Genomic DNA, 72,089 nt, shown 5'->3' with positions numbered 1-72,089 from the left:
TATTGCTGATTGGAAATGATATCGGATTTCTGGATAGCATAAAGGGATACTTGAATAAGAGATTTTCAATGAAAGACCTCGGTGAAGCTGCTTATATATTGGGCATCAAGATCTATAGAGATAGATCAAGACGCTTAATTGGACTTTCACAAAGCACATACCTTGACAAAGTTTTGAAGAAGTTCAAAATGGATCAAGCAGAGAAAGGGTTCTTGCCTGTGTTACAAGGTGTGAAGTTGAGTAAGACACAATGTCCGACCACTGCAGAAGATAGAGAGAAAATGAAAGATGTTCCCTATGCTTCAGCCATAGGCTCTATCATGTATGCAATGTTGTGTACCAGACATAATGTGTGCCTTGCTATAAGTCTAGCACGGAAGTACCAAAGTAATCCAGGAGTGGATCACTGGACAGCGGTCAAAAACATCCTGAAATACCTGAAAAGGACTAAGGATATGTTTCTCGTTTATGGAGGTGACAAAGAGCTCATCGTAAATGGTTACGTTGATGCAAGCTTTGACACTGATCCGGACGATTCTAAATCGCAAACCGGATACGTGTTTACATTGAACGGTGGAGCTGTCAGTTGGTGCAGTTCTAAACAAAGCGTCGTGGCGGGATTTACGTGTGAAGCGGAGTACATAGCTGCTTCGGAAGCAGCAAATGAAGGAGTCTGGATGAAGGAGTTCATATCCGATCTAGGTGTCATACCTAGTGCATCGGGTCCAATGAAAATCTTTTGTGACAATACTGGTGCAATTGCCTTGGCGAAGGAATCCAGATTTCACAAGAGAACCAAACACATCAAGAGATGCTTCAATTCCATCCGGGATCTAGTCCAGGTGGGAGACATAGAAATTTGCAAGATACATACGGATCTGAATGTTGCAGACCCGTTGACTAAGCCTCTTCCAGAAGCAAAACATGATCAGCACCAAGGCTCCATGGGTGTTAGAATCATTACTGTTTAATCTAGATTATTGACTCTAGTGCAAGTGGGAGACTGAAGGAAATATGCCCTAGAGGTAATAATAAAGTTATTATTTATTTCCTTATATCATGATAAATGTTTATTATTCATGCTAGAATTGTATTAACCCGAAACATAATACTTGTGTGAATACATAGACAAACAGAGTGTCACTAGTATGCCTCTACTTGACTAGCTCGTTGATCAAAGATGGTTATGTTTCCTAGCCATTGACATGAGTTGTCATTTGATTAACGGGATCACATCATTAGAAGAATGATGTGATTGACTTGACCCATTCCGTTAGCTTAGCACTCGATCGTTTAGTATGTTGCTATTGCTTTCTTCATGACTTATACATGTTCCTATGACTATGAGATTATGCAACTCCCGTTTACCGGAGGAACACTTTGTGTGCTACCAAACGTCACAACGTAACTGGGTGATTATAAAGGTGCTCTACAGGTGTCTCCGAAGGTACTTGTTGGGTTGGCGTATTTCGAGATTAGGATTTGTCACTCCGATTGTCGGAGAGGTATCTCTGGGCCCACTCGGTAATGCACATCACTTAAGCCTTGCAAGCATTGCAACTAATGAGTTAGTTGCGGAATGATGTATTACGGAACGAGTAAAGAGACTTACTGGTAACAAGATTGAACTAGGTATTGAGATACCGACGATCGAATCTCGGGCAAGTAACATACCGATGACAAAGGGAACAACGTATGTTGTTATGCGGTCTGACCGATAAAGATCTTCGTAGAATATGTGGGAGCCAATATGAGCATCCAGGTTCCGCTATTGGTTATTGACCGGAGACGTGTCTCGGTCATGTCTACATAGTTCTCGAACCCGTAGGGTCCGCACGCTTAAAGTTTCGATGACAGTTATATTATGAGTTTATATGTTTTGATGTACCGAAGGTTGTTCGGAGTCCCGGATGTGATCACGGACATGATGAGGAGTCTCAAAATGGTCGAGACATGAAGATTGATATATTGGAAGCCTATATTTGGATATCGGAAGTGTTCCGGGTGAAATCGGGATTTTACCGGAGTACCGGAGGGGTTACCGGAACCCCCCGGGGGTTAATGGGCCATAGTGGGCCTTAGTGGAGAAGAGGAGAGGCGGCCAGGGCGCGGCCCCTCCCCCCTAGTCCGAATAGGACAAGGAGAGTGGGGCGGCGCCCCCCCTTTCCTTCTTCTCCTCCACCTCTTTCCCCCTCTTCTCCTAATCCAACAAGGAAAAGGGAGGGAGTCCTACTCCCGGTGGGAGTAGGACTACTCCTGGCGCGCCCCCTCCTGGCCGGCCGCACCTCCCCCTTGCTCCTTTATATACGGAGGCAGGGGGCACCCTAGAGACACAACAATTGATCGTTTGATCTTTTAGCCGTGTGCGGTGCCCTCCTCCACCATAGTCCACCTCGATAATACTGTAGCGGTGCTTAGGCGAAGCCCTGCGTCGGTAGAACATCATCATTGTCACCACGCCGTCGTGCTGACGAAACTCTCCCTCAACACTCGGCTGGATCGGAGTTCGAGGGACGTCATCGGGCTGAACGTGTGCTGAACTCGGAGGTGCCGTACGTTCGGTACTTGATCGGTCGGATCGTGAAGACCTACGACTACATCAACCGCATTGTGCTAACGCTTCCGCTTTCGGTCTATGAGGGTACGTGGACAACACTCTCCCCTATCGTTGCTATGCATCACCATGATCTTTGCATGTGCGTAGGAATTTTTTTGAAATTACTACGTTCCCCAACAATATGTCCCCTGGCTGAAATGCAGGCGCGTTAAGTTGAGTACGTGCAACGGAACGAAACCACACGAGATAATTTTTGAATGCTTCCGTATAAAAAGGCTGTGGGGGAGGCTTAGAAGTGGGTCGACGCAATGAAAGCTCAATCTTATTGAGCTTGTGCTTGAACTCCTAGATATACATGTCATGCTCTCGATCCCATTTTTTATACTCTTCTGCTTCATCTTGTCGAGACTGCATAGCATTTGGCAAATGCATTTTCGTTACTATCTTGAAAACAATGGAGAAAGCATTTGAAGTGCTAAGCACTTACCTATGCAAATGTAGCGAAGTGTCCTTGTACTTCGGCGGGGTTTCTTGAAATAAGCTAAACTGTGTCATAACTCGTTGTGGCTGACAAAACTCAACAACATAATAACAAATCAACGGGCAACGTATCCGCCATAGGTGTGCTTCCTGTAGACACTTTGGGACACTTTGGGTTAAGTCTGGAAGTAATAAAACCAGCTCCCCTACCAATGTTGCCCTCCGTTCCGTACGGTTCCCAGGTAACCTATAAACAAAGATTAAAAAAAACTACATCGTTAGTATGATTTTTGGAAAACCGAAAAGACAAAGCAAGAAGCTACTAAGATAACCTGCTCCGGGGACATGATGTCAAGCTCGTTGCTGTAGTGCAAATACATGATCTTTGAATTGCCAACAAAAACTTCAACCTTGTCCCTCTTATACGCCCATGTAGGCATACGGTCCGGGTCATCATGATCATCCCACGGGTCGTAACCCTTTGGTGTCTGCCGCCCCACTGGCAAGTGCTCCCAACTCCAGATCGATAATAGAAGTATCGGACCACCGATGTTGGATTCCTTTGACTCTACGACGTTTCTTGGATTCGCACCCCTACGGCACGCCTCGTCCAGCTACACACAAACAAGAAATATGTCATTACAAACTAGAGAAAATATCTACATGTGAACAGTACACTATTACAAGCAAAACTACTTACCTGACGATACAAATAAGCCAACGTCGCCGTACCCCAACCGAGTCCATGCTCCCACCCAGCAAACATCTTAAGCCACATAAAGGAAGCGTTCACGCCAGTGCCGTCAGAGAAAAGATTCCGCCTGACTACATACCACAAGTATGCCCTGGTATACTGTTGCACTGTTTCATCGTCCGCATCAGCTGGCGCTAGTAGAAAAAGAGGCTTCCATACGCCCCCATTAGTCCCCAAAATAATCGAACCGCGACAAAAGGGGTCTTTAGTCGCGGTTCGGGAGGAGACCCGCGACCAACTATCTGGGCCCAGCGCGCTCGGTCGACAGCTGGCGGACGGGAGGGGCTTTAGTCCCGGTTGGCCTGGCCAACCGCGACTAAAGGTCCCCGAAGGCCTTTAGTCGCGGTTGGCCAGGCCAACCGGGACTAAAGGCCCATCCAGCTGGCGGACGGGAGGGGCTTTAGTCGCGGTTGGCCAGGCCAACCGGGACTAAAGGCCCATCCCTATATATAGGACTCAGCTCACTTCACTTCACTCAGCTCACTTCACAATTTTCAGAAGGGGGTGGTGGGTTTGCTTTTGGTTCCTCCTATGCACACAAGGTGTTCGATGAAATGCCCGAGAGCCTGAAACAAACATGATATGAAGTGTCCGAGCCACACTTGAGCTTTCTCATTTATTTTTCCTCCGCAATCGCGGTTAGCAACTTGAACCTTTCATGTGTCATTGATAAAATATGCATGTGTGTAGTTCATTGTTTAATTTGTATTATTTCTAGCTAGTTAGTTTAACAAATGCATGATGGTTAATTATATACTTTATATAATAATAATGCAGATGAATCGGCAATGGATGTACGGTCCCCGACTCTCCGGCGAGTTCACTACGGGTTTGAAAGATTTCCTCGTAGTGGCAAATGCGAACAAGCAGCAAGGTTTTATTATCTGTCCATGTGTTGTCTGTAAGAATCAGAAGGGTTACTCCTCCTCAAGAGACGTTCACTTGCACCTGCTTCGGCACGGTTTCATGCGAAGCTATAATTTTTGGACCAAGCATGGAGAAAGAGGGGTTAGAATGGAAGAAGATGAAGAAGGGGATGATATCGATGACAACTATCATGATCATTTCGGTGATACTTTCATGGAGGATGATGCTGAAGGTGGGGAAGGGTTAGGTGAAGGTGAAGAAGAGGCACATGATGAGCCCGCTGATGATCTTGGTCGGACCATTGCTGATGCACGGAGACGCTGCGAAACTGACAAGGATAGGGAGAATTTGGATCGCATGTTAGAGGATCACAAAAAGTCGTTGTATCCAGGATGCGATAATAGTCTGAAAAAGCTGGGCTGCACACTGGATTTGCTAAAATGGAAGGCACAGGAAGGTGTAGGTGACTCATCATTTGAAAATTTGCTGAAAATGTTGAAGAATATGTTTCCGAAGAATAACGAGTTGCCCGCCAGTACGTACGAAGCAAAGAAGGTTGTCTGCCCTCTAGGTTTAGAGGTTCTGAAGATACATGCATGCATTAACGACTGCATCCTCTACCGCGGTGAATACGAGAATTTGAATGAATGCCCTGTATGCACTGCATTGCGTTATAAGATCAGAGGCGATGACCCTGGTGACGATGTTGAGGGCGAGAAACCCAGGAAGAGGGTTCCCGCCAAGGTGATGTGGTATGCTCCTATAATACCACGGTTGAAACGTCTGTTCAGGAACAAAAAGCATGCCAAGTCGTTGCTATGGCACAAAGAGGACCGTAAGTCCGACGGGGAGTTGAGACACACCGCTGATGGAACGCAATGGTGAAAGATCGACAAAGTGTTCAAAGATTTTGCAGCTGACGCAAGGAACATAAGATTTGGTCTAAGTACTGATGGCATGAATCCTTTTGGCGAGCAGAGCTCCAGCCATAGCACCTGGCCCGTGACTCTATGCATCTACAACCTTCCTCCTTGGTTGTGCATGAAGCGGAAGTTCATTATGATGCCAGTGCTCATCCAAGGTCCAAAGCAACCCGGGAACGACATCGATGTGTACCTAAGGCCATTAGTTGATGAACTTTTAGAGTTGTGGGCCAGACCTGGTGTACGTGTCTGGGATGAGCACAAAGGAGAGGAATTTGACTTACGAGCGTTGCTTTTTGTAACCATTAACGATTGGCCTGCTCTCAGTAACCTTTCGGGACAGACAAATAAGGGATACAATGCATGCACGCACTGCTTACATGAGACTGAAAGTGTACGTTTGGTTAATTGTAAGAAGAACGTGTACCTGGGTCATCGTCGATTTCTTCCCCGAAATCATAACGTAAGAAAGAAAGGCAAGCATTTCAACGGCAAGGCAGATCACCGGCCGAAGCCTGCGGAACGTACTGGTGCTGAGATATTTGATATGGTCAAGGATTTGAAAGTCATCTTTGGAAAGGGTCCTGGCGGACAATCAGTTCCGCGGGGAGTTGACGGGCACGCACCCATGTGGAAGAAGAAATCTATATTTTGGGAGCTAGAATATTGGAAAGTCCTAGATGTCCGCTCTGCAATCGACGTGATGCATGTTACGAAGAATATTTGCGTGAACCTGCTAAGCTTCTTGGGCGTGTATGGGAAGACAAATGATACAAAGGAAGCACGGCAGGACCAGCAACTTTTGAAAGACCCAGATGACCGGCATCCGGAATGGTTTCAAGGTCGTGCCAGCTACGCTCTTACCAAAGAAGAGAAGGTCATTTTTTTTGAATGCCTGAGCAGTATGAAGGTCCCGTCTGGCTTCTCGTCGAATATAAAGGGAATAATAAACATGGCGGAGAAAAAGTTCCAAAACCTGAAGTCTCACGACTGCCACGTGATTATGACGCAATTGCTTCCGATTGCTTTGAGGGGGCTCCTACCGGAAAATGTTCGAGTAGCCATTGTGAAGCTATGTGCATTCCTCAATGCAATCTCTCAGAAGGTAATCAATCCAGAAGATCTACCACGGTTACAGAACGATGTGGTCCAATGCCTTGTCAGTTTCGAGTTGGTGTTCCCACCATCCTTCTTCGATATTATGACGCACCTCCTGCTCCACCTAGTCGAAGAGATTTCCATTCTCGGTCCTGTATTTCTACACAATATGTTCCCCTTTGAGAGGTTCATGGGAGTATTAAAGAAATATGTTCGTAACCGTGCTAGGCCAGAAGGAAGCATCGTCAAGGGCTATGGAAATGAGGAGGTAATTGAGTTCTGTATTGACTATGTTCCTGACCTTAAGCCGATTGGTATTCCTCAATCGCGGCACGAGGGGAGACTAAGTGGAAAAGGCAAGATCGGAAGGAAATCCACGATATGTATGGACGGTCATTCTATGACTGAAGCACACCACACAGTTCTGCAAAATTCCAGCTTGGTGGCTCCGTACTTCGAGCAACACAAGAATATTTTACGCTCGGACAACCCGGGGAAGCCTGAATCCTGGATTAGAAAGGCCCACATGGAGACTTTCGGCAGTTGGTTGCGAAAACATTTAATGAATGACAATGATGATGTTGGAGATCAGCTGTACATGTTGGCCAAGAAACCATCTTCGACTATAACGATTTTCCAAGGGTACGAGATAAATGGGAATACATTTTACACCATCGCCCAAGATAAAAAGAGCACCAACCAAAACAGTGGTGTCCGCTTTGATGCAGCAACCGAGAATGGGCGAAAGGTCACATATTATGGTTACATAGAGGAGATATGGGAACTTGACTATGGACCCTCCTTTAAGGTCCCTTTGTTCCGGTGCAAATGGTTCAAGCTAACAGGAGGTGGGGTAAAGGTGGACGAGCAATACGGAATGACAATGGTGGATTTCAACAATCTTGGTTACCTTGACGAACCATTCGTCCTTGCCAAAGATGTCGCTCAGGTTTTTTATTTGAAGGACATGAGTAGCAAACCGAGGAAACGGAAAGATAAGAAAACGATCAGTACATCATGCGATGATCCAAAGCGCCACATTGTTCTTTCAGGGAAAAGAAACATCGTGGGAGTGGAGGACAAGACAGACATGTCAGAAGATTATAATATGTTTGGTGAAATTCCGCCCTTCAAAGTGAACACTGACCCAAGCATTAAGTTAAATGATGAGGATGCTCCATGGATACGGCACAATCGTAAGCAAGCAGGGACACAAGGGAAGAATTGATGTGTAATAATTTATTGTACCAAACTTTGTTGAATGGATCATGTGAATTAAAACGTACGATGGCGAATCTGGATGATTTGTATTTGGTCGATGAACTGAATGATGTATCAAACCTTTTGTCAAACCTTCAAGGGATCGATGAACTGAATTTTTTCATATATTATTTGTATTTTTAAGATTTTAAAATGAATTAGTTTTATTTTTCTGATTTTTTTTGATATATTATTTGTATTTTTAAGATTTTAAAATGAATTAGTTTTATTTTTCTGATTTTTTTGATATATAATTGTATTTTTAAGATTTTAAAATGAATTAGTTTTATTTTTCTGATTTTTTTGATATATAATTGTATTTTTAAGATTTTAAAATGAATTAGTTTTATTTTTCTGATTTTTTTGATATATTATTTGTATTTTCAAGATTTTAAAATGAATTAGTTTTATTTTTCTGATTTTTTTGATATATTATTTGTATTTTTAAGATTTCAAAATGAATTAGTTTTATTTTTCTGATTTTTTTTGATATATTATTTGTATTTTCAAGATTTTAAAATGAATTAGTTTTATTTTTCTGATTTTTTTGATATATTATTTGTATTTTTAAGATTTCAAAATGAATTAGTTTTATTTTTCTGATTTTTTTGATATATTATTTGTATTTTCAAGATTTTAAAATGAATTAGTTTTATTTTTCTGATTTTTTGATATATAATTGTATTTTTAAGATTTTAAAATGAATTAGTTTTATTTTATATGAAAAAGGACCTTTAGTCGCGGTTCGTGACAGGAACCGCGACTAAAGGCTCTTTCTGCGCGGGAACGAAAGCGGCGCCAAAACCCTTTAGTCCCGGTTGGGGAGGCGGACCGCGACTACTAAAGGGTACCTTTACCTTTAGTAGTCGCGGTCCGCCTCCCCAACCGGGACTAAAGGGTTTCCTATATAAGTGTGGCACTTAGGATTTTTCCACATTCTTCCCCGACGCTTCGACGCCGCCAGGCTGCTCCTCGTCGCTGTCGCCGTTGCCGCGCCCTGCCCCGTCGCCGCCCGCTCCTCCTCGCCGTCGCCAACGCCTCCCCGACCTCGCCGTCGTCAACGCCTCCCCGACCTCGCCCTGCCCCAGTGAGCGGCGACGCCCTGCCCCAGTGAGCTCCGACGCCCATGCCCCGTCGCCAACGCCCGCCGCTGCCCCTGCCCTGCCGCCGCCGCCGCCCGCCCGCCCCTGCCCCTGCTCGCCGCCCGCTGCCCCTGCCCCTGCCCTGCCCGCCCCTGCCCCTGCCCGCCGCCCGCTGCCCCTGCCCCTGCCCTGCCCGCCGCTCGCCGCCGCCTGCCTGCCGTCCTCCGCCTCCCGCCGCCGCCGCCACAAACGAAAGGAAAAAACAAAAGAAAAGAAAAAACAAAGAAAAACAAAGAAAAACAAAAGAAAAACAGAAGAAAACAAAGCAAAAACAAAGAAAACAGAAGAAACAAAGAAAAACAAAACAAAAGAAAAAAAAGAACAGAAGAAAAACAGAAGAAAACAAAACAAAGAAAAACAAAGAAAACAAAACAAAAACAAAAGAAAACAGAAAAAAACAAAGAAACAAAAGAAAAAGCAGAAGAAAACAAAGAAAACAAACAAAGAAAAGAAAGAAAACAAAACAAAGAAAAACAAAGAAAAACAAAGAAAACAAAACAAAGAAAAAAAAAGAAAAGAAGAAAGAAAAAAGAAAAAAAAAAAGAAAAAGAAAGAAAAAAAAAAGAAAAAAAAGAAAAAAAAAGAAAAAAAAAAAAAAAAAGAAAAAAAAAGAAAAAAAGAAAAAAAAAAGAAAAAAAAAAAAAAAAAAGAAAAAAGAAAAAAAAAGAAAAAAGAAAGAAAAAAAGAAAAAAAAAAAAAAAAAAAGAAAAAAAAAAAAAGAAAAAAAAGAAAAAAAAGAAAAAAAAAAGAAAAAAAGAAAAAAAAAAAAAAAAAAAAAAAAAAAAAGAAAAACAAAGAAAACAAAACAAAAACAAAAGAAAAACAAAACAAAACAAAACAAAACAAAAAGAAAAACAAAGAAAACAAAAGAAAACAAACCAATGCAAAGGAATGAAATCAAGAAAATCGAGAAAGAAACAAAGAAAACCAATGAAAACCAAGAAAAACAAAAGAAGAAAAGGAAGAAGAAAAGGAAGAAGAAAAGGAAAAACAAAATAAGAAAAGGAAAAAGAAAAGAAAAAAGAAAAGGAAAAACAAAATACTTGGCAGTGCTAAACAAAAACTTCTATGCAAATTAGTGCTCAATAATCTTATTTTTTAATTCCTCCTCCTCTATGTCCCCTTAATCTTATTTTTTAATTCCTTTATACTTAAAGAATTTTTACTACATGCAGGAGTGACATATGGCGGACGATAGAGCCGAGCCGCTTAGGGATCCGGAGGCTGAACGCTATTTAATGGGCATCATCAACAACGAGATTCCTTATGTGCCGGGCTCAGAATATGAGCAAGAAGAGGGTGTAGTCTCTTCTTTTCTGAACCTTGACGGTGATCAAGAAGGCGATAATCAAGAAGGTAAAGGAACGGACATTGTCGACGGAGGTCAACCGTCAACAAACGACGATCTCGAATTGCAAGTAGCAACCACCTCCGGCGAGGTATATATATACATTGAACCTCTCGTGATACAAACTTACTGAAATGTGAATACATATGTATTAACGCGCGCGACTCTCTTTCTTTTTTTAGCCCTCGGCCGGATCGAGTACGACAAAGCGTGGCAAATCCAAGGCGATGAAAACAGGAGAAACATATGCCATTGAGTTTGTCAGTGAAACCGACAAGCCCCTACAGCACACCTCAAAGTTTATCAACTAATGCGGAGTCGTTGTTAGAGACAACGTCCCGATCACCGTCCAGGAATAGAAGGAGCCAAAGAAGGCACGTCTTGGTTTCAGTTTTGTCGACAAGAGAACGAAAAAGGATTGCTGGAGAAAGCTTATGGAACATTTCATTCTACCTCCGGAATACAACAAAGTCGATGAATTCGGTAACGAGGTTCCGGGTGGACGTGAGAGGAGGAGGCTAGTTAAAGAGTTCGCTCTTCAGAAGATGGGCGAAGCATTCCGGAACTTCAAGAAAAATTTAACCCGTGACTATGTCAACAAGGGCAAGACTCCGGATTTCAATGGACAACATGAGAAACTGAAAGATGATTGGCCAGAATTTGTGAGGCAAAAGCAATCGGAGCATTTCAAGGAAATATCGAAAAAAATAAGGATAATGCGAGTAAGAAAAAGTTCCATCATATTATGGGGCCAGGAGGATACCGCCTTTCGGAGCCTAGGTGGCAGAAGATGGAGGAGGACCTGAGGGTGCGAGGAATCCCTCTAGGTACAGAGGGATGGGACCCAAGGGCCAAAAGCTGGTGGTACGGGCATAGGGGATCGCTAGACCCGGAGACAGGGGTGTGTGTTCACCGGAAGAAAAAGTTTGCTCCCACCCAAGCCCTTATTGACGCAATGACCCAAGCTCAAGAGGGCTTGATCAAGTTCAACAGAGAGAAAGACGCACTGACAACAGCCCTCGGGAATGATGAACACGGAGGACGTGTACGAGGCAAAGGCAAAGTTCCGTGGAAAGTAGGGTTTTCCCAGGACAATGACCCGTACTGTTACAGAAGCCGTAAGAGAAAGACGGACCGGGATGCAGATCTTATGGCGAAGTTTGCATCGGAACTCCATGAGTTGAAGCAGACCGTGCATGAACTAGTAAAAGAAAAATCGGCTGCAGGGCCGCATGAAGATCATGAAGCGGATCGCGGAAGCCAGCAGCGGAGAAGCAACGTGGCTTCCACGGATGCCCCGCCTGGTGCTAGTGCACCGATGATCGAGATTCGTGCACCGGAGCCTCACTACCCCGTGGATGATGTAAAGGAGATGAAAGAATGTGATCTGCATTATCCCGTGGGGAACGTTTCCACGAAGGTAGCTAGCGGCAGTGCTTTACCCTGTACACCTGGAGCACTCCACCACAACAACCCCATTGCATATGGCTATGCTCGTGTCACGGTGGAAGACATAGTCCAAGGGTTTGAGGACCTGGAGATTGACAAACCTACACCCGAAGGGGAGAGAAGACTTGGAGATGTCAAGCGCCAGATCATTCTATGGAAAAAGAAGTACATAGTGTTTCCAGGCGAGGCGCCAAGGCTAGCAAGTCCACCCCCCTCCGATGGTGGTGGTGGTGGTGGCGGCGGTGGTGGCGGTGGTGGTGGTCGTGGTGGTTCACCTACACCTCCTTCACGCCATTCGACGCCGTCCCCCGATCCACAACCTCCGGCGGGTACGACGCCCCCCAATCCTCCTCCGGTGGGTACGACGCCCCCCAATCCACCTCCGGCGAAGAAGCAGAAGCAGGCGGACAGCAAGGAAACCCGCTCCTGGACTATTAACCCGGACCCTTATGTACCTAAGACCACAAGGGTACCGGAGCCATCACTGAAGCCTCTCCTCCCAAGGCCTTGGGAACTTAGTGAAGCTGAAACCAAATTGGCCGTGTCTGCTGATTATGAGAAATGGAAGGCGGATATGAAGGCGATAAAAGAGCCTGAGCCCAAGCAAGTATTCACTGAGAAGCAAAAGAAGTGGGCTAAGGATTTTTTGACGACACCGTCCCAAGCCGAGCTGAATATGCCTGACGACTATGGACATGAACTTCGTAGGCAAGCAAAAATATTGAAGGAGGAGAAAGAAGAAAGTAAAAAAAAGCGGGAAACAAGTTGACCAGCTCGGGATGCAGAAGAAACAATCGATCCCCCCGCTCATAGTGAAAGCCGGTCCGGAAGAGGACCCCGAGATCATAGCAGCTGCGGCAGCACTTGGATTGACTGTAGCGAGTGCCATGAAACAAGCGTCCGAGATGGGTTTGACTCTTCGTGCCTTCTTAGGCCTTGAGGATGCGCCAGTATGTGAGATAGCATTACAATATGTGCGGAATGGGCCTCTCGTCGAGCCTGCGCGGGAAAAGAGTCTACCACCATAAATGCGAAATCTGCTACGTTGGTACAAGTAATTCATAACATGGGCCGACAAAGAATATGTTTATGCGGATGTTACAGAGGAGCATCACACCAAACGGTACTCTGTACAAGTTCATATGAGTGAATTGTTCCAGCTGTTCAATCTGCGCGACCTCGACAAATCTATGCTGAGTTGCTACGTTCTGTAAGTGATTTATTTCTACCTCATCTCGTTCTTCATTGCCTGCACTATATATATATATATATTGTCCTAACTATATTGTTGCGTACGCTATTATGCAGATTGAAGATTTGGGAATGCAAAATAAGAAACATCCATGATGTTGGGTTCATTGACCCACATATCGTTAATGGACATGTGTTACAAAATCACCCCGAAGACGTGGAGAAAGACTTGTACAAGTTTCTTAGAAAGCATCAACTCAAAAGTCATATTCTATTTCCTTACCATTTTGGGTGAGTGTTTCTCTCTTGTGCCCATTCTATTTTGTTTACTCCATGCATGGTATGTCTAATCAATGAGTTATGCATGACTGTGCATGTAACGTGTCCGCAGGTCCCACTGGATTCTGCTAAATATTGAACTTCACACCTCCAGAGTTCTAATCATGGACTCTATGGATTCGGATCCAAAGCATTGGGCCGACATGAGAAAAATGCTGCAAAAGTAATTATTTTCAATCATTTGAGCTCTATATCGATCGATCTCTTTCGTTCATTTCCTAATATCAAGTAACTAATAACTCCCTTGTTCATTTAATTTTCTTTGCCCTGTAGGGTTTGGAGACGGTTCTCAGAAGAAATTGTCGGTGAATTCAAACATGAGCTAGATTTTAGAAGGTTAGTTAATGTGGATAAGCAGCCACCGGGGACCAATCTATGTGGATACTATGTTTGTGAGAACATCCGGAGACACACCTCTGAGTGGAAGGCATCGGATAGCGTGCGGAAGGCGACGGATAACTTGCGGAGGAGGCTTAGTCCAGAAGCTCGCTTCCGACCAATTCAAGATGAATTAGCAGGATTTTTCATGAGGCAAGTCATCAATCCTAAAGGAGAACACTATACCGAGGACGAAGAAATTTATATGCATACCCGAGATTGAAACTTGTTCGAAGTTGTATATGGTCATCCATCCTAATTGTGTATGGAAACTTGTTCGAAGTTGTATATGGTCACCCGAGATTGAATATATATTATATATTCCTCTTGAATTCTTCTTGTTTGAAATTTCATATGCATGTATATAGTAGCGTAGAATATGTGTACTGAAACTTCATCAAAATTAAAATAAAACACAAAATAAAATATAAAAGAAATAAAACACTACAAATTAAAAAGAAACCAGGTTTAGGGGGGCTAAAACCCTAAACCTGCGGAGGAGGCCTTTAGTCCCGGTTAGCCACGAGAACCGGGACTAAAGGTCCTCCGCCCCGACGGACCCCTGACGCCCACGTGGACGGGCCTTTAGTCCCGGTTAGCCACGAGAACCGGGACTAAAGCCTTTAGTCGCGGTTCGTAAGAGGCGCGACTAAAGGGGGGGGTCTTTAGTCGCGCATATTTAGTCCCGGTTGCACAGCCGGGACTAAAGGCCTTTGCGAACCGGGACTAAAGGGCTTTTTTCTACCAGTGTGGGCATTCCCCAAAGTGTTCAGCAATCCAATGATAACTTGCACCGGCGGACTTCCCTTGTACCCCTGGCTCCCTCCCTATGGGTCCAACCATGATCTCATGCCATCCATCAGAATCTGTGCTAAAACAAATAGGCTCTCGTTTGATGGGAAGTCCAGTGATCAGAGAAACATCCTGCAAAGTGACCGTCATCTCCTCAGCATAGAAGTGAAAAGTATGTGTCTCAGGGCGCCATCGGTCAACGAGTACCGTGATCGCACAAGGGTTCATCTTCGGCATCGAACGAGACACGAGTGAGATGAAAGGGAGAAGCCCAGTCTTCCGGATATACTCCGTGTATCGCTCGTCATACTTCATCTTGTCATGAACCGAACCGGACCTCAGGTGAAGCTGATCAAAAACCCTTCCTTCATCTGCCATGAACCGTCCTTGATGCAATTGATCGTATGATGGATGTATAAGAGAAGCCATCCTGCAAATTACAAATGTATATGGTAAGCCCCGTTGACATTTGCAAATATCCGCACTAGTGCAAAAACATACATACATGTGCAAAATTTCTACACTAATTCTTCTTCCATACACCATATATGTGCATATAAATTTCTACAATATCATACACCATATATTTGCAAATATTCATCCATCCTCCTTCCTAATTTTACACTAATTCTTCCATACACCATATATGTGCGTACATATCCTAGCCAAATTCATAGCACTTTCATAAAAATCCTATATCATACATATCCTAAATCACACTAATCCCTACATTATCACACCAAAATCCGATGATAATTTCAAGAAAAGGATGAACTAGGGTTTCACCCAAATCAATCAAATGCAGAGATTTCAACCGAGAATACCTTCGGGCTTGGAAGGACAACCGGATCCACCGATTTTTGGCTCAGATCCGCAGAGTGGGGAGAGGGAGGGGCAAATTGAGGGGCGCCATGGTGGGGGAAAGAAACAGAGAGGAGGAAAGAACGAAGCAGGGAGGAGAGGATGCGAGCAGGGATAAGTGAAAAGGGGTATGGCGCCCCAGGACGGGGCGTCGTGCTGCAGAGCATGGCGCCCTGGGCCGCGGCGTCATGCACCCAAGGCCAGGCCGATGTGGAAGTCAACGCTGACGTGCATGGCGCCCTTGACCGGGGCGTTATGTAATCTAGCATGGCGCCCCTGTCGCCGACGTCATGCGGGTAGGGCCACTTTGTGAAATATTTTGAAAACAAGGTCATTTTGTGCTAAACTTAGGCCAAAGGGCCAGTTTTGTCATTTTTCACCCCCGGAAACGCGCGCGCTCAAGGGTCCAAAAGTTAGGTCAAACCACCAACCAATTGAAAAACAGTATAATGCAGCTACCTTGGAGCCTCCACAGCGTTTTGGGCCTCTTAGCCGTCGGATCAGTCTGATGTATGCTCTAGATCAGCTTGGTCGTTGTCAGATCGATCAACCCTTGAGATGCCGTTTCGCGGGCTGCTGCTCCGCAGAGCGAGCGCCCGTTTCTGTCCGTAATCGGGCCGCAAAAGCCCATTCGCTTGGATGGTCCAGCCCTCAACCCTGAACTGCACATTTTCTATTCCTCTAACCCTGATGCGCCGCCATTCCTTCATCCACGACGCGCCGCCGCCGTTGTCCGTCCCGCCGGCGAGAAGATTGGTCACCCTTCTTTGCTTCCCTTTTCCAGGTCCCGTTCTCTCCTCCGGCGAGTGCGCGCAAAACTTAATCCCGCCCTTTGCGTTGGCTGGCGGTGATGGATGACCTCAGATGCCATCATGCCAATGCCATGGAATACTCTTCCCACCTTCCGTGACGGTACGTACGCGTCTGTTCTCTTCTCTCGATGCCGCTTGCGTGATGTGGTTGCAGTTTACCCAGCAAACAGGTGAATAGGAATAGCAGCGGCAATCAACAGGACGTACGTGCACATTCACAACTTTCCCTTTCTAGAGTGGTTACTACTGACTACACCATGAGCATGGTGCAGATTAGTCTCTCTCTTTGGTTTTGTGAAGGTATCTTGCTTACTAATCAGCACATATCCCGTTCGAGTTTGTCCTATCGTTTCCAGGTTCATGCGTTTTTGCTACCGGGCCTCAGTCTTGCTTTCTAGCGCAGAGGGTGAAGATTAAATATATTTTTCTTAATTTTGATTTCATGTCGCTATTTTGATTCCTTTGCCGGTAATATATTTGTGCTAGAATATCTTCCATTACATCTGAAGTATATCCCCAGGGTTCAAATCAAGGGGATGGGTAAAGCACCCGCTAATACTAATATTGGCAATATTGTGTTCGACATCATCTTGGCCCCAGAAGAATATTTACATACAGATGAACATGTAGCCAAACTTCTGCACAGGTATGTGATAATATATGTCATAAATAATGTAGCTTTTATGGTTGGTACAAACGAAACAACACCCTTTTTTTCCTGAAAATGTAGGCTATAGAAGAAGCTCATCTTCCGATATTCTAAAGCTCATCTTGTGGTTCATTATAGGTATGACCTGGTTATTGTTTGTTCAATCAAATGGTCAGCCTAAGAACCTTGAGCTTTAAGTCCATGTCCTATCACAATAAAGGCATATGTTTTTGCATATTTCTCTCTTGTATGTTCAAGTGCAAATATAGACCATGGTGTTGATTTTTTTTTTTTTTGCTTTGGAATTGGATGTTATCTTTTGCTGGTAATATATTTGTGCTAGAACAAAAACTGATGTCAAGTTTTTTCTTCTTCTAATTGTTAAACCGATGCCAAGTATTTAAGCTGACATGTGGCCTCCGGGTCAAACCAACTTTTTATATGGATATGGCCTTGAAACATTCTACTTTGAATAGTTCAATTTGTATCCATTATTATTTAGTATTTTGTAATTATTTATTAAACATATTTTATTCTCATTTACAATGGTCGGGCGCGGCAACGCGCGTCTTCATGATCTAGTAATACCACGGAACGCGTGGATACCTCGAAGGGGTCGTCTACTTAAACTGTCGCCTCGGAGAACATTATCGCGGCTGGGAGGCATAAGCCAGCTGCGGGAATCGGCAGGAATGTTCACGCCGCACCGACTCGTCACTGCTTCCGCTACCCCGCCCGCCGGTGAGCTTGATCGTTACCTCCATCTTCATGGTGTTTCTGGGTGCTATCGTGTAGCATATATCTTTTGTGCGTACCATGTTCCCCTAAGGTTTGTCTTTGACGGATCTCACGGGATTCTATCGGCGTTTGTCTTCACCGGATCCCCTCGAATCCGGTCTTCGTTTGTCTGTATTCGTGTGTCTACATCAATTTTTTCTTCAAAAGAAAAACAAAATTCAACACACACGTACACACATACCCATGCACATTTGCTGCTGCTGCTGCTGCGGCGGTGCCTCGGACACGGCGAAGCCCCAGCCTACCCCGGAAACCCGCGCGCAAGTGGCCAAAAGTCAGGTCAAACCACCAATCAACCAATGAAATTCGTTCTCGGCGCACGCGGAATTCGAATTCCAACCATTCCCATTTAACTCCTCCTCCGCCGGCATTTAAAAACTTTTAAATCCGTTCCAAGCCCTCCCTCTCAATCAATCAAACAAGAAGAAAAAAAAAGAGCTCTCTCAGCTCGGCGGCGAGAGAGACACTGCCACTCCCCTTCCTCCCTCCGCTCCCTCCCTCGCTCACTCGCTCCTCACCCCCGCCGCCGCAGCCCCCCTCCCCTCTCCCCCGACGCCCGCCCGCACGTCGGCGAGCTCTCCCTCACCTCAGGCGCGCGCGCCACAGCCGCGGGGCTCGGATCTCGCCCCGTCCCGCCGCGGCAGAAGACCAGCCCGCCGGATTCGCTCCTCCGCCCGATTCGCCGCCGCCCGGCGCGCCTCACCACTTCCCCCCGGCCTCGACTCGCCGGGAATCCCGCATTCGGCCAGGTACCGACGGATCTGCCCTCCCGCGTCCTCTTCTTCCCCGCCCCCGGATTTCCCGCTCAGATTCGCTTCTCCCCTCCCCAGATGGACGCGGAGGAGGCGCTGGGCTTCCGGGAGGACGACGCCATCCGCTTCATCTTCGGCGAGGACGTGGCCTCCAGGGCGGACGACGACTGCCCCGACTCCGCCGCCAGTGCCTTCGACAGGTCGCTCATGGAGCTCCGCCTCTTCCAGGAGGTCTTCGCCAGGGCGCCGGGGCACAAGGAGGCCGCCGGGCTCGCGGGGAGGCATTTCGGGGTGGCGGAGACGTCGCTGCTTCCCGGCGCCCACTTCGCCGCGCAGCGGCCCGCGGATGCGCCCCGGGCCCAGCCGCGCCTCAACCTCAAGGTCCAGCCGCCTCCGCCGTTCCGCGGCGAGCACATTGTGTCTGCCCCGGTGCATGCCGGAGCGGGCCTTAGCCTGGAGGCGCGTCCACATGCTCACCAGCAGCAGAACAATGTTACAATAGAGGGCAAAGTGGATCTCGGTGTCAGCAAGGGGCATGCACATTGTTACGGTGAACAACATGAGATTGCTGTCCAGGAGCATGCACACTGTTACAATGGCCACCAGGAGGAGCACGCACATCGTCATGTCGAGCAGAATGGGGGGATCGATGGGTTGGCTCTCGAGCTGGATGCCGTGCTGCAGGGCTTCTTGGGGTACTGGCCAGGTGGAGCCACGGCCGGGAGCTGTGACCAGCAGCAAGTGTTTGGTGCAGCTGCTGTCGGTATCGGTAACACCGTTGACATGCGCATGCAAGCGATGGCTGAAGACAACAACATTGCTGCTGGGACGTGTGAGGCAGTCGGGTTTGCTGGCAGCAGCAGCACGAGCGGGGTCGATGATCCCATGCCGTCCTACATGGACGCGCTGGCAGAGTTCTCACAGTTCCAGGCTGACCCTTCTCTTGCTGACCCGTTTTTGTATCAGTGGCTACAAGATCAGCAGCCGTTCCCGAGCGATGCCTCGTGCTTGAGTTATGATCAAGGACAAATCGTTGACAATGGCCAAGCGCTGTACACATGTAGCCCGGCTGATTTATCTGACAGAGGTGCCAAAGAATACCCACACTTCAGCAAGCCAGCCTATGATGCCGCAGTGCCACCTCGCCTCTCCCATGATTATGTTGGATCTGGGCAGTTTCTTGAACTTGAGCAACATCTTGAGAAGGGTACGCCTGATGCAAATACTAGTTCGCTAGATGATGTTGATGTTCCTCAGTCCAGCAGTCTACAGTCTATACCACCTGTTGCTTGTACCAAGAGGACTTTAGGCAGGGATCTTCCCGATCAGTTGGAAGCGCATGCGCAATGCCTTTTCAAGGATGCTGGCTGGACCATCAAGCCACGGAAAAGGAATGACAGGGCTAAGATGGCATCCTATTTCACAGCACCACACAGGGAAGTGGTCCTCAGCTCACTAACTCAGGCCTGGAAGTTTTGTGGGAACAAATTATATGAAGCTTCTCCCGGTTCACAGAGGGGTAAGCATCCGATGGAGTGGTCAGATGTTGATAAGTTTTGGAAGGACCTCACTGATACTATGGAGTATATCCAAAAGGTACTTGTGAACCAACAAAACGCACTCACACTTCTTGAACGGTGGGAGCTTTTGGATCCTTTCATTGCCGTCGTGTTCATCGGTAGGAAAATTACTGCTCTGCAACAAGGTAGTACTGTCAGAGCTGTTGATAGTTCAATCATTGTTCTCGACGACAACAAGAATATGCCCTCAGAGAGTAAAAGGAAACAGAAAGCCAGTGACCCTTTAACCGCCCGCAAGGTTCAGTCTACTCCTGTGATCATGGGATCTGATTGTGGAGAACGAGTGGTTGAGAGCTGCAGCAGGAGCCAGGCTGTACCAAGCTGTCATGTTTTGGAAGGTGGCCAGAACAGGGATATTAACCTGAAAAATGGCTACACACAAGGCCAGAACAGGGCAATTGACCGAAATGAGAATCACATTGATCAAAGTACTGAAACCCAGCAATTTTACTCAGGAGCAGCGCTCATCAATAATTCGGTGAAAAAAGCAAGGAAGAAGCCCAAAATGATACCGGATGTTGATGCAAATGGATTAGATGGGTTGTATGCTCAAATATTTATGCAGCACACTATGGGGAATGTATTTAACCAAGAGAGCAACGTGGCGATGCTTGACTTTTCTAATCCAGGAAACATTAACGTCTCTGGAAAACATGGTATTTATTCGTCTGTTGGCACAGTGAAGAAGGATTTGAAAGCTGAATCCAGACCGGCAAAGCTAAATCGGAACAGCCAAACCGACAAACCTGGCATGCTGTTGCCTCCAGAGAGCAAGCAAATGAGCATGCTAATGCGTGAGGGTACTGTTAAAGAACCTTTGGAGCATACAACCTCAGGACCTGATTCTGATGCAAGGGAGTCAGGTGCCAAGGAAACCGCCCCTATAGAATGGGTCCAGAAGAAGTTACCTTCAGAGAGCAACCAAATGATTATGTTAAGAGGTGAGGGTACTGTTAAAGACCCTACAGAGCATACAATCTCTGAACCTTATTCTAATGCAAGGGAGTCAGGTGCCAATGAGATCGCCCCTGTAGAAATGGTCCAGAAGAAGTTGCCTTCAGGGAGCAACCAGATGAGTATGTTAAGAGGTGAGGGTATTGTTAAAGAACCTATGGTTCATATAATCTCTGAACCTGATTCTAGTGCAAGGGAGTCAGGTGCCAATGAAACTGTACCTACAGAAATGGTCCAGAAGTTGCCTTCAGAGAGCAACCAGATGAGTATGTTAAGAGGTGAGGGTACTGTTAAAGAACCTACGGCGCATACAATCTCTGAACCTGCTTCTAGTGCAAGGAAGTCAGGTGCCAAGGAAACTGTTCCTATAGAAATGGTCCAGAAGAAGTTGCCTTCAGAGAGCAAGCAGAGTATGTTAAGAGGTGAGGGTACTGCTATGGAACATAAACGACTTAAAAGCGCTGAACCTGATTCGAATGCAAGGGAGTCAGGTGCCAATGAGATCGCCCCTGTAGAAGTGGTCTACCAGAAGTTGCCTTCAGGGAGCAAGAAGAGCATGTTAAGAGGTGAGGGTACTGTTAAAGAACCTACAGAGCATACAATCTCAAAATCTGATTTTAATGCAAGGGAGTTGAGTGCCAATGGGATTGTCCCTTCAGAAATGGTCCACAAGAAGTTGCCGTCATTGAAGGAATCATCTCCTAGAACTCCCCCCAAGGACCCCCCTAAGGTTTCAGTCGACAATGCTGTTCCTGTTGAGTTATCCCTTGAGTCTAATGCTGCTCCCCTGAAAACTGATTTATCTCGTGACTCACAAATCTGCAAGACGATCGCTGCTAAAAGGAAACCTCAAGGTTGTGATAAACATATCAAGAAAAGACCTCTTGAGTTGCGTATCCACGACGATGACCTTTTGATCACAGCTATTGTAAAAAACAGGGACGTTGACTCCTACAACAAATTTGCTGCAAGCTCAGATTTTTCGGTTGCAAAGTACAAAAAGCTTAAAGGCCAAAAGAGAGCTACCAAACTGCTTGGAAAAGGGGGGACAAACCTATTGGGTGGGAAGAGAATAAGTTTGGCACGGAAAACTGTGCTCTGCTGGTTGATTGCAACTGGCTTTCTGACCGTAAAAGATGTTATTCAGTATCGAAATCTGAAGAGCAATGAAGTTGTTAAGGATGGGCAGGTCACCTGGGAAGGCATTCTTTGCAAATGTTGCGCAAAAACCTTATCTGTATCAGACTTTAAGGCTCATGCTGGTTGCTGTCTGCCCAAGTCCTCATTAGGCCTCTTTCTGCAGTCTGGCAAGTCGTATACTCTATGCCAGTTGGAGGCTTGGTCTGCCGAATTGATGAGCAGGAGAAGTGATGCATGTGGTAGGAAAGTCGAGGCGATGGATGAAAATGACGATACATGTGGTTTCTGTGGAGATGGCGGTGAATTACTTTGCTGTGACAATTGCCCATCAACATATCATGAAGCTTGCTTGTCTGCCCAGGTATCTATCTAGCTTCTCTTTGCTGTTTATCGATTACTCAGATATGTTTCAAACTTTCAATGAAGATGTTACAGTCCATTATTATTGTGATGTTTTATCCCAGAAAATGTGTCTGTAGGAATTGGGAATTTGAATTGACCACTTATATGATGAAGTTTGTTTGATAATTTATTCACTAGCTTTTACATCTGCAGGAGCTTCCAGAAGGCAGTTGGTACTGCCATAATTGCTCATGCCGGAAATGTGGGACTCCAGTTAGTGAAAATGAGGTTCCGTCATCCTCAGATATCTTGAAATGTCTGCAGTGTGGAGATGCATGTAACGATTATGATCCCTCCTCTTTTGCCCTGTCATTTGCATTATTTCTGCTATCACTAAAAACAAATACTAATTTAATGCGTATTCTCCATACTCTTATGTATCTTGTTTGATGTGTACTTCTCAGTGTAATATATATCTTGCTGGATATAATTCATTCCTTTGTTTAATAGAACCTTTTCCCCTTCTGTTGATCCAAGTCCCTGTTTGGTGGTAGTTTAGCTCCTAACAGAAATGGTCTGAGAGTTTTAGCTCTCACAGAAGCTACTTTATTTTGGATTCATCTTCTCTTTCTCATCATAAATGAGGCTTGGGCCTCGAAGAAGACCCTCTCTACCCGCACCATGTTTGTCAAGGCTTAATTTTTTGTAGCTTTAGCTTTAGCTGAGGTCACTGGGCTATCATTCATCTCATATAACTTAGCCAGTATTCATGCTGCATGTAATTTATCATCTAATTTTTATCCTCAGCTTCAACTTGATATTCTCTTGTTTCTCACTGGCAGACCATGGCACGTGCATTAATCATGAGATGCTGCCCTGTGATGATAAAAGATCTAACACATGGTTTTGTGGGAGATACTGTAAGGAGGTAATATTTAGTTTTATCTTTGTCTACAAGATGCTGAGCAATGAAAGACCTATGATTATCACATGCTTGTAGAAGTTATGGTTTATTTTCTGGTCCTGCATTTTTTAGAGACATAATGCACATACATCTGTTCATTTCTTGTTAAGTTGTTATATTGTTCTTGAGACTGATTCACCGACAGAAACTAGTACATCTTGCATTGCTTATTTTGTATGCTTGTATTGTGTTCAAGGTTGTCAGAATCGCGATTCTGTTATAAGATTCTACGACTTTACGATCCAAACAAACCACTCTGATTCTACGATTTTAGTTCATAGAATCTACGTTTTTACGATCCTGATAGTGAAGATTCTACGATTTGCGATCCTACCATCGGAGCTCCGATCCGATTCAAAATCGCGATTCTGACAACCTTGGTGTTAGATGTCAATAATGTGGTTATTGAGGATCAGACTAATTGCCATTTCATGCAACTGTTGTTAGTTTTGCTTGTGCACCCGACAAACCGGGAGCTTCTGTTTCAGACATTCTGTTTAACCCCCTTCATTTTTTTCTGAAAGCATTTCTCTGCAATTGTTTGTAACAGATATTCCTTGGACTACATAGTCATGTTGGGATAGAGAATATTATTGACAATGGGCTTTCATGGACCATATTGAAGTGCTGCAGTGATGGTCGGAGGCTACATTCTGCCCGGAAGATAGCCCATATGACAGAATGTAATACAAAATTGGCAGTGGCTCTTACTTTACTGGAGGAATGTTTCATTCGTATGGTTGATCCTCGAACTGGTGTAGACATGATACCACATGTGTTGTACAATAAGGGGTAAGTTTCATATTTACTTTCTGGTCATTATCCTCTGCACCATTGATTTATCTCAGATAATATTTGCGTTGCTTTATAATATTTCTAGCACCTTATTGAGGAATCCATTCTATTGAAATCTTCCAATTGATCGTTGGCTGTAACTAAAGTCTGACAAAGCAAAAACTTATTTTTTTAACTTTAAACTTATAGTTAGTCAGCACATATTTCCTAAATTTACGTCTTCCTTTTTATGTATCTTCTCTTAAAGACTAAGCGTGTGAAAAAACTTATAGTTTATAATGGAAGACTGTTGGTTGGTACCACCCAGTGCTTTGAAATACAAATAAATACAGTCGACTTCTTCATATTATTGTACTCCCTCCGATCCATATTAATTGTGGCTGATTTAGTACAACTAAGTACTAAATCAGCGACAATTAATATTGATTGATTTAGTACAACTAAGTACTAAATCAGCAACAATTAATATGGATTGGAGGGAGTACAAGTTTTGTGTGCTATGAACAATGGATCCTTTTGGAACTGCCATTTTTGGATCTTGTGAGTTCTTGTCGAGTGCTAATAACAAATTATAGTATGTATTTTTGCATCAATGTATATGATTATACGTTAAGTTTCTTCTTATACTGAAATTTGGATCTGCACTGAGACCTGTGACCCATTGATGTGACTGCAGATGTGTTAGGATACATACCCTAATTTTGGTATTTTTGTCCGACGCTAATTTCTAGTTTCTAGTTATATATTTTTGGCACAATTATTTTGCACCAAGCATGCTCCAGTACTTGCCACATTAACATTTTACCCAAACAATTTCGACGCCTACTAACATGGAGCACATCTCATCAGATCAAACTTCGCGCGCTTAGATTATCAGGGATTCTACACTGTAATCCTGGAGAAGGGTGATGAGATTCTATGTGTGGCATCTATCAGGTATCATACTTGGTTGTTCAAAACTTTCTCTAGGCAGTATGTCATTCTTCTCTTTCTGAAGTATGTTTATGCTTTTGCCATTGGCTGCTGTCATAGTTGCTCTATAAATTATCTTTAAGAGCAACATGCATGACTAACATATGGACCCTTCAATGGGTCGAAGGTCTAGAGGCCCACCAGTTATCCACAGTTCTTATCCAGTCTGTACATCGTTGTTGTAAACTATGCAGTAACGTAATCTGCACCTGGCTATGTTTATGTCTGGAGTTGAAACTTGAGATATGCTTCTTACTTCTGTTCTCATTTGTTAAATGTTGTTAACCAATGGTAGTGCAAACTTTTCATAACGGAATTTCTAGCATGCAAACCTAACTTGGTAATTCAGGGATTTCCTAAGACCTCTTCATCCTGTGCAATTGTTACAGTTTCAATTGGTAGGACAGGCGTTAACATAGGTTAATTTTATACACAACTAATATTTTCTAATTTTCAGCTCATATAGCAGAATTTCCAGAAAGGTGAAAATATGTTGGAAATTAATTTGTGAACGGCTAATCATATATTGTGTGTTCTTTCCTTCAGCTGCAACGCCATGTTTACTGATTTTCCCTTTACTATCTTCTGTGCAGGTTACATGGGACCAAAGCAGCCGAGCTGCCTTTCATTGCTACTTGTGTGGATTATCGCCGTAAAGGGATGTGCCGAAGGCTGCTGGATATCATTGAAAAGGTATGTTCACTAGGATTTCAACTGTATTATTGATTTTAGGATGTGGTATTCTTCCTTCAAAATAATTGCGCTGTCCAGTCGGTCATCATGGTGTAGTCAATCTTATTTTCATGCTTACATATCTCGATTTGACCATGTGGATTTCATTTCTTTCTATAATAGATGCTGAGATCGTTCCACGTTGAGATGTTGGTCCTTTCTGCCATCCCAGAGTTGGTTAATACATGGGTCTCGGGATTTGGTTTCAAACCTATCAAGGATGATGAGAGGAAACAACTTCGTAACGTTAATTTGATGTTATTTCCTGGGACATCCCTGCTAACCAAAAGATTGGATGGAAATATAACTACAAAACCAGGTTAGTTGTCTTATCCTACTAATGCCATCAGCCATGTTTGTGCTTACATCGTTTCATTTGGACTTTGTATCCTGCAGTTCTTCCTTCTGTCCTTGCACCTATAATAATCCTCAAATTAACGTGACTATGCAGAAAAGGAAGAAGGCACACATAATGTTTCTGGATTAACTAACGGGAAATGTTTGCCTGACGGGAAAGCAAATGAGCATCTTGAACTCCGTGACCTTGAACTGCCAGAGGAGTTGAATAATGAGGTTGCAATGAATGGTTCTTTGAGAACACTAAAACGTGAATTTAGTCCCGCAGCATGGTTCAATTCCACTAAGGTTTGCTTCATCAGCAATACGAGGCTTTTAAGATTTTATTGATGTGGAAAAACAGACTACTTTTTGTTTGCCAAACATTGTGACTTTCAAGTGCTGTAGCTAAGTTTTATATAAAGAAACATCTCTAGCTGATCAAAACAAACATGCCGTAATTTGATTGCAGTGTCAAATTTCAAAATGGTTTATTGAACTTTAGTGCTGTCTCCCACTCCCCCACAAGGAAAACAATCCAGGGAAATGCTGAGGCTGAGGTTCAGGTTCTTGCCTGTGTAGTCTGATCAATGATTTGTCTGTTCATTTGTATTCTACCTGTTCTGCAATATGCATAAGGTTGTGTATTCGTGGCGCTGACCGTTTTTCATTGTGCAACTCATAGTGGCCCAAAATATAGTAGTTTGCATTCAGTACACACAAACAAGCAGACCATTCGGAGCGCATATACATAACAATCCACTTTCATCGATAATAATGATCAAATCCTAAGGTTTTGCAGCTACAAGCACATCAGTACTTTTGTTTTGTCGTCATATTTTGCTGAAGGTATGCTATCATATAACCAAACATCATGTTCTGCAGCTAGCTGTTGGTGAAGTGTGACTTTCTCACAATATAAGACATCTGGACTCTATCCTTGGTGGTCGATCAGCGCTAGCCAACTTTGTCTTGCTGATCTATGGCTAAATAATTATGTTGAAGCTTGCTGCTGTGGTCATGCAACTATTTCCAGGTATGATCTAGTGACTTGTCGGAAAGAAACCTATCACAAAGAGCCTTTTGGCTAACCCTCGTTACATGTGGCAATTTAGGGTAATACTTTGAAATTCTGGGTATGCTTTCGGGTAGAAAACCATTAATAATAGAATAGACAAATTGTTATTCTATTCTAATTCACCATTTTTTGCTTGTCATCAAAGATACAACCCCTTTGACAAAAAAAGATACAACCCCTTTGACAATGACTTTTTCTCATTATATGTCTGAAGAATCATGGAATATATAGTCACATAGAAGTACTTTTTGATGAGAAATCCACCAGTACACTTTTTTATGTTACAGCTTTAGTTATTATTGTATATGTATGCCTGTGATCAGTTTGAAGAGGTTGCCTGCATGCAGTTTAAATGTTTATACGTTTCAGCTTCTTCCTTTTGTCTTAGCATTCATTGTTTGTATGCTCTGCAGTCCCAATGCTGTGCCGTGGATGTTCATGCACACAATAACCAGGTAGCAGCATTTTCCAAAGAAGGCGTCATCAGGGCTTGTTAGTGAATCAGAGGACATAGTCATCCAAGAAAGTTTCTTGAACTGGTCAGAAAACAGTATAGCATCTAAAAGAACCCCAAGAAACCACGGCAAGCAAAGCCGAGTTTTGCTCTCCTGAAACAACCGCTTCCTGCCATAGAGCGCCAGACACATCTGTGAGGTAAACTGGGCATTTGAAGCACAAGAAAAGATGTGGACAGGATAGGATTGTAATGCATCAAGACCCTCAAGCCCTCGCTGACAGGAAGTTCTTTCATTGGCACAAAAGGGTACCATAGATGGAAACAGAATATACATTTGAGCATTTAACCCTTCACGGCATAGATGGAAGCAGTTTGTGGAGCCATCCATCCGAGGGGTTCCAGCTGGAGGCATCAGCAAGAGTGGATTATCATTTGCTGAACGGTACTCTGGAAACCAACTGTCGCTCATGGCATGCATTCCTCTCAAGTAAGCTCCCTCTCCGACGCATACTTGAATGATCAACGTTTTGTCGGGTTATGGATCTATTTTCAAATTTGACAAGTATTACACTCAGCAACCTGCACTTGACATTCAACTCGCCAGTCCTTGTTTCACCGCTTGCTTACCAAGTACCAACACGTTCTGTTGCTTGGTTTGTGGGCATTGCCAGAACTGACCTTCCTATTTGGTCTTGATCTGCATCAGGACTCGTGGGACTATGTGTGGCAATGTTGGCCAACTGGGTACCATCCCTCTATCGGATGCAAACTGGCGCAACTGCACTACAACCAACAATTCTGCTTGTCCGGTGCAGTTCATGTCAGAATTTGTGCTTCTTCTGCTGGTACGGCGCATGTATAGTCAGTGAACAAACCAAGTTAAGGCACACTTGGACCGGGCACGGCATGGCAGGAAGCTGTCCAAACCCTCAAGTTTGTACTTAACTGAATCTGAAGATATATACGCTGTAATGAACAAGCACGTATTATCATCCTTTTCCGTTTGAACTGTATCAAAAGAAAGCCCTTGTGATGTATACAAGACACGATGGATTAGCAAATGCACGATCGTTCCTTGCTATACACATTGCTTCCAGGTAACCATTTCTCGAGTAGGCAGCAAGTACTTGGTGCAAGGAAAAACAAATGCCAAAGCTATCGGTAGATACATCTACCTTAGATACTACTTTCAGTCGAAGGTAGATAGGTAATACCAGTTCATTCATTCTACTCCCTCCGGTCCTTTTTACTCCACATAAGATTTATGTCAAGTAAAATTTTACGGAGCCTGATCGAAATTATATTAAAAATATCAATATCTACGATATCATATATATATATATAGTACGGAACTAAAATTCATAATGAATCTAATGTTATTGATTTGGTATTGTGAATGTTGATATTGTTTTCTATAAGTTTGGTCAAACTATAGATGCTTTGATTCACCGTGTATTATTTTTTATTGAATTATTGTTGCATTGCAATATTTGTCTTTTACTTATTGATGCACCGTGCTATTTATTTGTGATTTTCTAATATTTAGACTATATAAAAAGGATGGGGACAGATATTTGGTGACTGGTTGAATGATTTCCATTATGCCGGATGTCCTCGGACATTGTCCATTTGATTATCCGTGTTGGAGATGCCCTAAGCTACCTCCAGCGCATGCGCACTAGATCTATATCCAGGCGCTTGCACTTATCCATACCAGATCTCAAAAAGAGAAAAAGAAAAAGAGTGAATTCCATTTTTAACCTATTGCTTCACATTTGAGACAGATTTTACCTCATTTAGTAGAAATTCTCAATATTTATCCAATTTAGTGAAACTTGTGCCACAGATTACCCCAATTAATTTTTCCTCAATTCAGTGATGACTCTGTATGACATGTAGGCGAGTAAATATTGAAAACTACCACGTTATAGGTAAGTGTCCCTCAGAACTACCATTTTTTTGTTCGCCAAAAACCTACTGAATTTCTCCTAAAAATTTACTAAAAACTACCACTTTGAGTTAGGTACCAATTTGGGCTGTTTAAACGTGAATATGATAGGTCTGGCCCACCTGTCATAATGTGGATGACATAATGTTGATTAGAAATGTTCTAAAGTTTCTTGGCACAATAAAATATTCATTGAAAAATATTTTTTTTATGAAAGACTGAGGCAAAAGCAATTTGTATGTATTGGACATAAAAGGTTTATAGAGACGGATCATGATGTCCAGAAGATCACCGACGACACCCGTGCCCGGTCGACAATCATCGTCTATAGTGAGTAAACATGGTCTATGTGGTTGCTTAAATACGAAAATGAAGTTTTCATATATGGTTTTAAAGATGCAGTAGTAGTAGTAGATGAGTAGCCCTGACAATGTGAAGCAGGTTTTTTTCTTGAAATGATAATTGATTCGTCTAGCTTTTCAACTTTAAACATCTTTGTATGTGTATGGACATGTTTGTATCGCATGAAAAATCCGAGTGACATATATTTTGCCGGAGTGTTGATTCATTTCCGTTCCGGCAAAATTCAGGCGCTCGGTATGTCCTATTTTAGCAAAGGTCATGCTGGACTTTTTTCGTGAATTTTAGCATGACTTGTGATAGAATGTAGGAAATATCGAGTGCCTTGGATTTGTTGGAAAGAGAACGTAGGAAATATCGAGTGCCCACGGTTGATCCCGGCCATTGGTTGCGGGGGTCGAAGGTACTCCCTCCGTTCTTTAAAGAGTGTACTTCCAACTTTGTTGGAAAGTCAAACTGTTTTATGTTTGATCGTATTTATACAATAGTACACCAACATTGGATATGGTGGCGGCGGCTCGAAGGTGGTACGATCGAGTTTGTGTGATGGCAGCCTCAATTAGTGAGCACACCGTTCCTTTTGCACCGAACGGGATAAAATGCAGCGATTTTAATTATCGGAACGACCTTCCCCGTGTGGTTTTCCTCTGGTTTTCCTGCGTACCACCGAAGTCAAAGAGAGAGAAGCCGCGTCCTGCATTTCCCCTGCCGTCCCAATATCCGACCACCGCCGCGCAAGTTGGACCAAGAGGCGACTCCGTGTGTGTGTGGGTGGTGGCTTGGCAACGGCGACGGCGACGGCAAGCGCTCCGCGACGCCGGTCGCCAGGTTTCTTCCGGCCCTCATGTAATCTTCTCCTTTTTCTTGGTTTTCTTCCGGTCTTCATCGTGCAGCCGTGCGAGTCCTCATGCCATGCGAGCTACTTATAGATGATAGTAGATCTGAAATTATCCTTGGAGTGGATGGCAGCGCGTCCACGGCGTGGGGCGCGGGCGCGGTCTCCGGGAGCGCGCGACCGGAGGCCCCCGAGACGGCGAGGGCGTAGTACTCGACCGCGTAGCTGCGGAGAGGTCGGGGCGAAGCGCGCGACGACGGCGGGGAGGACCTCCGTGGGAGACCGCATCGGGGCTTCGGTCGGTGGCGGCAGACTTGCTGGGTGGTACTGTAGTGTAGACTGGGGTGGCGAGAGCAGAGTAGGCGGCGGGCAGAACAGAGCGAGGAAACGGTGTGGGTGGCTATTGATTCTCCCAACCCCCCAAAACCGGAGGAGTGGCCGGCGTCGGCTCCCAGGATTCATCCCTCCCCCCTCCCACCATGCTCCCGGCGAGGTTTCCGCTCGTCGGAATCGCTCCCGCCATGTAGATTTGTGGATATAGGACGTCATGTAGGTTTGGACTGCTCCTCAAGCTAGGGGGTGTGGCTGTGTTGTTTGCTTGTTCGGGTCGAGCACCCCTTGTTTCTTTGCTTTGGACACCATGTACACGCCACCCCGCGTTCGTTCATGCATGTTTTGTGCCCTTACTTGTACCCATTCTCTTTTCTTCTATCAATGGAAAGATACGCAATCTTTGCGTATTCATGAAAAAAATAGTGAATGGCATGCACCTAACTTGTTTTGTTTTGGCTTATCTTCTACAGTTATATTGTTTTGGCTCCAGATTGAGGGGCACCATATGTGCAACCCCTCTGCGGAAGGAGAATAAATTCTTGCAAGTGTTTGTGTATTTGGAAAATAAAAAATGTACGGCGAGTCTAGCAAACATGACAACCTTGAGTGCATACTACAAGATCAAAGTTCAAAACCAAGTGCTGTATCACTGAATTTTTTGAAAGAGATCACAAACAACTTTTCTGATGAGCGAGTACTCGGTAAAGGTGGTTCCGGCGTGGTATATAAGGTAAATTAAATCATGTCCATTTAGTCTACTTTCAGATACGTATGTAACCTATACATATTAACAACAGATGTGAAAACAGGGTGTGCTACAAAGTGGGGAAATAATTGCTGTGAAGAGACTTGAGCCATCAATGGCTGGTTCTCAGAGTTTATTTCAGAATGAGGTTGATCATCTTATGAGGCTTCAACACCCAAATATTGTGCGATTTCGGGGTTACTGCCATGAAACAGTGTGGTTATATACAGAGTTCGAAGGGCAAAAAGTTTTTGCTGAGATCTCAGAAATTTTGCTTTGCTTCGAGTATGTCCCTAAAGGAAGCCTTGATGTGCATCTTTCAGGTATGGCAATTCAATATGGGGCATTTATTGTTTTGAAGTTTTCGTCTTCCTCTAATATTATAGTTTGTGTGGTGCTGATACGCTACGAATGTTATGACGTATTAACACGTGGTGCTGATATCTAATCTATGCATAATAAAGCAGAGCATACAATAGAAATTTAGTCCTTTCGTATGTTATCTAGAGCTCAGCAGCTGCCATGAAGAAGTTTGAAGGGATAATTACAATGCTGAAGATAGTCAGACGTCGTGGCTGTAGAGGATTAGATAGACATAGGCTAGATTAGAGAATAACTGGGAGACTAGTTTCTTGCTAGACTCGAAAGTATAAACATGCCATCCTTATATAATGGATGCTCAGGTACTCTTAGACCTCTCCTAATATGATTGGGATTTTTAGATCTTCCCTAATATGTGCAATTGGGCTCTTCCACAATCCTGTACTTTCCTAATAGACTCTTACTGCCGCTGCTGTCCCTGCCTTGATACGGTCAACCTATATGTCCACGACAACAACTAAAAAGGTTTTCAGATAACGTATGTCAAATGCTCTCCTTTTGGTAACAAATGCAGGTGGATCCTCTGAATTTGATTGGCACACGCGCTACAAAATAATCGAGGGGATTTGCAATGGCTTACACTATCTTCACGACCAAATTGATAAGTCTATTCTTCACTTGGACCTAAAGCCCGCGAACATATTGCTTGATGAAAATTTGGCACCCAAAATTACAGATTTTGGGCTGTCAAGACAGTTTGATCAGCATCAAACTATTTCCTCTCCAAATCGTGTTGGTACATTGTAAGTTTAGTGCCTCTTTATATCTTTTAAATCATCAGCAAAAAATGTTTTTCTAGACTTCTAGTCTCTTTAGCACTACAAAGTTCACTCATGTTGTGATGCAGAGGCTGCATGGCTCCGGAACGCATCGATGAAGGCATAATCACACCTAAGTCAGACATATTCAGTTTGGGTGTGATAATAATGGAGATAATAACGGGACACAGGCACTACCCAGGTGTTTCTGGAACATCTTCCGAGGACTTTATTGAGCTTGTATGAGAATTCTGTTTCAACTTTCATGATGGAATCCGTTTTAGGAGGCCATGTTATGTTTTATCTTTGTACAGTGACTGAAGATTCTTGTTCTGACTTTGTAGGAACTTAAAAAATGGAGAAACACATTGGAGAAAGCACAGGGGTACACAAACCTAGAAATGGATTGCGAACAAATAAAAAGATGCATTCAGATAGGTCTAATCTGTGTGAATCCTGAGTGGACCGAAAGGCCTACAACAACAAAAATTATCAAGATGCTTCAAGGATTGGAAAGTTTGGATCGTAACATTAGCGATGAGGTAGAGTCATCGGCAGATCAGGTACGGTCACTTTAAGGCAATGCATTTGTGGAACATGTACTATTTGCTAGTCTTTCTTATTTTCTAGAAACAGTCATCATAATTCATAACCTCTTAAAGTGCACAAAACATTGTATTTTGATATCTGTATCTACAATATTAAAAGCGCTACAAACTACAAACACTACTACCAAATCCAATATGTTACTGAGAATAGCAAGCAGATTATAGCTGTAACCCATCAAGTATCTTGGCTGCTGAAACTTGTAGAGTCTTTTATTAGGTCTCATTAAGAGTCAAGTACCTATGTGGTTTTAGGTGTTCACCTGTTTCAGTCGATTTATCATGGCTGTGGTTGTATGTAGTTCACATTTGGTATGGTAGGATTGATTTGTTTTTTCTAACAAAGGCTCAAATTAATTAGTTAATTTTGATTTCCAGTACCTATCTTACTCCAACATGTTTTTATTTTACTTATTTTTGGATAACATTCATAAAGGTAACATGTATAAATTTGCTCAACTCATAAGTAATTACTCCCAAAGTGTACAACCAGAACAAGTGAGGTATTATTAAAGAGCGTTGTAATACACATTGAATTTACTTGAAATTGTTATTACAAGCTAAATAGATACTGATTTAGTAATAAGGTAGTAGTAAAAATTATGAAAAGGTATTGCTCAATAAAAATGGAACCTTGCAAAGGTAACAAGCAAGTTGGCACAAAAACTTTTTGGTGGCGACATGCACATATACAATTCATCCTCAATATTGCAACTGATGTTGCTTCCTCCAGTTCCCTAAAAGTTGTCGTGCAAACTATTAAACATTTGACTTTTACTATATTTAACAGCATACATACTTGAATGTCATATGCACAAATTTGTCTTGGAGCGTAATTTCACATTATATTTCAATAAAAATTTGTAGTCGAAGTTGTCCTTTTTAGACCGACGATGTAAAAGTTTTATTTATCTTCTCCTCACCAACTGTCAGATCTCAAATGGACTCAAAAAGCACAGCGATTGCTTTGGGGTTACTGAAGAAGGAAAGCTGTCTCCTAAAAATACATTATGTATTGGGATATTGGAGCAAGCTGAAAGAAGGGAACCAGAACTTGGGGAAGCATCGGTTTCTCTTGCAATGGCTGGTGACTGCCTACATGGAAAGTTGTTGTACCTTGAAAACCGAGGTAATCCTCATCTACAAATCATGCAGTGTTGCTTGATCTTTTCAAAATTGTCTGTTTTTCATGGACTTAGTGGTGTTGCAGTTCTCCATGGGCAACTAGCTGACATGCTACTTTTTTCCTCTCTGGGAAGTTGTGTTTCACAAAAATATTTTCATGCCATGTAGTTGCTTTGGCGATGATATTGTTCCCAGCCGAGGCAAGAGTAGCAATGGAAGTTGCTCAAGTGAATGGTACTTCGGAATTTACCCTTGGTTCTAGTGCAAATCCACTTACGGAGATACAACGGACAACCTTTGATCTAAATGAAACTCCTTTCAAAATGAAGGATGTGTACTTGGCTCGGATGAGAGTCCTCTCCAAAACAGGTGAGGCACAGCTTGCCTTTATATAACAATGGACATTCTATATTATTTATATTATCAATCTGATAATGTTCTCTTCTTTAGCTTATCTGCTGTAACATTCTCAATAAGAAAGCTGGTGTAACTGAAGTTGAAATCCCAGATTTTATCCCCCATCTCCTGTTAATAGGCCTATTGTTGAGTGCCTTGAAAGATTTACACTATCTTGCAAATCAATTGGAAGAGTGTAATTCTTGGCTTAACATCGATGTGTGAATGGTGAACAAATTAACCCCGCAAAAAAATGGTGAACAAATTAGCAATTTTGTGCTCTTTAAGGATGGTAATCCATATGGATCTAAAGAACTATTGAGTGAAGACTATAATCATGCAAAATGCTAATCAGGGGTTAATTGCTAATGATTGGTCTTGCTTGTGTGTAGGGGGTGGCGATTGAACTAGTTGTGCATAATTCTTTTCGGATTCGATTAAAAAAAAAGATATTTTACCAGATTTTTGGATCTGGACTAATTGCAAGTGAATGTTTATACCAGTTGAACTTGGCAAACGCTTCTTCCCGCGTTGTTCGGATGTGCTGGAGAAGATGATGGATGATGAACCCGGGCTGGCTGCCCTCGGAAGCGATTACATCCTCTGAGAAGAATAGGTTTCATGACCTGCCAGATGTGCTTCAGAAGGCGTTCACTGCAGGTAAGCGGAAGCAGCATGGCGGAGCAAGATGTGGTAGAGCAGGTCCAGGGGCAGGGCGCCGTGGCTGGTACTGACAACGGGAGTAGGAGGATTGCTTGATCGCCCGTTGCTATAGATTGGTATGGCATTAGTGCGTAAACTTACTTTCCTCCTAACGGATCAACTGTGATACCGAATTTGTAAGATTTCTGTCTCGCCTCCTACCTAATCATATTCTAATCCAATTGGAGTTGTTAATTTGTATTTAAATCCACAACAGGAAGCCGTGAAGATGTACTTTTTGATACTGCTGATCATGAATCGTACTGTGTGAGTATGTCGTTTGACCTTTTATATTTGGTTTCTGAACGCATGCTCTTTTGTGATTACCATTTCAATTCATGTCCTCTAGAAGACACCTCTGTGCTCGGATAAGAAGCTCTGAGACGCTGAGAGCAGGTGACTGCTTATTCTCTGTTCTGAAAATTGAGTGGAAATGAGATCAGGTTTAATTTCACCTACGATGGTTCCACCTGGCAATGACCGTACGTGTTTACGTGTCGTGCTTTTGTTGAAGGCATTGCGTGGAGTCTGCTCGGACGTGCTCTCCAAGGTGAAAACCCAAAAACCGACCTTTAGTGGTTCGGAGAGGGAACATCTAAGAGTAGTCATTGGGCTTGCTTGCCCAACTCCAGGCGCGGCTACCAGCACATTGTTCGACCCAATCGATGGAATCTGCTGTAAGCCATGAGATAATAAGATGAATGGTATTAAAAAGTTTGAAGATAACTCACTCAAGCTAGTAACATGTGGAGGAGGGGTCGGTGTCTGTGGCATAGGTCTGCCGTTCATTGCAAAAAGTTCGTCCATCAGCTCTTTCAACGACCGCACTTGCACAATATGTGTGTCGATGATGGACCGGTCTTCATCCCGCGATCTCTGTGCCTCTTCCCGCAGTCTCTTCTCTTCATCTAGCCGGGCCTACAACATGTCAACGCAAAGTCATCAGCACTGCAATGCAGACATGCATGACCATTGTATTGACCAATGAAGAAGAATTGACTTGAATTTCCTCAAACATGACCAGGGTTGGAGGCCTGGACAAAATCGATATGAACCACTCTGGACTTGTCCACCTTTCGATGATCTTATCCCAACACGACGTTTTGTCGGTGCACCAGCGAGGAACCGCCTAAGTAAACAAAATAAATCTTATCAAGGAAGCTAAGTTCTCATCCCAACACGACGTTTTGTCGGTGCACCAGCGAGGAACCGCCTAAGTAAACAAAATAAATCTTATCAAGGAAGCTAAGTTGAGGTCACCCCAAAGTGTATCGTCCAATATGAAGTGTCTCTGATACTCTCATGGTTAAAGGAGTTGTGCATAAGTTAACTTCCCATGTTAGAGCATCTACAGCAGGGCGCCTCAAATCCACCTTATCCGCCCGGGTGGGCCGCCCGGTCACTGTTTGGTCAGAATTTTTTGACCCAGACGGCCCCCTCAAATGTTCCTCCAACGTCCGGGCTGACCGGCATCTTTCATATCCAGCCCAAATATGAGGAGGATATGGGGCGCACCTAGGCACGCCCGCCATGTCGGACCCGGTCCATGCTGGCCCACCCGACCTCACATAAATTCCTCCACATTCTCTCACCGGAACAAACCCTAGCCACTTCACTCCCCTCCCCTCCACTCCCCTACGCCACCCAAACTCGTCTAGGGCTCCTTCCGGCCGTCTCCGGCATGGCGGGCAGCGGATCCGAGTCCTTCACCTCCAGATCCGTCGACCCCAAACTCATCCCACGAGGTCCCTAGGAGGAGATGGTCGTCCAGCTTGCGCTCCGCCGCGCCGGGGAGGAGGCCCGTGCACGGCTGCGCTCGGACTCCATCCGTCGGTATCCATTTCGTTCGTGCAAATGGTGCATGGATCCGACGCTAGGCCAGCCGTAGCTTCCTCAGCAGAGGCCATGCGGTCTGTCTGGCGTCCGAGCGCACAGGCGGACGTGCAACCCCTTCGTTGGTGCGCTGAGCATCGGGACGCACCATGGGCCTCGTCCGACGAGGCCATGGCACGGCGTTCCCGCCGTGCAAGGCACCGGGTGCGGCAGCCCTCGCGGCGGTGGACGTTAGCGAGGCGGAGTCGCATTCTCCGGCGCCCCGTATGGCGCATCAGTCCGGGCACCACAACCGCATTGTGGTGGACGTCAGCGGCTCGTCCCCGGACGGATCTGTCATCGATCTGACGTCCACCGGCACCCAACGGTTTCTGGGCTCCGACGAGGAAGAGTAGGGCATGGGAGACGGCGGTGCCTTGAGTCCCGTGAGCCGGCTCATGTCCCATGCCCTACCCTACCTTGCCGGTGACCTGACCAACACTCTGAGGGACGTAGCCAGCCGCCCCGGTCATGGTCAGGGCGGAGCCTGGCGGGCGGGAGCAAAACCGGACGAAACCCCGCTCAAAGATCACTGCTTTGCATGTAATAATATGGATTTGAGGTTTCTAATTTCAGGTATCCGGATGTGGAATGCATTTTTTGAGGCGTGACCGGTCACTGTCCACGGACGCGTCCGGGCACGCCCGCGGATGTTTGAGGGGTCGGATTTACTAAGTCCGGCTGTAAATGCTCTTATGGACTATATAGACTTCTGCGGAAATCATCTGTAACAGCATCTCCAACAGCTGCCCAACAAGTGGCGCGCTAAAATTCAATTTGCAGCGCGCCGATCTCCTGCTTTGGCGTGGCGGGGAGCGCCGGCTCCAGCGACGGCGGTAAATTTAGCGCACGCGCGCAAACAATTTGGACTACGGTGCATAGATATTTTGTTCATAGATAAAAAACGATACATAGTTCATAGCATAGATAAAAAACGATACAAAGATATTTTACATAGTTCATAGCATAGATAGATAAAAAGAACTACCGTGCAACTATATAATTAAAACTACAGTGCAACTAGAACTACTCCTAGTCGTCCTCATCATCACCCTCGCTGGTGTTGTCCGAGGTAGAGATCCACATGTCATCCCAACGATCGTCGTCAGACCAGAAGAACGACTTCCCACCGGCGTTGACGAGATTGCACTGCGATATGGCCAGTGCCTTCCGCCGACGCCTGTCCGCCCGCTCCGCGCGACGCCTTGCCGTCCTCTCCGCCCAGAAGGCGCGCTCGTTGGCGACGTTCTCCGGGTGGCGCCGGCGCCACTCCGCCATGCTCGCTCGTCCTCCTCGGCGATGAGGAGGCAACGCTGACGCGACGGTGCTCCGCACGGTCCAGGTCCGTGATAAGACGAGGAGGAGGGGCGACGGCCTGCACCTGCTCGTGTAGACGTCGCGGAAGTTCATCTGCGAGCGAGGCCTCTCTAGGCACCACGCCGCCGCGTCGTACGCGCGGGCGGCCTCGTGCGCGGTCTCAAACGTGCCGAGGCCGAGCCGGACGTCGCCGGACCGGATCTCAGCATAGTAGGCGCCGGAGGGGCGTTCGCGGACGCCGCGGTAGCCCGAAGATCCTCGGCGGCGCGGCGACATGGTGGCGTGGTGGCGGCGGGGTGGGGAAGCGGCAGAGGAAGCGGCGAGAGTGCACGTGGCAGTGCGGATAGGGATGGGGGCTGGGTGGCGAGCGCTGCAATTTATAGGAGCGCCGAAAGCAGTGCGCCAAATCTAGCGCGCGACCGCCCGCTTTCTCCCGCGCGCGCAATCTTTCCCTCCTTCGCTGGAGCGCGCGAAAACGTCCCGCGCACGCTATTGTGCCAGTTTATCACGCGCGAGCGTCTTTTGGCGTCGCTGTTGGAAATGCTCTAAGTATAACATATAACTTGGGTCAATTCAGCACGAATATTCTACCAACATCGTGCCCCCAAATATTGTCGACGTTACCGCTATGCCCATGATCAAAAAAATAGAACCATCAACCAACACTTAGCTAGTCCTGGGCTTACAATTATAGTAATTATCGATTATTTAGGAATATAATAATTAGTATAAAATACGAAGCAGCACATTCTCTTCGGCAAAGAAAATATATATTTCCAACAGATGGTGTATATACTTGCTAAACTTCCGGCCGGTCGGTCGCCGTGTCTCTGCACCAACCATCCATGCGTAAAGGCACGCCCTTCTTCTCCGGCGCGTGCTTGGCCTTGACTCTGACGTACCGGCGGACCAGTCGGACCACCCTCCTTCCCACCACATGTCCAGGCAGCTGTTTCCTTGCATCAGCAGCTGATGCTGCGACTCCATGACCATGGAGGGCGGCTGTGGCGACGCTGATCTCTCCTTGGCTTCCGGTGGCAGCGCCGGGGTCCCTGTCGTCGCCGTTGATGGTCTCATCTATCAGCTCCTTTAGTGAGAAAATACGCGAGTTATCCTCATCCTCCTCCTGCGGCTCCTGGAGGTAACACGCCGTCTCTTCATCGTCTCCGTCTAGCTGCAGCGATGTCTTGTGCTCAGACGGTGGCTTCAGCTGATGAGCATCTCGGTCGCAATCAGCAGCGACCGACCTTGCAGCAGCCGGTCTTCTTATTGTCCTCCTTGACATGGTAGCGTCGAATCTCCGAGGCCGGGTTTCGTCATGCGATTCGGTAGTCATTGTTGGTCCAGTGAACTTATTTGTAAGAAGAAGAAGAATATCACATGGATTTTGTATGGGATCTCCTTGCCTGGTACTGGGATTTGGGAGGGAAAGTTGTTCATATATATACAGCCAGGCCAGGGAGATGAGGACCTAGGTGTTTGATGCGTCTACGTGCACGCATCTACAAGGGAGCTATCTGATCAATGTTAAGTAGGATTAAAGGCAACATATATATGCATGGTACACAAAAAGAGAACTCAACCAAGAATTAGGTCATGGGTGGTAGCAGGCTTATATCTCCATGGCAGGTACAAGAATGTACTAGCCTACTAGCTAGGGATAACTTAGGGATAAAGCCCAAGGAATGCATGGAGGTACTCGTCCATATGCCATATATAGACGAACTCTTCTAATCCAATCCAAGAACCAGGACGATGTTGTTAGGCAATAAGCCACGGTGGCGAGGCCAGTGAGCGTTGTGTGCGCACTGGTCGAGCCGGGTGCAGGTCGGTGGCCGCGTCGGGTCCGTGGCGGGGCGTGTGTGAGTGCGTACGTGTGTGGCACAGGGGTGTGATATGCATGTGCATCCAGTGTGTGTGTGTGTGGGGGGGGGGGGGGGGGGGGGGGCAGGTTGTTGGCGAGCTGCACGGGGTGATCGTGGCCGTTCTATTGAGGCTCGCCGTGAGCCGCACGCGTCGTGGGCGTGGCCAGAGAGGGCGCAACGGGCACACGAGAGTGGAGGCGTAGGTGCGTGCCCTGGCGCTGGCTCTGGGTATAAGACCCGTGCGGTGACCGTTGTAACGACTGTGGCGTGGAGTCTGAGCTCCGGTAAAAGCTATTCGAGAGCAGGCGAATATGCTTCGGAAACCACCACGTCCCTGTTCTTCCTTCTTACTCCTCGGTTTGTGCCAGAGAGAGAGAGAGAGAGAGAGAGAGAGAGAGAGAGAGAGGTGCAGCGAGAGTGAGAGAACTAGCCTGAAGGCGTTCGACGAGAGATCACGGCGGCGCGCGCAGGCCGGTGGTGAGTTCATGCTCACGGCGGCTCAGTGGGCGGCAAGGCGGCATCCGCACGGCGACGGCTTCGACCACGAGCGGCAGAGGGAAGCGGCGCGGCGCGGCCGGTGCTACAATTGTGGCCAGCATGGGCACTTCCGGCAGAGAATGCACGAAGTCGAGGAAGGCATAGACGGCGGAGCAAGCTCTTCTCACATACATCAACGTCGAGGAATCGGTGCTCCTGTAGACCGTGTCTTAGGCAATAAGCCACGGTGGCAAGGTCAGTGGGTCGGTGGCCGCATGGGGTCCGTGGCGGGGCGTGCGTGAGTGCGTGCATGTGTGGCACGGGGGTGTGCGTATGAACGGCAACCTGCACTTGACATTCGGCACGATCGACAGTCACGTTTTGTTGCACGGGGGTGTGCGTATGAACTGATCAAGACTCGTGTGGGACTATATATGTGTGGCAATGTTGACCAACTGGCCGGGTGGGCATCCCTCTGTCAGATGCAAACTGGCGCAACTGCACTACAACCAACAATGAACACAACTGCAATGTTCCGCAGTTCATGTTGGAATTTGCATTTCTTCTGCTGGTACTGCGCATGCATGGTCAGCGAAACAAAAACAAGTTAAGGCACACTTGGATCGGGCACGTGATGGCACGAAGCTGTCCAAACCCTGTAATCCCAAGATATTTATTTGTAGGACACTGTATTGAACGAGCACGAAACTGTATCAAAAATACAAGATATTTCTGTAGGCCTAAACTAGCCTACAAAAATGTTTTATATTTTGGTACAGAGGTAGTACACAACAAACACTTGGTGTAGGATTTTTTTTTTACAAAATATATTGGTAAATATTACTTCCATTCTAAAGTAGGTATATAGTACTCAGAGTTCATTCATTCTACATGGGGAGAAGCAAAGCAAGCAGCAAATGGAAATACATCAAGAACTAACAAGGCTTTTAGTTATTGATGCACACTGGTATTATTTTTATTTGAATTATTGTTGCATTGAAATATTTATCTTTGAGTAATTGATGCACTGTGGTATTTATTTGTGATTATTTTTAATATTCAGATAAAAAGGGATGCCGGGGACGGATATTTGGTGACTGGTTGAATGGTTTCCATCCGGCTGGATGTCTGCGGACATTGTCCATTTAATGATTCGTGTTGGTGATGCCCTAAGCTTACCTCTAGCGCATGCATTTTTTTTACAACAAAACTTCTTATCTATTCATCTTCAATCATGGCAGTACAACAAACACAAGAAATAACAAAAATTACATCCAGCTCCGTAGACCACCTAGCGATGACTACAAGCACTGAAGCGAGCCGAAGGCGCGCCACCGTCATTGCCCCTCCCTCGTCGGAGCCGGGCAAAACTTGTTGTAGTAGACAGTCGGGAAGTCGTCGTGCTAAGGCCCCATAGGACCAATGCGATAGAACAACCACCGCCGCCGATGAAGAGTAACGTAGATCGGAAGGATCCAACCTAAAAACACATGAACGTAAACGAATTACGACCAGATCCGAGCAATCCATCAAGGACAGATTCATCAGAGACACACCTCCACACGCCCAACAATAATGCTAGACACACCATTGGAACAGGGGCTAGGCGGGGAGAATTTTATTCTATCTTCAGGGGGGCCGCCGCCGTCTCGTCTTCCCGAGTAGGACACAAACCCAAAATGAAAAAAGACAGCTGAAAACAGAGCCCTCCCGCCGGCAAGGGCCAAGATCCACTACGCCGCCATGGCCCTAAGACCACCGAAGACGAGGCGGACCGACGGCGGCGCCGGCGGGAGGCAAGGGAACCCTGGACTTTTCTTGAGGAAGAGGCAACCCACTTGGGAAAGAATATCTCTAGCGCATGCATACCTGAACTATGCTCAGGCGCTTGCATTATCTCAAAAAGAGAAAAAGAAAAAGAGTGAATTCCATTTTTATGCTGTAGTTTCAAGTTTGGGACATATTTTACCCCATTTAGCAGAAATTCTCAATATTTACCCAATTAAACGAAACTTGTGTCACAAATTACCCCATTATTATTTTCCTCAATTTAGTGCGGACTCTGCATGACACGCATGCGAGTAAATATCGTAAAACTACCACATTATTATAAGTAAACTAGATTATACCCCCGCGCGTTGCAGCGGGACATTGTAGCCCAAAGTTGCATCCTTTTTTGGGATGTGAGCCAAACATCTTAAGATAAATGATAGGCGCCCTAGACTATAGAGGACGAAGATTGCTAAGGTAAGAAAAGGAAAGCAAACACATTGTGCTGTTGATGTACGATGATATTTAGTCACTGAAATAGGATGTTCGTCAGCTGAAGCAAACCAAAACTGCTAAATGTATAAGTAACATCATACTTGAGTGATAATTGTCTTCAAAACAATATCCTAACATTATATGTTGTCTGCCATTACATTAGTGCCCTTATAAAATTTGGGAGAAAGATCTATCTTGTAGTTCTGCAGCACACTATAAATTAAATATCTTGAGATCCCAAAAGAAAAGAACAAAGGTTATTGTGCATCGTCTTAGAAACCATGTGTGACAGTTTGCAGCGATATCACCATATAGGCTAGTTAACGTGCGCACCATAATATTTCGTCTGACAGTAAGTGATAATGCCAGAATATTTAATTTAACAAAGATGTTGAAGTAAACTGTCGATTAAGAAACATCATGAATATGTACAACAATTATACGTCAACATTGACGTAATCTCCTGACAGTGATCCAGATATGCATTTTCAGTAAACCAAAGTAACTAAATAGGAAGTAGGAGAAGATTTAATAGACCAAAGTCTATAGATCAGTCAACACTTGAGGCGAATATTCATCACTGTACACAATTTTGAAAGTACAAATTGCAATACTGTCTGAATTTCAGAAACTCCAGCAACATCAGAAGCTAGAAATGGCTTACTACTGCCTTGAAGATCTATGTACATGCACAATGAAACTTAAAGACAAACGCAAATACAAATTTTCTTGTTGGCAAAAACTATGAAATGTGTTGATCTAGCGTAAAGGTTGAACTGAAACCCTGCCCAAATGTTAATTGTGCAGAGTAAGAAATGTGTACATGTGGAATATCAAGAAAGTAATTGGCTGGCATTAATTGTTTAATCAGTTAAGGAAAAGTGCCTAGTAGACAAAAATAAAAATTATTAGGTACGTATATTTGGAAACATATCACCTTTGGAGCCCATCAAATCGACTAAACGGGAGAATAGCATGGCGAGCAAATTAAACAGAGGTAATTGGCCACAATCGCAATGCATGATGGTGAGAGAGAGGGGCTGCAGCAATAATTCTCGTTCTTGCTACAAACAACCATGCAAGACATGTAGATGCAGTAGACAAAGTTGGTGTCGCATGGTCGTTTGTCAGCTACTCCATCGCCTCCCTGCGGCTCAACCAAGGTTCAAGCAGTTCTCAAGCAGCTGCAACTGGTGACATGTATAAATCAGTAAATATCACTGAAAATCATATTTGAAGAGCGTGTTTTGTACCAACAACTGTAGACTGATGTATATTAATAAAATAAAATAAATTCTTATGGCCACAGCAAATGAATAACAATAGCGAGGTTTAAAAATGGCAAGTAGAAAAGGTATGACCAAAGTGTTACCTTCTGATTTCGTTGTAGATGCTGAATCGTATCCATGGATCAAGCAGCTAACCTTCCAAGACCCGGTAACTTTCTAAGTACATTACAGTTTTTTAAGAATGAATTCACCATCAGTATTGAGCATAAAATGAATATATACATGGAAGACATGGCGACACAAAGGTAGCCTATTGACAAATCGATTTGTAGAATCAGAGAGAGGAAAGAAAACTGTGTAGAAGATATTTTGCCCCAACAGACAGTGCTGGATAAGCTCCTAAGCGATGTAGGAGTCCATTAGGATGCAGCGGACGATGGGGATTACCTTGTGCAGTGGCGGGGATCCTCATGGGTAGATGATGCTGAGGACAACCTTCATCGCGGGGTGGGCGACACCACGGTCGCTTCGATCCTAAACGGTGGCGGACACAGTGAGGATGATATCATGCACTCACTAGATGGTGAATACAACCACGGTAAATGGGAACCCAGTAGAAATAGGCAGTTGTGGTGAAGAAGATCAAGCACATGGATGGGGGATGGGAACGGAGAAGATGGGGGAGGCGGAAGAGTCTGAGAAAGCCGATCTGTTTGTCTTCCTCGAAATAAAAGAAGCTAGGGTGGAAAAGAGAGGAATCAGTGCAGTGGGGACTTTTGGGGAAAGGAAGTGGTGCGATGGAAAATCCTTTGGGAAAATAAACCTGGTCTGTTACAGAAGATGGAAGAGAAAACGTGACACGTGACAGCTGCGGGCTAACCAAAATTTATACTTCCTCCGGTTTAGAAGGCACACTTCACTTTTCAGGCATTTTCAGAAAGGATTAAGGCGTGTGGCAATTAATACTGGGTTAATTAGGCTGTTTTGAGTGCGCGTAGGCCGCATCCCATGAATGCAGTCCTTTTCCTCCACCACTGCATGCGCTAGGACTGCTCGTTTACTGGCTATGGGGCATATTGCGCATTAATTTCTCTGCTAATTGGACATCGTAGTTAATATCGATGCTATTTTTCAGTACGCGGTACAGCCAATCACTAACCACCTTGGTCCGAGAGATTTTTTTAGTGTGTCTTGTAAACTGTGACGGAGAGAGTACCACACAATTTGTTGGATTTTTTTCCTGAGGTGGCATGTGGGGCATAGACGATGAGGTGGATGGGCTGCATGTCAAGAGAATTAGTGTAATGGGGATCAACTATTTAGATATTATAGATTATAGATGTCCCTTGGAACTACCACTTCTTTTGTTCACCAAAAACCCACTGAATTTCTCCTAAGAATTTACTAAAAACTACCACTTTGATTTAGGTACCAGTTCGGGCTGTCTTTTTTTTTGGAAATTTTCAGTCTATTCATTTTCAATCATGGTAGTACAACGAAAACTAGAAATAATAAAAATTAGGCACATGTTCTGTTTAGACCGACTGATCCCATAGATTTCGTAAGCCGCGTCCATCGCTTTCCACGTGGCATGCGGCCCACGTCTCCCTCTCCAGAAGCGTCACGGCCCCTCCCATCTCCCCTGATTTCTTTTTCCTTCCCCATATATCTCTCTCTCTCTCTCTCTCGTGGTTCTCTCGTCACCGACGACCACTGCCTTACAAGCTGCGACTTGCCATGTTTGGTTGTAGGCCGCCGACAGCTGCTTCAACCATGCCACCACCGCCTTCGCTACTGCTGCAACCAACTTTGTCTTTCTTCCCCAGCTTCTCTCCTCCCTAGATGCAAGAACACCACCAACATCCAACATGTGAGGTTCCAACGGCTCCAACCGTGGATCTCACCGGTGGCGGGTTGATTCAATACAAGGGACACGTTGCAACGCCCCTGTGGATCTCGTCCCCGGCGGTGCAACGCCTCTGCTGCTGCGACTCGGATCTCGCCGGCGGCGGAGCTGCAATACAACACCCTTTGTGCTGCGACTAGGGTCTCGCCGTCGGCGGAGCTGCATAGAAAAACACATAGTGCTGCGACCTAGGTGTTGACGCTGGATCTCGTCGGCGGCATCAAGGGCCGCTGCATCACAACTCCGGCACCACTTCATCGGAGCTCCGGCGACGTCGGCGACCGCTACATCACAGCTCCGGCACCACTGCATTGCAGCTCCGGCGACCGCTGCATCGCAGCTCCGGCGGCGTCGCTGCATCGCAGCTCCAGCAGCGTCGACGACTGCTGCATCAAAGCTTCGGCGGCGTCGCCGCATTGCAGCTCCGGTGACCACTGCATCACACAGCTCCGGCACCACTGAATCGTAGGTCGCAGCTCCAGCGGCGTCGACGACCGCTGCATCGCAGCTCCGGCAACACTGCATCGCAGCTCCGGCGGCGTCGCTGCATCGCTGCTCCGGCGACTGCTGCATCACAGCTCCGGCACCACTGCATTGCAGCTCCGACGGCGTCGGCGACCGATGTATTGCAGCTCCGACGGTGTCGGCGACCGATGTATTGCAGCTCCGGCTACGTCGCGGCTGCTGCCTCCATGCTGCTGGGCGTGCTTGGAGGGCGACCGTGGGCGCTGCATGGTGGTGCCTGTGCTGGTGTGTGTTGAGGCGAATTCTGATCCACGGGACACAAAGCGAACAGCTATGATATGCACTATCGGACGGTTATCAAGGCGGCCTATAGCTGCGAGCTATCAGCCGGCTTACGCCTAGCATCGCCCTAAAAATTACATCCAGATCCGTATGTTTAAACGTGAATATGACAGTCCTGGCCCACCTGTCAGGTGCCACATTGGCATGCATGGAGACGGCGCGCACCTGATGACCGCTAGTCTTGTATCATAACCAAACACCATGTTCTGCTGTTCTGCAGCTAGCTGTTGGTGAAGTGTGATTTTCTCACAAAATAAGACATCGGGGCGCTATCATAAACAAACATGCATAATCCTAATGTTGCATGCAAAGCCGTGTTTTTCTCTCCTGAATCAACTGCTTCCCTGAGATATAGATTGCGAGACACGTGCAGGACTTCTATACCCGAGCTGAGGTAACCTGGGGCATTTTGAAGCGCAAGAAAAGATCTGAACACAACGGAGTTGGTAATGCATCGAGACCCTTAAGCCTTCGCTTATAGGAGGTTATCCCAACATTTTCGGGTACTGGGGGAACAAGATAAACATCCGAGCATTTAACCCTGTGAGGCATAGATGTAAGCAATTTGTACTTTGTGCAGCCAGCCACATTCTGCCCATCTGAGATGTTCTGGGGTCAAGGCATCAGCAGGAAGGTAGGACGCAGTGACCAGAGGGAAATCACATGAGCTCCGTCCATTCTTCTGCAAAGTGATTTGTTAAGTGAAACTCTGGCAAACCAACTGTTGCGCTCAGGAAGGTAGGATGCGTGCAGTGACGGCATCCTCTCAAGTAAGCCTCCTCACTGACGCATACTTGAAAGGCCAACTGTCATTTCTGTTGAATTCCATATCGTTTTCGCGTGCCGACTTTAAATACTCAGCAGTGTGCTCTTGACATTCGGTCTTGATTTATTTCAGGGTTATGCATGGGAATGCTGGTTAACTGGTTAGCATTGTGTTTATCAGAGGAGAACTGGAGCAACTGTGCCGCAACCGGAGTCCCTTCTTCTTCGTGGTCGGTGCAGTTCATGTCTGGAATTCGAGCTTCTTCTGCTCTCTGCACCACGCACGCATGGTCATACAATACCAGTTGACGCAGGACCAAGTTAACCAGACACTTGAATCGGGCACAGCACTATCTATTTCTGTGAATACTAGGATGTACTGTGATGAACAAGCACAATTGTGCACTTAAATACTACTGTACGTCACGTATCACCATCCTTTTTCTCTTTCAAAGCGCTCTTGCGCACTTAAGATCACAAGGATGGCTCTTCTGGTATATGGAAGACACGAAACTACATCCATCGAACTCTTTGTAATATTAGCAGATGGGCAATTGTTTTTTTGCTGCTTGTCTGCTTGTGTGCTCGGGACAATAGTACTCAGAGAAAAATGCAATCAATTACACAATTATTTGTTATACAGTTAAATTCTTGCTGCATGATGCCGAAAAGGAAATAAATCCCAACGCAAATCCGGGTGATAGTATTGAATTTCATACAAACGGGAAGCAGAAGCATATTACAAGAAAGCAGCAAATGGGAAGGGAAAGCAGCAGCGGAGCATACATCATATGCTCGCTGCCGCGAAGGACATCACTGGCGATGGAGTTCATGGCTCCTGCAACTGATCAGATTCATGGTTGCTCACATGTTTGAGGACGTAACTTCTGAAGTACTCCACCACAAGGGCAGCCACGGTGAGGAGTTCGCCACCGTTGCTGAGCTGCTTGGCATGAGAATACCCGCTGCATCTGTACCCGGTATAGCATAACATCTCTGTCCACACTTCCGCGAGCATCTTCAGCACATCAGTGGGTTGGCCAAGCTTTGCAACACTCAGCTCGCGAGCAAGCTCACATGCTGCAGCCAGTGTTTCATTATCGCGAATGTGTTGCACCTTCTGAGTATCCGCTATATTTACCATATTTACCGACGTAAAATAGTCTGGGCTCTGTTTGGTCGACAAGTCTAGCAATCTACTAGTCAATTCACGGGTTGTGCTGTATCTGAGACCGGTGAGACAATAGCACATTTCAACATACTTAGTGCGGCCGACGGAGTCCGGCAGCATGTGGGGGCGTGCTGCAAGTAGGAAAACTATGTAATCGGACATTGCCTTGATTGCCTCGGCAAGGCGACGGACATCATCATCTTTAGACCACAGATCTCTATGCGTACGGAGGTAGATGTCCGTGGCGATGTGCCACATGAGGATACTCTTATCCAAATCCACCATGACCCGCTCCAGTTTGATGCCCAAATGCGGCCAGTTAATTAAGGCCGCTCTGCCCCGTGAATTGGTGATATGATCCAGCCCCTCCTCCTTCGCCCTAGAGTAGCCGACTTCATAGGGGCTCGGCTCACTCTCGAGAACTTGTTTCACCACTAGGTCCTTGATGGTTGTGGAGACAGTGATGGAGCTCGAGTATACCATTTTGTTCCACCAGTCCTCTATCCACATCCAGCTTGCAATCCTGCTTCCTTGGCTGGCCCTGCTGTGAACACACAAATCAATTAGGTTGTGTTGTCCCATAGAGTTTGACCACCACCATCTTGAATCATCCCTCTTCGGAAGAACGAACCGACGGATAGACGCGATTGCATGGGCAAGCAAACCCCACATTCTCATTCTTTTCCCCCTGACTTCATCATAGGACAACTTCCCTAGGATCACAGTTGGCCATCTCGAGAACATGGCCCTTAGCACTGATACCATCTCCAGTGTAACAGCCCCACCTAAGAGAACATATGTGATGACAATGTCTGCTCTGCTATGGTGGTGGTCACCCGCAGATAAATCTGACCTATGGAATAGCACGAACGCAATGACTATAAACACAGGAGAAATGACGCGTATGCAGAGCCCATACCATGTGTGCATCACCTCGGCCTTGCTGTACACAACATCGTGCATTAGGCTGAGTTGCATCTCCACCACCTTTAACAGTTTATCAGAGGGGATGGGATGTTTGTACTGACCTAGGTGTACCACTATTCTGGGCAATGGTCCCTGCAAGAGATCCTTCGGAATATCCAACAAGAGGTGGGCTATCCGCAGCAGGCCCTCGGTGTCCCCCCAATCCGTAGGAGGTCCTTCTGAAGAATCTGTCCTGTTATCGAAGGTCTGGTACGTGTGTCCTGATGCGCTAGTGCCGGCACGCTTCAGCGCCCACACCCTCTCGCCGTACTTGATAACGCCCACCATAAATATGAGGGCTGCGGCATTCCAGATCCGTGCATGGGTGCCGACGACAACGGACTCATAGAGGACATAGGCGGCCGCAGCGACCTGCACGACGAGTACCTGTAGGTGCCGCAACCAGAGCCGATTGTCCTCAATGGCGTATGCGGTGATGTTGTCCTGCCCACCAAGGTGTATTAGCAGGAATGGTGCCCAGAAAGCCATCAGCTCGTGGTCTTCTGACCTGCTCGTCACAGACAAGTGACCTAGGGTGTATATTGCTATTGAATCAGCCAAGATGAACGCTGACCAAATAAAGGCCCTTAGCACGCCAGAGTCTATGCGCCGACGGAACTCCGCCAGGACGAGAAGCACTAGCTGCATTGCGAAGCTCAGAAGCACCATTACTTGGATGCCGCGTTTTTGCCATCCATGCACTTGCAACTCCACTATCGTCATGGTTTCTGAAATGACAAATACAGTGAAAAAAATAAATACAACAAACAGATTGGGCTGCATGTTGTAGGCCGGCGAAGAAGAAAATTCGGTTACATGGTGTATAATTATGTGTTTTTCTTCAAAAATTGGTACTCCTGACGTTATCTACTCCATCCGTTCCTAAATATAAGTCTTTTTAGAGATTCCAATATGGACTACATATGAAGCACAATGAGTGAATCTACACTCTAAAATACGTCTATATACATATGTATATAGTCCATATTATAATCTCAAAAAAGACCTATATTTATGAACAGAGGGAGTACAATATAGCGGGAATATATTTTGTTTTTGAAGTCAATATTCATAAACTTTGACCGGGGTTATGGAGAAAATTATCAATATCCATAATAAACAAATATCAATAATTATGTTATTTTTTTAACAGCTGGTACTCCCTACGTTTCCATAATATAGTGGATATAGATATTTTTTAAGTCGATCTTTGTAAACTTCGATGGATGTTATAGAGAAAATTATCAATATCCATAGTAAATAAATATCATAATTATGTGATTTTTTTTTTCCAAAAACTGGTACTCCCTATGTTTCCATAATATAGTGGATATAGATATTTTTATAAAGTCGATCTTCGTAAATTTGATGGATGTTATAGAAAAATTATCAATATCTATAGTAAACAAATATCAATAATTATGTAAATTTTTTTGAAAGCTGGTACTCCTTACGTTCCCATAATCTAGTGGATATAGATATTTTTTTAAAGTCCATCTTCATAAGCTTTGATGGATGTTATAGAGAAAATTATCAATATCTACAACACCAAATATTTGCAATACAAAAATACATCGTATGATCTATCTAATGATATGCCTTTTTTTTGCGGGATATGTATTTGGTATCATAGATGTAGATATTTTTCTGTATAAACTTGGTCAACATTTACAAAGTTTGAGTTAACAAAGGTATATACACACTATGTTATATAAGAAATGGAATATATTTATTATAAACAGTATACCCAGAAGGCTACAGTTATTAGATATTAAATTTACTCACAAGCAGAAAAAAAGTTATTCTCCACCCCCTCTCTAGAACCCTCTCTCTCTCTCTCCCTCTCTCATAGGCTCATAGCACATCTGCAATTTGCGCCCTGCTGTTGTTTGTGGTCGGGCTGCTGCAGCTAGCTAATCAAGACACAAACTGATCTACTGGATGAAATATGAGATATTTGGAGTGTTGGTGCGAGTAACTTACATCGATATGTAGCAGGTGAAGTGATGGATCGATGACCCTATACACGCCTGCTTGCGCTGCCGCCGCAGCCGGCTAGATGAACAAATTTGAGGTGGAGTAAGGTGAAAATGGGGAGCAGCTTTGGTCCTCAGCGCATAGCATGAGCATGATGATGAATGAAGAAGCCTCGCAAGAAAGACGCAAGGAGACGTGTTAGTCTTATCGGCATAGATATGCACCCACTACATAATAAAGAAATGAGTCCACATGGTAATATTAGATAGAGAGTATAAAAATATGAAGAAGACCCCATCTAGTCTAGTCTTAAGCTTAGATCGTCGTATAAAACCAGTTTCAAGACGAGCGCGTCGGCACAATGGCCGGACGGCCGGTTGCTCCTCCTAGAAGCTGACAAACTGTGAGTGCGTGTACAGTGTACGTGCAAGTAGTCGCCGCATCGACATTCGTATACAATGTTTGTTACTACGGCTGCTGCCAATGCATGGGTGTTTAGATGAGGTGCTAAGCACATTAAATAGCTTAGCAACTATACTCCCAATACATAGGTGCTTAGCTTATGGTTGCTAAGCTTGCTTCATTTAATGATTTAGCAACTAAAGTTTTTCATGTATTGGTGAGATTTCTTTCTTTAAATGTTTTGCCTAGGTTCACGCGCTTAGCATTGGTTCTTCCTGGGTCACCAAACTCATCTCTCTCCTCTTAAATAACTTGCTACATCAGATTTTTTGCCTACGTGGAAGGCTTAGCACCTGTATAAGGTGGAGCATTGGGAGGGGCCTAATGGAGGAGCATCTTTCACGTGTTCCTAAAGCAAAGTAAAGCCGTTTTAACTGTACTTTAGCATGCATCGGCTGGGGTGGCTGATTGAATGGATTGGACCGCTCCTCGTCGACTTATCACCAGTTAGCTAGCTAGCTGTGTGCTTTCTCTTTTCTCTGAATTCCGTTAGCGCATCTCCAACCGTTGCACAAATATTTGGTACCCTAAAAATGGTTTTGGATGTGCAGAGAAGATTTTTGGCACCCGACATTTTTCTGCTTTTCAGCAGCCCTAAAACTGGTAAAATGTCACGATCAGAGGATGGAGAGGAGCTTGGTGGGGACAGCGATGCTGACGGTTGAATCCGTCGGCGGAGAAGTACCGGGGCGCTTCGGGGACAATGGCGAGAGCTTGGAGATGGCGAACGTTTACGAAGTTTGACATAAAAGAAAGTCTATGCGCACTACAGCATAGGATATTCTTTTTTTAACATGGACCTTCTTGTTAGAGATAGGAACTCATACAATGTAATCCCAACTAATTTTCCTCTAGTTTTCTCTCCCGTAACCATCTCTATCTCTATCTCCTGTAACCACCTGTATCCTAGCGATCGGGTGAGACTTGTATGCCACGCAAGAGCTCTTCTTGCTATCGATCAATATAACCCACACGGCTCTCTACGGAGAGTAGGAACGCTTCCACGACACCTTACATGGCATACAGAGCCAGCCTCTTCCAATCTATCTAGCCTTCGATCAAAGTTCATCGCCATGTCTTCTTCAACTCCGGTTGCCCTCAACCTTGGACAGCCGCCAAGCGAGAATTGGCCAGGGGGAACTATCTCCTCTGGAAGGCTCAAGTTATGCCGGCCCTGTGAGGAGCGCAAGTCACCGGCCTCCTGGACGGCACCAACGCAGCGCCCCCGAAGACGGTGGAGCAGCAGCAGTCGGATAAGAGCACGACCAACGTGCCGAATCCGGTCTACGGACCATGGCTATCCAAGGATCAGCAAGTTCTCAGCTTCCTGCTGAACTCTCTGTCAAAAGAGATACTTGCACAGGTCGTAGGAAAAGAAAGCACCTTCGACCTATGGACTGCGCTCACAACCCTCTTCGCCTCGCAGTCACAATCTCGGATCACGAATCTGAGAATCGCCATTACCACTACCAAGAAGGGAAACATGCCAAGCACCTTGTTCATGTCCAAGATGAAAAGCCTAGCGGATGAGTTGGCGGCTGCTGGTCGACTGTCTCTGATCCAGAGATGGTTGATTACATCCTCGCCGGCTTAGATCGTGACTACGATCCAGTAGTTGCTGCGGTTGGTGCTATTAAAAATGCAATCTCTATTGATGATCTCTTTGCACAGATTGCTGCCTTCGGTCAAAGGATGGAGATCCTTGGAGATACTCCTGCGGGTGGCTTCAACTCATCTGCAAACGCGGCCTACAGAGGGCGCAGCCAGGCTCGGGGCAAGGGCCCTCGCGGCCGAGGAAACATGGGGCGGGGGTGTGGAGATCGCCCCTCTTCTTCTCCGGGACGTGGCGGTGGCGGCAACTACCAGCAGCGTCCACGACAACAGCAGCAACACCAACAAGATCGTGACTACTCGGAGTGCCATATATGCTACAAGCATCATGCTGGTGGCGCTAGGGCATGCTGGCACCGGTATGACGATGATCATCATGATGAAAAGGAGGTCAACGCCATCACCAACTCCTACGGAATCGATACCAATTGGTATGCAGATTCTGGTGCCACCGAACACATCACCGAGGAACTCGACAAGCTGACGATGCGGGAGAAATATCACAGAGGTGATCAAGTGCACACGGCGAGCGGTTCTGGTATGGATATTACTCATATTGGAAACTCAATTGTTAGAACCCCCATAAAAGATTTGCATCTAAACAATGTTTTGCATAGTCCCCAAGCATCGAAAAATCTTATCTCAGTTCATCGTTTTGCCCTTGACAATAATGCTCTTATCATATTTTATCCTTACTCTTTTGTGGTTAAGGACTTGGCAACGGGGAGAACCATTCTGAGAGGAAAATGTGAGGGAGGGCTCTACCCTCTCATATCATCATCATCATGGTCAAATAAACAAGCATGGAGTGTCGTCAAGCCATCTTCTTCAAAGTGGCATAGTCGGTTGGGTCATCCGTCTTCGGTCATTGTTCAACATGTCCTTAGTAGAAATAAACTTCCTTATGAGTCTAGTGTTGAGTCAGTTTGTGATTCGTGTCAACAAGCTATAAAGTACCCACCGGGGGGGGGGGGGGTGGACCAAGAAAGAGGCAGGCGATTGGGTCCCTCCTGAACGACACCTTCTGCAGACTCTACTGGTGGTATTTCCCGGTTGAGTTTGTAAGAAAAGATAGTAGGTTGAGGGGCTTCATTGATTAGTAAACCTACGGTGCTGGTAAGGTCGGGACTGTTAAAAAAATATTTGTTCGTTGACAATTTAAAACAAACCTTCCAAGGTTCAGCTCAGCATACTAGGGAGACCACGGGGAATGTGAGAGTATTGACATGTGACCCAATCGCGACAAAGCCTTGTGCCATCAATTGCCGTACCCTATTTCAACCAGTGTATCCACTGCCCCATTGCAACTTATATTCTCAGATGTATGGGGGCCAGCCCCTACTTCAGTTGGTAGATTCTCATATTATGTAAGCTTCATTGATGACTATAGTAAATTTACTTGGATTTACCTGTTAAAGAAACGATCCGAAGTTTTCCAAGTGTTCACCAATTTTCAGAATCTTGTTGAACGTCAATTGAACTCCAAAATCCTTGCTATGCAAACTGACTGGGCTGGTGAGTATGAGAAACTCAATTCCTTCTTTCAAAAGATTGGAATTTCTCATCATGTATCTTGTCCTCACGCTCACCAACAGAATGGCTCCGCCAAACGGAAACATCGTCATGTTGTTGAAGTAGGATTGGCATTGTTAGCAAATGCATCTATGCCTCTGAAATTCTGGGATGAAGCTTTTTTGACCGCCACATATCTCATCAATATTCGTCCTAGCAAAGTCATCAAATTTGAAAATCCGATCACACGACTTTTTGGTGTCACTCCAGATTACACATCCCTCCGTATCTTTGGTTGTGCATGTTGGCCAAATCTTCGACCATACAAGACACGCAAACTTGCGTTTCGTTCAAAAAAATGTGTCTTCCTAGGCTATAGCCCTATGCACAAAGGAGTCAAATGTCTTGATGTCTCCACGGGTAGAGTCTACATATCCAGAGATGTTGTTTCTGATGAATCCGTTTTCCCATTTGAGTCCCTCCATCCAAATGCCGGTGCTCTTCTCCGTAAAGAAATTCTTCTTCTTCCCGATTTTGATCAAGGAGGGGATAACAATTGTGCTGACCAATATGATACTCCTGCTAGTTCTGCTCTTGGTAGTTTGCCTGTGCAGGTACCTGAACAAAACGGTGAAGAAAATGATCAAAATCATCAAAATTCAGCACAAAATGATGTGTTATTTCATGCTAATGGAGGCGCACCGGCTGGCGTGGAACAAGAGGACGATACGCCTGCGCCTGCCACTCCTGTCCGCCTCGGATCGCGGGCGGGGATCTTCCTCGGATCATGCACCTGACAGCGATCAGGGTGCAGCAGGCGCAGCAGACCACTCCGTGCCAACCGCATCACGCAGCGGGACCAGGCGGTCGTCCCACGTGCGGCCAGCGACAGTGACAGGCGCGCATGCGCGCATGCAGCCAACTGGCGATGCGGGATCTTCTGCGGCACCTAGTTCTGTGGCCCATACCAACTCCAGTTCAGGTGCGGCCACACCAGCAGCTACGGGATCATCTGCATCGACAGATTCTGCACAAGTGGAGGGTTCCCCTGGATCTTGTGCGACAAGTCAGAATGTTCAACCTTCTGTGCAGCCGCAACATAATATCACTTCAAGGGTGATGACCAGGTTACACAAAGGTATTAGAAACCCCAAAGTACGAACTGATGGTACCATACCATATGGTATGTTGTGTATTTCAGGTGAGCCAACAAAACTGAGTGATGCACGTAAAGATCCCAGGTGGAAAGCAGGTATGGATGAAGAGTATGGTGCACTTATAAAGAATAAAACCTGGCATCTAGTACCTAATCGTAGAGGTAAAAATGTTATTGATTGCAAATGGGTATATAGAATCAAAAAGAAGGCAAATGGCTCCATTGACAGGTACAAGGCACGTCTAGTTGCTAAAGGTTTTAAACAACACTATGGTATTGATTATGAGGATACTTTTAGTCCTGTTGTAAAGGCTGCAACTATAAGACTTGTGCTAGCTATTGCAATATCCAGGGGATGGAGCCTGAGACAGCTAGATGTATAGAACGCGTTTTTGCATGGTGTTCTGGAAGAGGAGGTCTATATGAAGCAACCACAAGGGTATGAAAATAAGCAAACACCTCACTATGTGTGTAAGCTGGACAAAGCTCTCTATGGACTGAAACAAGCACCAAGAGCATGGTACTCTAAGTTGAGTTCACAATTGAAGTACCTTGGTTTTGTTGCATCCAAAGCTGACACATCTCTCTTCATTTATAACAAGGCAGATACTGTTATTTTTGTGCTTATATATGTTGACGACATCATAGTTGCAAGTTCTTCACAGAATGCCACTAATGCACTCTTGCATGATTTAAGTTCAGAATTTGCCTTGAAGGATCTTGGTTACTTACACTTCTTCTTAGGCATTGAAGTTGGAAAGATTCAAGATGGTATAGTATTGGAAAAGGAAAAATATGCCACTGAACTTTTAGCTCGCATGGGGATGAAGGACTGCAAGCCTTCACCTACACCATTATCCTCTTCAGAACAACTTTCAGCACATGAAGGGGAGCCACTCAGGGAAGAAGAAAGCACCAAGTACAGGAGTGTTGTTGGAGCTTTACAGTACTCGACTCTGACATGACCAGATATTTCATTTGCTGTTAACAAAGTTTGCCAATATCTGCATGCACCTACCTCCACTCACTGGACAGCTGTCAAGAGAATTGTACGGTACATCAAGCACACCTTAAGTTTGGGAATTCAGTTCAAACGTTCCAATTCTACACTTGTTAGTGCTTTTTCTGATGCTGACTGGGCAGGCTGCAGTGATGACAGAAAATCAACTGGAGGTTTTGCAGTTTTTTTTTGGTTCTAATTTTATTTCTTGGAGTGCTAGAAAACAGGCAACTGTGTCAAGATCAAGTACTGAAGCAGAATACAAGTCACTGGCTAATGCTACTGCTGAGATCATTTGGTTGGAATCACTGCTTGAAGAACTAGGAATAAAGCGGCAACGTATCTCATGTCTGTGGTGTGACAATTTGGGTGCCACTTATCTGTCTGCCAACCCTGTCTTTCATGCTAGAACCAAACATATTGAAATAGATTTTCACTTTGTTCGAGAAATGGTTGCTGAAAAGAAATTGGACATACGGTTCATTCCTTCCAAAGATCAAGTTGCAGATGGTTTCACCAAAGCATTACCAGTCAAGCCATTTGAAGAATTCAAAAACAATCTTAATTTAGGATAGTTGAGATTAAGAGAGGGTGTTAGAGATAGAAACTCATACGATGTAATCCCAACTATTTTCCCTCTAGTTTTCTCTCCCGTAACCATCTCAATCTCTATCTCCTGTAATCACCTGTATCCTAGCGATCGGGTGAGACTGGTACGCCACGCAAGGGCTCTTCTTGTTATCGATCAATATAACCCACGCGGCTCTCTACGGAGAGTAGGAACGCTTCCACGAAACCTTACACTTCTTACTTCTTTTTTTTTATACGGGAGATAAGAAGGTAAAAGTTAATTAGACCCACTACTTAATGAAATAATTGGTTTAGATTTATTGTATAATCTTACTTCTCATGTGAGAAGAAGAGGTGGACCATATTAAAATTTAACTACACTGCTACACAAACCCGGTTGTGCTGCTGCCGACTAGATGAAGAAATTTGAGGTGGAGTAAAGAGAAGAGAAAGCCGGGAGTAGCATATGAGCATGAATCATGATGATTAACGAAGAAGCCTCACAAGAGAGAAGCCACGAGACGTGTTACTCTTATCGGCGTAGATAGATAGATAGATAGATATACACCCACTACACATAATAAATTGATCAGCCCACATGCATCGTACAACATAACAAGAGTATAGAAATACGAAGGCACCATCTAGTCTAGTCTTTGGTTAGATCGTCATATAAAATCCGCCTCGAGACGAACTCGTCGGCCCAATGGCCGGCCGGTTGCTCCTCCGAGAAGCTGACAAACTATGACTGAGTCTGAGTGCGTGTTCAGTCTGCAAGTACCAAGTAGTCGCCGCGTCGACAAGCTCATACGCCGGAGCATCTTTCACGTGCTGTTAAGCTAAAGCTGTTTGTTCCCGCAAAAGGAAAAAAACAACAACTAAAGCCGTACGTTTGGAATTTACTTACTTTACCATGCATGGCATGGGTTGGTGGCGATGCATGGATTGGAGCGCTCTCGTCGACTTAGCTTTCTCTTATCTCTGAATTCTTTTAGCCTTAGGATGGGTCGGGTCACTATGTGAGGGGTGGGTGAGAAGGCAACATGCATCACAGCGGGCCAAAAATTTCCCTTTCTCGGTGGACAAGATTCTACGTATATATCTCCCATACCTCGCGAGCTGTGCGACACCGCTCGGATTAGGACCGGCCAGGCCTGATGACGCCCGCCGGCCGACGTCTACATTCTAGCTGTCCCCCCCCCCTCGAAAATTCGCATGCGTGGACGGGCTCGCCTGCTCAGGGTATCTATCGCTGGTCGTCCACTCGTATCGGGATATCGGACACACGTGATATTACAGGGCGTACACGACATCTTATTTAACGCGCGTCGCGGACCGGCGTCCAAGCACTAGCCACTAGGGGCGTGTTTTCGTCCTGTAGCAACGTATGCAAACGGCGCGTAACTCTGGTTGGCGGATTGAAAACGGCTCGGGTCGGCAAACTAAATTTATTTAACCCCGTTTCTGTCCATCACAGCCGCTCGGTTTATCCCACTCGATCCCCGAATTGAAGAAATCCTAGCTGCATACTCTCTCCGTCCGGTAAAAAATGTACATTTGGCTTTAAAATTTATTCATAAAAGAATGTACTTCTATCTTCCCAATACACTTTAAAGTAAAAAAAAATGCATCTTTATCATCACACGGTAATCAAGACCAATAGCAAATTGGAGCAAGAGACAACCGCTACAAAAGATGGCGAACGTGAATCAAGGTGCTGATCCGGTGACACTGCCAGTCGTGCCTTGCTCGGACTGCTACAGTAACACCGGCGACCGATTCTCCGGGTGCTGCAATCACAATCTAAGTGTCCAGTTTTTCGCCGCACTTTTCCTCTCATCTGCTCAATATATCGTTTCTTAGCCTTCTTTCCCAATCAACGACAGCCGTCAGGTGGCGAGCGGATGTGATTTCTATTGGTGGCAGCAAGCCTACGCCCAACACCTCGTCTCGCTTGGTCCAGCCGCACCCCCATTGGGGCAAATCGAACTACCACAGGAGCAAAGCGGTCAGGTCTTGGGAGCTTAACATCTGCAGCTGTCGCATGCACCGCAGGGGCAGCAGAACGGTGCGCTGGAGGGTACCCAGTTCGCATCTTCAGTGCCGCTGCAGGATATATACATAGTTGTCCCACTTCCACTAGTTGGGCATCAGGCTACACTTTTTCACTACGTCTTCAGTTTTGTTTTACCGCTGGAGTGTTTTTCACTATGTGTTCATTTTGTTTTATCACCGGAGTGGAATTACACGAGTGCTCACACTGAATTTATGAGGGGGCTGTCTAATCTTGCCCCTTTTCCTTTTTTTTTTCTCAACAGAAATATGCGCTTGCAGGGGAGAAAGTTCTACATATCAAGGTTGTACAACTCCAACTTGCACATGCCAATCATGACATCACGACATGTCAGATGGTATATGACCGGATCTTGTTGCCACCAGCACATAGAAATATCTTAAAAATGAAAACCTGATCCAACGTTTTGTGATTCCAGTTTTCTTTTACAGCCATTCTTGATTATGAATGGGCTGCATAAATGTGGGATATGCTGAGGAAGGAGATTCATATTATGGACCCGTTGTGCGGGCAAGTTGCCGAGCAGAGCAGCGGCACATTGAACATCAGGAGGCTACCTCACATATTCATGCGGTACTGTCTAGTTGTCTCACAAAGTTCTTTGCAAAATGGCATTGTTCATACAACAAATGGAAGTGAAGGTTTCCTAAGATAACGCGTGACATTTTCACACGGTAACTGGAAAATTTGTACCAATAAGTTTGGCTTCGTGAGGTTTTCATTTGGAGGCAGGATTTTCGAGATCATGTGCTGTGTTACCATTTTGTAGGGATGAGTCTGGAATGTGTATGCTTCATGTAATCAAGAAGTATGAAGGGGACAAGATGATGTGGCCACTGAAGAAGGTACAATCTGCTTGATATCTTTTATTCTTTCATAATCCCGGTTGTTGGGTTTTTTTCCTCAGCCACATCTATTTGCATGATGTTTGGTTCTGAAATCCCCAGAAAAATCTGGCTGCTTTCGAGATCTTTCATTTGCGTGACGAGCATGGGAAGTACGTGGCTGATGATGTGTTACGGGCTGCTCTTGAAGAACCTGAAGAATGATGTTCCCGCTTTAGTTTGCTCTGTAGTGTGTGAATCTTTTGTTGTTCTGAATGGTTTGTCTTGTATGGCTGCTAGGGCTGATCACATCGTGATATGCAGAATAATAGGATGTACTTCTTATACCTAGAAATGAGATTTGAAATTTTCGGCATGGCCACACTAGTGAGGTCGAGTGTTAAACAAACAATGAAGGAGTCTTTTAAAAAACACTTATAAAACACATGTACGTTTTTTTTAGGGATGTATGTTTTCATCTGGTAAGCGCCTTCTTGAAAACAGAATTCTGAAATTTCCCTCAAAAGAAAAACAGAATCAGAAAATAGATATTTTGGATTTTATGATGAGTATTTTAAATCTGTACGTTTTCATGTACCAACGGAACATGTACACGGGGTACCGTCATCATGTCTGTCTCTCACACAGCGCCATAACCGTACACCACTGTTTGGACGTTGCGTATGGGCCCCTGCCATATACTATTGCATTTAATACACATCTCCACGAGCCGTTGTCTCATTCGTACACGAGCGGGAGCAGGCGAGCTCGTGTGCTCTATCGCCGCTCTCTCCTCCCCCTCTTCTAATTTCTACTATGTTAATCAAAGACAACCTCACGGCGCAACCGACAAGAAAGTAAGAAGTGTTATTTTTGTACAATCAAACACCTTTTTTCAATGCAACTTTGCATGTTTTATATGGTCAATCAGTTAAATAGCGTCAAATTTATATTCGCTCACAAGTATTGCCAATATATTTACGACGAGCTCCACCATTCAATAGAAATACGTATTCGGTTTGTGACTTAGAGTCATCTGGATCTGTGGCAAAGCTAGCATCAACGTAACCATTTATGACGAGCTCTTTGTCACCTCCATAAACGAGAAATATATCCTTAATTAGTCATTTTCAGGTACTTCAGGATGTTCTTGACCGCTGTCCAGTGATCCACTCCTGGATTACTATGGTACCTCCCTGCTAGACTTATAGCAAGGCACACATCAGGTCTGATACACATCATAGTATATATGATAGAACCTATGGCTGAGGCATAGGGAATGACTTTCATTTTCTCTCTATCTTCTGCAGTGGTCGGGCATTGAGTCTGACTCAACTTTACACCTTATAACACAGGCAAAAACCCTTTCTTTGACTGATCCATTTTAAACTTCTTCAAAACTTTATCAAGGTATCTATCTTCTGCAGTGGTCGGGCATTGAGTCTCACTCAACTTTACACCTTATAACACAGGCAAAAACCCTTTCTTTGACTGATCCATTTTAAACTTCTTCAAAACTTTATCAAGGTATCTATCTTCTGCAGTGGTCGGGCATTGAGTCTGACTCAACTTTACACCTTATAACACAGGCAAAAACCCTTTCTTTGACTGATCCATTTTTAAACTTCTTCAAAACTTTATCAAGGTATCTATCTTCTGCAGTGGTCGGGCATTGAGTCTGACTCAACTTTACACCTTATAACACAGGCAAAAACCCTTTCTTTGACTGATCCATTTTAAACTTCTGCTAAACTTTATCAAGGTATGTGCTTTGTGAAAGTCCAATTAAGCGTCTTGATCTATCTTTATAGATCTTGATGCAATATATAAGCAGCTTCTCCAAGGTCTTTCATTGAAAAACTTTTATTCAAGTATCCCTTTATGCTATTCAGAAATTCTAGATCATTTCGAATCAATAATATGTCATCCACATATAACATTAGAAATGCTATAGAGCTCCCACTCACTTTCTTGTAAATACATGTTTCTTCAAAAGTCTGTATAAAACCATATGCTTTGATCACCTCATCAAAGCGTATATTCCAACTCCGAAATGCTTGCACCAGTCCATAAATGGATCGTTGGAGCTTGCACACTTTGTTAGCACCTTTAGGATCGACAAAACCTTCTGGTTGCATCATATACAACTCTTATTTAAGAAACCATTAAGGAATGCTGTTTTGACATTCATTTGCCAGATTTCATAATCATAAAATGCGGCAATTGCTAACATGATTCGAACAGACTTAAGCATCGCTACGGGTGAGAAGGTCTCATCATAGTCAACTCCTTGAACTTGTCGAAAACCTTTCGCGACAAGTCGAGCTTTGTAGACAGTAACATTACCATCAGCGTCAGTCTTCTTCTTGAAGATCAATTTATCTCTATGGCTTGCCGATCATCATACATGGATTTCATGGCCTCAAGCCATTTTGCGGAATCTGGGTTCATCATTGCTTTCTCATAGTTCGTAGGTTCGTCATGGTCTAGTAACATGACCTTCAGAACAGGATTACCGTACCACGCTGGTGCAGAACGTGCTCTGGTTGACCTACGAAGTTTGGTAGTAACTTGATCCGAAGTTTCATGATCATTATCATTAACTTCCTCACTAGTTGGTGTAGGCATCACGGGAACGGTTTTCTGTGATAAGCTACTTTCCAATTCGAGAGAAGATACAATTACCTCATTAAGTTCTAATTTCCTCCCACTCACTTCTTTCGAGAGAAACTCCTTCTCTAAAAAGGATCCATTTTTAGCAACAAAGATCTTGCCTTCGGATCTGTGATAGAAGGTGTACCCAACAGTTTCTTTTTGGTATCCTATGAAGACGCACTTCTCCGATTTGGGTTCGAGCTTATCAGACTGAACCTTTTTCACATAAGCATCACAACCCCAAACTTTAAGGAACGACAGCTTAGGTTTCTTGCCAAACCACAGTTCATACGGTGCGTCTCAACAGATTTAGACAATGCCCTATTTAAAGTGAATGTCGTTGTCTCTAACGATAGTGGTAAATCGGCAAGAGACATCATAGATCGCACCATATCTAATAAAGTACGGTTACAACGTTCCGACACACCATTACGCTGTGGTGTTCCAGATGGCGTGAGTTGTGAAACTATTCCACATTGTTTTAAATGAAGGCCAAACTCGTAACTCAAATATTCGCCTCCGCGATCAGATCGTAGAAAGTTTATTTTCTTGTTACGATGACTCTCCACTTCACTCTAAAATTCTTTGAACTTTTCAAATGTTTCAGACTTGTGTTTCATCAAGTAGATATACCCATATCTTCTCAAATCATCCATGAAGGTCAGAAAATAACGATACCCGCCACGAGCCTCAACACTCATTGGACCGCATACATCGGTATGCATTATTTCCAATAAGTCAATAGCTCGCTCCATTGTTCCGGAGAACGGAGTTTTAGTCATCTTGCCCATGAGGCATGGTTCACAAGTATCAAATGATTCATAATCAAGTGATTCCAAAAGTCCATCCACATGGAGTTTCTTCATGCGCTTTACACTAATATGACCTAAACGGCAGTGCCACAAACATGTTGCATTATCATTATCAACTTTGCATATTTTGGCATCAATATTATGAATATGTGTATCACCACGATCGATATTCAACAAAAATAGACTACTCTTCAAGGGTGCATGACCATAAAAGATATTACTCATATAAATAGAACAACCATTATTCTCTGATTTGAATGAATAACCATCTCGCATTAAACAAGATCCAGATATAATGTCCATGCTCAACGCTGGCACAAAATAGCAATTATTCAGGTCTAAAACTAATCCCGAAGGTAGATGTAGAAGTAGCGTGCCAACGGCGATCACATCGACCTTGGAACCATTCCCGACGTGCATCGTCACCTCGTCCTTAGCCAATCTTCGTTTAATCCGTAGCCCCTGTTTCGACTTACAAATATGAGCAACCAAACCGGTCAAATACCTAGGCACTACTACGAGCATTAGTAAGGTACACATCAATAACATGTATATCAAGTATACCTTTGTTCACTTTGCCATCCTTCTTATCCGCCAAATACTTGGGGCAGTTCCGCTTCCAGTGACCAATCCCTTTGCAGTAGAACACTCAGTTTCAGGCTTAGGTCCGGTCTTGGGTTTCTTCCCAGGAGTGGCAACTTGCTTGCCATTCTTCTTGAAGTTCCCCTTCTTTCTTTTGCCCTTTTTCTTGAAACTAGTGGTCTTGTTAAGCTTCAACACTTGATGCTCCTTCTTGATTTCTACCTCCGCAGCTTTAAGATTGCGAAGAGCTCGGGAATAGTCTTCTTCATCCCTTGCATATTATAGTTCATCACGAAGCCTTTATAGCTTGGTGGCAGTGATTGAAGAACTCTGTCAATAACACTATCATCTGGAAGATTAATTCCCAGCTGAGTCAAGTGGATATGATACCCAGACATTCTGAGTATGTGTTCACTGACAGAACCCGTTCTCCTCCATTTGCTTGAAATATTAACTTCAACTCCTGGAACATCTCATATGCTCCATGACGTTCAAAACGTCTTTGAAGTCCTGATTCTAAGCCGTAAAGCATGGCACATTGAACTATCGAGTAGTCATCAACACGTGACTGCCAGGCATTCACAATGTCCGCGGTTGCTGGAGAGGGTGGCACACCTAGCGGTGCATCAAGGACATAATTCTTATGTGTGGCAATGAGAATAATCCTCAAGTTACGGACACAGTCTGTGTAGTTGCTGCCATCATCTTTCAACTTAGCTTTCTCTAGGAACGCATTCAAATTCAAGGAAACGGTAGCACGGGCCATTGATCTACAACATAGATATGCAAAAACTATCAGGACTAAGTTCATGATAAATTAAGTTCAATTAATCATATTACTTAAGAACTCCCACTTAGATAGACATCCCTCGAGTCATCTAAATGATCACGTGATCCAAATCAACTAAACCATGTCCGATCATCACGTGAGATGGAGTAGTTTTCAATGGTGAACATATCTATGTTGATCATATCTACTATATGATTCACGCTCGACCTTTCGGTCTCCAGTGTTCCGAGGCCATGTCTGTACATGCTAGGCTCGTCAAGTTTAACCCGAGTATTCCGCATGTGCAAAACTGTCTTGCACCCGTTGTATGTGAACATAGAGCTTATCACACCCGATCATCACGTGGTGTCTCGGCACGGCGAACTGTCGCAACGGTGCATACTCAGGGAGAACACTTATACCTTGAAATTTTAGTAAGGGATCATCTTATAATGCTACCGCCGTACTAAGCAAAATAAGATGCATAAAAGATAAACATCACATGCAATCAAAATATGTGACATGATATGTGTCGGTGTCAAAACCCGCAGATCTCCGGTAGGGGGTCCCGAACTGTGCGTCTAAGGATCGAAGGTAACAGGAGGCAGGGGACAGGATGTTTACCCAGGTTCGAGCCCTCTTAATGGAGGTAATACCCTATTTCCTGCTTGATTAACTTTGATGAGTATAGGGGTTACAAGAGTTGATTTACCTCGAGATCGTAATGGCTAAACCCTAGATGTCTAGCCTGTGTGTTTATGATTGCGCCTACAGACTAAACCCTCCGGTTTATATAGACACCGGAGGGGCCTAGGGTTGTACAGAGTCGGTTTACAGAGAAAGGAAAATACATTATCCGAACGCCAAGCTTGCCATCCACGCAAAGGAGAGTCCCATCCAGACACGAGGGAAGGTCTTTGATCTTGTATCTTCACGGCCCATTAGTCCGGCCCATATCACATAGCCCGGACGCCCGAGGACCCCCTAATCCAAGACTCCCTCAGTAGCCCCTGAACCAGGCTTCAATGACGATGTGTCCGGCGCGCATATTTTCTTCGGCATTGCAAGGCGGGTTCCTCCTCCGAACACTTCAAAGTAACTGATCAAAAGGACTATATCCGGCTCTATATAATAGTTACAACCCTGAACCATAAAGGCAAAATACGAAAACAAATTGCGTCTGCTGAGAGCTTTTCCGGTGAGATGTTATGTTCTGGCCTTATTGTTATTTCAAACCATTTTCAGCCTCCCAATTCGCGTTTCAAGACGCGGTTTTTATTGACACATCTTGTCAAGGCAGAGATCGTGTCCCCTTATCGCGGGATTCTCATCAATATGGGTGTGGGTAATCCAACCGCGCCATCTGCACGACCCCTTGGGAATAGGCGAGCTTTAAGGCTTGTGAGGACGCGCTTGATATTCATTGCCTTTATAAAGGGATAAGGACCTATCTTTTTCCCCCACGCCTTCTTCTTCCTCAGCCCTCCCATCCTCGAGATCCAGCGCCCAAGTCTCAATCTTTTCCATTGCCACTAAGCACTCCAGCCATATCCGGATCCGGCTCTCAAGGCAAGTGGGTGGCCTCCTCTGTCACCGAGGAGGACATCGCGGGGCTCTGAGAGGTGAGGTACCTGACTGCGGAAATCCCGCACATGCTCCCTGCCAAAGGGCAGGTTATCCCCACACCAAAGCCTAGTGAGAGGGTTGTGTTCATACCTCACTTCCTCCGCGGGTTAGGTTTGCACTCCACCCCTTCGTTCGCGGTCTTATGTTCTATTATGGGCTAGATTTTCACGATCTAGCCCCAAACTCTTTCCTCCATGTCTCGGCGTTTATCATCATGTGTGAGCCTTTTCTCCGCATCCCCCCACACTTCGGCCTGTGGCTCAAGATATTCAACGTGAAGCTGAAGGTGGTCAACGGGGAGCACCCGGAGTGTGGCGGCGCTATGGTGAGAAAGCTTGCCAACGTTACCTGGCCAAAGGGGGCCTTCGTGGAAACCGTCAAAGTATGGCAGCAGGAGTGGTTCTACATCACCGAACCCCGCGGCACCAAATGGGCGGCCGCTCCTGCATTCAGATCCGGACCCCCACTACGGCTCGCATCGTGGATCAACAAGGGTCTGGACTGCGGATCGTCCGACGAGGTGCTGATGCTGCAAAAGCGCATCAAAAGTATCATAAAAAAAGACACCAGTCTTACTAACGTGATCCAGGTGATGCTCGCACGCCGAACCCTTCCGTGCCAGCGACGATCTCTCCGTATGTGGGAGTTTAATCCGGAAGGGCCACGGACCCTGCAACAATTCTTCGGCACAACGCACAAAGGGATCTGGAAACTGCTCTTCAAGGCTCAAAAGTCATGGCCGGACACATCCGAGGACATCGGCCTCGACTGCAACCATCCGACCACCCCGGTAAGTGCTCAACTTCCGAACATAGCTTAGTTCATTAATCTAAGGTGACGCACTGAGAATTCCATCCTTTAATCAGGGCTGGATAAGTAAAGCAGAGCGGATCAGGTGTTCGGCTCCACTTCCTGAAAACCCAGTTGATCCTCTGTTAATAAAGATGCTGGTCCCGGCGCCGTACCAAGCGCCGGCGAAGAAGGACAAGAAGAAGAAGAGCAAGAAGGCCAAAGGTGGCCTTCACCCTAAAGGTACGTCGGACGCTATGTCCGGGGGGACCGAGGCTCCCTCCTCCTAAGACGAAGACGAAGAGGAGGAAGAAGGCGATAACCCTCCTCCCCAGGGGAGGAAAAGGGCGGCCTTCGAAGACCTAGAGGCGGAGGCCCCAAGAGGGGAAAGATATCCCTGTCGGATGGCTCGGATTCGGAAGCCGAAGCCGTCCCAAAACACCGCCCCAGGGTCAAGCCCCTTGCTGAATCATAAGTATTTAAGGATGATCTACACACATCCAGTTCTTTTTGAATTGTGGGAATAATATTAAATTACGTGTTGGAGTCCGGCCCGCGATCTCCCTCAACAATCATCCTCGTCGGGGGATCTGCCGCCGGAGATGATGGAGAGCGAAACACCTCCACAAGCTTCCCCGCCACCTAGGGCGAATGACATCGAAGTGTCATCCCGAAGGATTTCTCCACACCGCGGAGAAGTGCGGGGGACCATCGAGACGGCGCCAAAGGGTAACACCTCGGCTGCTGAGGGCATGGGGGGTGCAACCCCTATGGATGCTGGCAATGGGGGCCCTGGATTGTTCGGTCCCCAGCCGAATACCGATCCGGAGATGGCTCCGGAGCCGAATGAGCAGCCCCCCTCAAGGGAGGGGGGAGCGCCTACTCTGATGACACGCTGCAAAGTGCGTCTGTCTTGGAGGAACACCGTCCCTTGATGGGTACGGTGGTTGAGAAGATTCAGTCTGCTAAAAGCGGGCTGAACGAAGCCTTCACCAGCCTATTAACAGGCTTCGAGGTATGCGATGTAATGTCTTTAGCCGTTTCCATATGAAAGATATGCATGTATATAGATAGTAGCCCCTGAGACTCTGTTTGGCCCGTGAAGAAGGGCGAACAGAGTATCTATAGACATCCGCAGGAATACTGATATTTTTTGGTAAAAAAACAGGCTTCACTATTAGCGGCAACCGCTCAGGCCGCTGAAGTTTCCGAACTGAAGCAGAAGCTGCAGCTGGCCGACAAGGACCTGATCCTTATTAACAAGCGGCTCGACGAAGCGCAAGGTATGGTTCAAATACTCCGTGCATGCTTGTATTAATTTGCAAACGCTAAGTTGAAGCTTACATGCTGCTATATGCATAATTGCAAGGCCGTACAGGCCACCCGGCGCCAGTTCGAGGAGCGAGTATCCGAAGTAGAGCAAGAGCTTAAGGACGCCGCCCGCAAGTGCGAGTCTCTCGAGGGGAAGAATAAATCTAAGGCGGTCGAACTCGCCAAGGCCCTTCAGGAGGCCCAAGAAGCGCGGTCTGAATCCCGAGCGGCTCGCGAGAAGATCCGACAGGCCGGACAGATTGCGGCTGGTAAGCCCTTTCTTTTATAGTCTAAGTTTGGCAATCAGAGGTATGCCTTGCTTAATCGACTATGGAGTTCTCCAGATGCCCTTGCGGATCTTCCGAAGAGTGCCGCCGACGCCGCGCAATTCTTCCGAGCCCAGGAGGGGCATGCAATGGAGAAGTTGTTCTGGTCGCAGTTCGCTGCGCAGGAACGCTCGACGCTGTTGAATGACCAGATGGCGCAGTGGGCCGAGCTGCATAAGATGTCCGGAGCGGCCATGAAGGATGTAATAGTCCGACTGTGGCCAACCGAACCCATTCCTAGCAGCTATTTTGGACTAGTGCGGCGACTGGTCGATGCCCTGCCTCGAATCGATGCCGTCAAGCGGTCAACTTGCATAGAAGGTGCACGGATGGCCTTCGCCAGCGTCAAAATGCACTCGGCGAAGATGAAGGCCGCCGTTATTGAAGTTGAGGGCCCTCCCGGAGGCAAGGACCACCGCACGCCGGAGCGCTACTTAGAAGACGTCTTAGAGGGCGCCCGCTTGATAGAGGGTCAGTGCTCAAAGGACATCATGTTCGAATGAATGTACCCGAACGTCCTGGACGTTTTTATTATATATTGAGGCTTTGTGATATATTTGTGCCATTGTCTGAAAGTTCTTTCCTCCTGTGTGACCGTTTTTGTATTCCTGAGAGTTTTCCAGTCATCGGCTTCGGCCCCCACGTAGATACTACGGGGGTGTTCGGAATACACATGATCACACTTGACCCAATGTCTTGGTCCGTAAAGGAGGTGTCAGTGCGGTGAACCAGGAAATCGGACTATGTGGCGTTACCACTCTCACTTGGCCATAGGAGTTTGACGATGGGGCTATAAAATAGACCCTGGTATGTACGCGGCTATCTGGATGCGGATGCGTTGCGTATGAGACCGGAAAAAACAGTCCTTTGTATAAGACAGAAAAAATTGCTAAAGATTTAGTAAGTCGCCGAGTGGCTGACCAGCTCTCGCCGCATCATGACAGTCAGTTTTCGGCTTTCTCTACTGAGGTGCTTGACCGGATGAACCGGAAACACAATCCCAGCAGTTCTCCCTTTACTACCCTAGCTGAACGAACGGAACATAAGGTAGCAAACACACGAGCCGGGCAACCCAACTATTGACCAAAGACACGATTCAGAGCCGATGCATATAATGCCGAGTTCGAGACGCCGATGTATGCTATAAAGCTATTCGGGCTTTTTTTGCCACAGATATGTGGCCGCATAGAGCCCCTGGCAATTTGTGCCGAGGTGCATGAGTGAGACAACTCACAAGACGAGATATAGTTTATGAATAAGGTTGATACCAAATAAGAATTGTCTTCACTAGAATATGATAGATACATCAAAACGTGATCTTACAGAGGGCACCTTAAGCACCAAGGCCATTTTACATGCCGGGGGTATAATAATAAGGGGAAAAGCTCTATACAGGTCCTTGAAG

General features: G+C 45.4%; 2 protein-coding genes and 1 pseudogene across 4 annotated transcripts; 2 read left to right on the top strand and 1 right to left on the bottom strand.

Moving 5' to 3' along the window:
• The first annotated feature begins 18,103 nt into the window (after positions 1–18,103).
• LOC123055408 (uncharacterized) lies at positions 18,104–47,991 on the top strand. Of its 3 annotated transcripts, XR_006426639.1 has the most exons (12): positions 18,104–18,447; positions 18,529–22,485; positions 22,680–22,803; positions 23,309–23,394; positions 23,981–24,222; positions 25,075–25,161; positions 25,791–25,890; positions 26,053–26,248; positions 26,381–26,574; positions 27,151–27,301; positions 27,757–28,287; positions 28,507–28,883. XR_006426639.1 is itself a non-coding variant. In XM_044479424.1 (10 exons), the coding sequence occupies exons 2-10, from the start codon at positions 18,529–18,531 to the stop codon at positions 47,965–47,967; spliced, it is 5,007 nt and encodes a 1,668-aa protein (XP_044335359.1). In that variant the 5' UTR covers positions 18,104–18,447; the 3' UTR covers positions 47,968–47,991. The 3 variants fall into 3 exon arrangements, 2 of the variants coding, with proteins under 2 accessions (XP_044335359.1, XP_044335358.1); XM_044479424.1 differs by lacking the exons at positions 27,151–27,301; positions 27,757–28,287; positions 28,507–28,883 and adding an exon at positions 47,947–47,991; XM_044479423.1 differs by lacking the exons at positions 27,151–27,301; positions 27,757–28,287; positions 28,507–28,883 and adding an exon at positions 26,738–27,119.
• On the top strand, positions 30,748–36,233 carry LOC123055409 (cysteine-rich receptor-like protein kinase 26; annotated as a pseudogene).
• A 1,329-nt stretch (positions 47,992–49,320) lies between the features above and the next one.
• LOC123056202 (uncharacterized) lies at positions 49,321–51,351 on the bottom strand. The gene has a single exon (XM_044479894.1). It carries the CDS (start codon positions 51,349–51,351, stop codon positions 49,321–49,323), a length of 2,031 nt encoding a protein of 676 aa, XP_044335829.1.
• Between the last annotated feature and the right edge of the window lie 20,738 nt (positions 51,352–72,089).

Source organism: Triticum aestivum, chromosome 2D (assembly GCF_018294505.1).
Source record: "Triticum aestivum cultivar Chinese Spring chromosome 2D, IWGSC CS RefSeq v2.1, whole genome shotgun sequence".
In the NCBI taxonomy this organism is placed as follows: domain Eukaryota; kingdom Viridiplantae; phylum Streptophyta; class Magnoliopsida; order Poales; family Poaceae; genus Triticum; species Triticum aestivum.
The sequence above is the reverse complement of the archived record's forward strand: the minus strand, read 5'-3'. Positions and strand labels throughout refer to the sequence as shown.

Excerpts from the sequence above, each read along its gene's own strand:
- LOC123055408 (XM_044479423.1), top strand. The coding sequence starts at position 18,529 with ATGGACGCGGAGGAGGCGCTGGGCTTCCGGGAGGACGACGCCATCCGC. Across the intron at positions 24,223-25,074 it reads CATGTGTTGTACAATAAGGG|ATCAAACTTCGCGCGCTTAG; the intron begins GTAAGTTTCATA and ends ACATCTCATCAG. Across the intron at positions 25,891-26,052 it reads TGCTGGATATCATTGAAAAG|ATGCTGAGATCGTTCCACGT; the intron begins GTATGTTCACTA and ends TTTCTATAATAG.
- LOC123056202 (XM_044479894.1), bottom strand. The coding sequence starts at position 51,351 with ATGACGATAGTGGAGTTGCAAGTGCATGGATGGCAAAAACGCGGCATC.